The sequence below is a fragment of the Arvicola amphibius genome, chromosome X (assembly GCF_903992535.2).
Source record: "Arvicola amphibius chromosome X, mArvAmp1.2, whole genome shotgun sequence".
NCBI lineage: Eukaryota > Metazoa > Chordata > Mammalia > Rodentia > Cricetidae > Arvicola > Arvicola amphibius.
This window is the reverse complement of record NC_052065.1, coordinates 9,170,672-9,242,760: the sequence shown is the minus strand read 5'-3', so window position 1 is coordinate 9,242,760 and position 72,089 is coordinate 9,170,672. Positions and strand designations below refer to the sequence as shown.

Here is a 72,089-nt window from a genome sequence, read left to right as displayed (position 1 = left end):
CCTCCAGGCAGTCTTTTGGAACATTTCAAGAGGATGTAGTCAGTTTAAAGGAAAGTTGCACTGAGGACCTGGTATGTGAGCTACATCTTACTCTAGAAGCATCACAGTAGTGAGACATGTTAGTTCCTCAGTGGTTTTGAATAGAATTACCAAACTGTAGAATACAGAATTTTAGCTCACACAGTAGGCATCATTTGGTAGGCAAAAAAATTTAGTATCAAGGAAATTTTATGGATCAGCTTTCTGTGCGAGGTGACAAGTTCCAACACCTTTAAGAAACATACCAGCGATGGACAAATATTATGGCAATTGTATCAGCATATTGGTTGTACATATAAATGCATTACAAAGTAATATAACAAGGGCTAATATTGGAACACAGACATCTCCCTGGGCTTGCTGAAAAGCCTTATATGACAACTAATTTCCCTCAGAGCATGGAATCTGAAAAAGCATTGTTTCCTGTGATCTACCTCAAAACAGACAAAACAACAGCAACAAAAGTCATCATTTTATCAATCTTATACTATTTTATTGACAACATGAATTTTAGTGTGGGAGAGGATTACAGAAAAACATGAGTTCCAGGAAGCAGATCATTGAGGCCCGCTATCGTGGAGACTGATTACCAAACATTCTGATATATGGTGTGTGTGTGTGTGTGTGTGTGTGTGTGCGCGCGCGCGCGTGTGTGCGTGCATGCACGTGTGTGTGTGTTTGTGTGTGTGTGTGGCTGGAATGCACATATCTATACTTGACAAGCTTATGGAGGCTAGAGGCAACAACAGGTGTCACTCTCGAGCTCCTTTCCCTTTATTTTATTTTTATTTTGTGAGACAGAGTTTCTTGTTAAAGCTGGAGTTCGCGAATCCAACTAGAATGTCTGGCCGGTGAGCCCCCAGGGGTTCTCTTGTCATTGTTTCCTCAACACTGGAATTACAGGCAGATGCTGCCACATCTGGCTTTTCTTTTTTTCTTTTTTTTAAACAGGGGTCTTGGGGATCAAACGCAGATCCTCAGGCTTGCATAGCAAGCACTTTGTAGACTGAGACATCCCTCCCTCCAGTCTTCTCATACAAGTTTGTTGTTGTTGTTGTTGTTTAAAAATAGTCTACCTCTGGTTCCTCACGCACATTTTAAAACATGGATTTATTTGGCAATACTTACAGAAATTTTTACTTGCCCCACATGATGAAGGGAGGGTTACTGGCATACTTGTGTACCTAGTTGTAAGAGGTCAGGGATGATGCTCAACATCCTACAACACACAGGGCCATTCCCCTTACAAGTGCGAAACATTCAGCCCCGAATGTAAATAGTGATACTGCTGAGAAACCCTGCATTAAACTGTTACAGTCTGCTAGAACGTTAGTTTCCCTTGCAAAGCCTTCAATACATCACATAAACACTGCTTTTCATTTTCAGTCAAGTATAATCAGATGAAACAAAACTGGGCTATTATAGTGCAAGATCAAATTGCAGGTGCACAGCCTGAAGGGAGTGGGCAGGAGACTTAAGTCTGGTTATGAAACACACACACACGCACACACAGGCACGCGCACGCACGCGCGCGCGCGCGCGCGAGCACACACACACACACACACACACACACACACACACACCTCACACCTCCCCGGAAGTATGGTGGGGGCAAATAGGTTTCTCTTTTATGTGAAACGTTTGCTGATTTGCAAAAGCAGCCTCACATTATTGAGATTTCATTAAGAACTTTCTGCCAACAATTCAAAATGACATTACCTGCACGACATGGTGAGTGCTCTAAAAACCCCATCTGGTATTTTAAAGACAAGCAGCAGAGTGAGAGGGTGAATTCAATAGCATCTTATTGACAATGTGTAGCTTGGAGAGCTTTTCTTCTAAACTCTGACAAGTCTTTGCATCTGATGTTTATTCAAGCACTCAGAGGGGCTTATGATAGTGAATCTATAACCCAGCTGCTTCTGCCAGGGACCAATCTCCTTCCTCCACAGTGTTCAGAAGCCAACAAGGAGGGATTATTAAGCAGACCACCCCGATCTGGGGACAGCCTCAGGACTCCTTGTTCGCTTCAACAATTAGGAAAAGAAGATCAGCCTGAACTCTAATCGTCCTTGAACAAACCATGCAGAACTGAATTGGCTTCTGGGCAATGTTCAAAGCTTAAAATGATGGGAACAACTGAATTGGACCAGACCTTCTGAATGTCTCTAGGCTAAAGCGTGGGCGATGCTTCTTCAGGAAAAAAATTAAAAAAGTAAAATGTATCTTTTCATTGCAAGTTTCACTACTTGATGAATTATATATGCCTGTATTCTTAATCTTATTTTAGAAAATGTGATTAAGCAGTAACTATAAAATGATTTTCTGTCTTCCACATGGGAAAGCCTGGAAAGGGCTGGCAGGGGAGGAATAAAATTGTTCCCTAGACTGGGGTGTCTGCAAGTAGAGGAAGCCATGTTCAGTGCTGTTTGTTTGACATCTACTTGGACAGTGGAGAAAAGGGGATGATGGGGATGGGGTACCTTCTTGTGAAATGGAGCTTTACAACAGATGTGACTGACTTAAGGCTCCTGACAGTATCATCGAACCAAAACCAAAGTGCCAGCAGAGCTGGACTCCCTTCAGAGGTACAAGGCAGTGAGCTTGTCCCTGTCTCTTCTGGATCCTGGTGGTCACTTGCATGCATGGAGGGGTTCTGACCACTCTTGTCTCTACCTTTGGGTTCACATGCATCTCCTCTTCCATCAGATCTCCCTCTGCCTCTCACTGACAAGGATATGTGACTGCATATCTAGTGGCCATCCTGATAATCCCAAATAATATCCCTGTCTCTATATCCTTAATTGTTGCCCTTCAAAGGTAATTACTGGTTGGATACTTTGGGCTTGCATTATGTAATCCCAAACTCCAAACTATTTCTGCTTCTCGGGAGATGTTGATCTTCCATTTTTCTACTCCTTTCCCCCAAGATAGCTACTTGTTTTCAAACAATAAATAAATAGGGCTTTGTTCAGGAGAGGTTACTTAGAATGATAGAAATTCAATGTTGACTAACTGAGACCCAATCACTGCACGTGTCTCCTGTGGATCTTCAGCTGTGATTGGTATACTTCATACTGTCTAGTGGGTGACATTAAATACATAACCCAGAAGAGTAACACTTTCAGGAATCAGTGTGTTTTAGAGATATAAGGTTTACTTTTTTTTAAAAAAAAAGTCAGTATAAAGTAAGAGGGTTTTTTTATTTTTGTTTTTTCTTGGAAAAGGTATGATAAAAATAGCATAGCAGAGTTCTCAACTTCATTTGGAGTCAGTTCAGATATGAGGAAACAGACAGCTTTTAAAAGAGAATAAGATGTGTTGGTCAGGTAATGTCCCTACGAGACAGTCACAGAGTCTTAGCAGTTTATAAAAGACACCCATTTCCCCAATATAGCTCTAGACTAGCTAGCTTATTGTGTGGTCACGGCAGTTCTGCTTTGATTTTGGTTTAGTTCAATGTGACTCCCATCGTTCTTGAACTAGTGCTACAACTGAAGGAGATTTTCTTATCAGGATAGCAGAGGCCCAAGAGAACAAGTGAAACTATACATGGTCTTTAAAGCCTGAAACAGAAGAAAATACTTCTACCCACTGCCCAAAGTCAGTCACATGGCCAAGCCCAAGGTCAAGGGGCCCACAATGAGGCCCATCTAAAGGTAAAGATTGGAAGGCAGGTAAAAAATTAGAGGTAGTCATTTAAGGGGCAGTCATTTAATTATCCACACATAATTTGTTCAGGTCAAAGTATTACATAATGTTTCAGTTAATACACTGAATTAAGGGCTCCTAATTCCCCTATCCAGGGAGACAGCTTGTTTGGTAAAGTAAGCTTTGCTTTGTAAGCATGAGGTCTTGGGCTTGATCCCTAAAAGTGACATTTTAAAAAGCCAGTTGTGAAGAGAGAGAGAGAGAGAGAGAGAGAGAGAGAGAGAGAGAGAGAGAGAGAGAGAGAGAGAGAGAGAGAGAGAGAGACTCACCCCACTGGTTAAGAATCTGTAGTGCTTTTGCAAAAGACCAGAGATCAGTTCCCAGCACCCATGTCTGCCTTCTGCTGACCTCAAGAGGCAACTATACATACATATCTCAATCTCAGTCTATCTCTCTGTCTCTCCCCTCTCTATCTCTCTTCATGCCTCTGTCTCTGTTTCTTGCTCCCCTCTCTCTAAACATACACAAACAAAGACATATGCACACATACAAAATTAAAAAATAAGTCAAGTGTGTGTGTCACAGGCCTTTAATCCCAGCACTTGAGAGGTAGATCTTTATGAGTACAAGACCAGGGTGGTCTACACATTGAGTTCTAGACAAGTGAGCAGTAAACAATATTTAGACCCTGTACTAAAAATAAGTAAGGAAGAAGGAAGGGAGGGAGAGAGGGAGGGAGGGAGGGAGGAAGGAAGGAATGAAGAAAGAGAGAAAGAAAGAAAGAAAGAAAGAAAGAAAGAAAGAAAGAAAGAAAGGAGGGAGGGAGGGAGGGAGGGAGGGAGGGAGGGAAGAGACAGACAGGGAAGGAAGGAAGGAAGGAAGGAAGGAAGGAAGGAAGGAAGGAAGGAAGGAAGGAAGGAAAGGAGGGAGGGAGGGAGGGAGGGAGGGAGGGAGGGAGGGAGGCAGGGAGGCAGGGAGCAAGAAGACAGACAGGGAAGGAAGGAAAAAGGTGGACACTGTCTGAGAAATGACATCTGAGTTTGTCCTCTGCCCTCCACAGACACAGGCATATACTAGCATACACACACACACACACACACACACACACACACACACACGAGACAGAAGAAGAAAGGGGAAGGGAGGGAGGAATGAAGCAAGGGATAAGGAGAGGAACAGACAGACAGACAAACAGAGAGACAGACAGAATAAGAGAGGCACATTTCACTGGTTTTGTAAATTCTCTTTCTGCTGTCTCCCAAGAAACCCTGCCACCATCTTCCTTCCACTGTGCGGTGCTTCCTATCCCACCTGGGGGAAGTGGTTGGTGTCTCAGACCTCTGCAGCCTCAAGTCATCAAGGGGACATCATGTCCCCTACAGCCTAATTCACAGTTTTCGGCAGGATGGCAGTGCAGTGCTTCTTCTGACCTGTGTCTTTGAACTTTTTCAGGAAAGCGATGTCTCCAGAGAGCTCACGCAGGGAGCCAGAGACTGGCAGCCACAGACAGAACATTCATGACCCTTCTCTGTGAGCTAGGGCAAATTTTGTCTTGTTTCTGCCAAGGGTGTTTATGGAAATGTTTATAGACATAAATTCATGTTGGAAATTTTTAGAGAGTTTAGGCCTAAACTAAGGCTATATATATATATATATATATATATTGAAGAATGAAGTCTTAGATCAACAGAAACAAATCCCCGAACTGGAACTCATCAAAGACAGGCAGTCATTTTCATAAGGAAAGGGAAATTAATGGTGGATAGCACATTTTTGTGACTTGTTTGCCAGTTCTCATATTTTCCTCCTTGGGAAGTATTGCTTGAGAATTTGCTTAATGATTTCTACAATGTAATTTATAGGAAACTCCTCAATTTCATGAGGCATAACTAAGTTGAATTAGAATATGGCAAATCCATTTAATTTTGTTGAGAATGCATTTAGAAACTGCAGCCTCTCCTCAACGCTCCCATGTATCCCCAAAAGCCATTTTCTCCTGCTCAAATCCACTTTTAATATGGCTCTGAACATGTATTAACAGATGAATTGGGGACTCATGTTTCAACTTTCCTTTCTCAGTTTAAATATTTGTAGCTTCTTTTCTTTTAGCCAGGAAAACAAAATGGGCAAGCCACTTCAGCATACATTTTCCTCCTTTGGTATCACTTTGCAAGGGGGGGGTATTAACCCTTCTTCAATTGAACAGGGGCCTCACACATGCTGAGCCAAGTACACAATTATCACCAAGTACCAACCCCAGCAGACAGACTCATCTTCTTCTGAGGTTCATCTAGCCCAGTGCTGTTCTTTCATGCTGCACTCTCTTGAAAGCTACCGTCATCTCTCTATACTTACCAACTGAAAAATGTGTTTTTACCCTGTGAATATAAATTTATACTATAATAAATACATTTCCCCAAATTAGCCATGCTTTCCAGGTATTCTGGCCCATCCTTACAGGAAAGCACTGCCCTGATCCTTTTGTTTGCTTGTTTGTTTTCCTTTCTTTAAGGCAGGATTTCTCTATGTGGTCCTGGCTGTCCTGGAACTCACTCTGTAGACCAGGCTGCCCTCAAACTCACAAAGATCGGCCTGCCTCTGCCTCCTCAGTGCTGGGATTAAATGATCATTTTTATAAGTGCTGTCTTTTGAAACTCTGCTAGCAAAGCAGTTATTGTTTGGACCTCATCCATATCTACTTTGCCTTACAATTTTAGGAGACAGATTTAATTTCCAGCTGCCAAAAATTGCATTGAGTATAGCTGCCTTCCTGGGAATTTTCTATGGCAATTGAAGCCCTCTCCATGCACACACATGGCAGGCCAAAGGTGCCCCAAATGATTATCTCCCTGGGAGCAGTCCTTCAATGGGTGATTGGTGTTGGTTAAGAATATCACTACTCTGTAGCCTGTTCGGAAGAACAATTACCAGGTGTGTCTTCTATTCTGATTCCCAGCATTTTTCCATGTGATTAAATTCAACCTGCCTACAATGGTAAATGGCTTATTAATCTTACCTTTATTGACTTTTTTCTTTCCCTGATACATCACCCCATTCAACCTCTAGAACTTCCTAAATTATCTCATGTGTAAATTACTACAATTGTTTTGATGACACCATGGCGTGAACCTTGGGTTTATAAGTAAACCCAAGGACATAGTAAGCAAATGCTCTACCACTAAGCAACACCACCAGCCTCAACAAATTAATGTTGTTAAGTTCATGTCTTCAGATCTTCTAAGGAAAATGAAATGCCTACAAGAGCTAGTTCCAGGACAGGCTCCAAAGCCACAGAGAAACCCTGTCTCGAAAAACCAAAAAGGAAAAAAAAAAAAAAAAAAAAAAAGAAATGCACTGACGTTAAGAAAGCCAGTTTGCCCTCTACCAGCAACAAATTGGACACCGAATAAAAAACACATTGGGTGTTGATTTCTACTCCTAGAATTATTTAGAATCTACCAAAGCATGAGAATATAAAGTCCTTAGACACGAATCAATCGACATGCTATCCATATCGTTTATAGACAATTCCATCAGTTTCCAGCTCTAGGAGCTCAATTTCATCATCTGAAAATTAAGGTTAATATTAAGAGTCACCCCCACACAACATTTCTAAAGTGCCTAAGGTAAGAGCTGATGAATGGTAACAGTTTAACACTGAATTCTCGTGATATACCCTGAAGCGTCCTGGGTCACTAGAGTGGATTCGTAAAGGCACAGCAAGCCATATGACGTATTGAAGCAAACATGGGCATACACACTATCTTTTGGATGCTATGCAAACTCCTGCCTTCATGCACCTTGCAGTTTCCACATGAGGTCTGCTGACATTCTGCTGAGTACCCCACAGACACACAAATCCCACTGGAGAATTGGCCATAGTTGTTCAACAATGAACTTTTTGCCAAAATTTAAAAGATGTGTGTGTTACTGTTTCAAATTGCTGCTAAGTTGTTTGGATACAAATAAATATTTAACAAGTTGTTTGAACTTAATAAATGGAATTCTTAAGGTTTTCTTTTGGTCTTGTGATACCATGAACAAATTATAAACACACAGGGAGCTATAATCTAAAAAGATTTCAGAGTCTCTTGTATATTTTAGCTATTAAGTAGCCAATTAAAAATTGAAACTAATTAAAAGTATTTGTTTCATGTTGCTTTGTAGCTGCCTACTACTTAGAAAAAGCTTGGTATCTTTTTGTGCCTGCCAAGAAGACACCAACACTTCCAACCCATACTTATATATGGTAATGCATCTCTCATGATCTTTCTTATTATATCTTTCACACCTAATCCACCATCGTCTTGTTAAACCAAAATAGTTTAACAACTATTCTAAATCTAAAGAGTACAATTTGCTCTTTCTCCCAGCTTTATGCTCTACATATGATGCCTTTTCCACTCATGGCAACTTGCCAATTCTTCAGGAATCCTTCAATGGCAGAGTACATGTTATCCCTGTTATAGCCAGGGATTTTGCATGTCTTTTCTGTCAGATATGAATTCTAATGCTTAGAAACTATGAAGACTTTTACAACTCAAGAATATTAATCTCATACCTTCTTCTCTTTAAAAGTATTTATTTTCTGTATATGAGTATTTTTACTGAATGTATGTCTGTGTACCATGTGCAAGTCTGGGGCCCTAAGAGGCCAGAAAAGAGCTTTGAATTCCCTGGAGCTGGAGTTGTAGATGGTTGTGAACTGCTGTACTAGTTAGGGGTGATGAAACACCATGAACAGAGCAACTTGCGGAGGAAAGGGTACTTGGTTTGTACTTCCATACCACTGTTCAAAACAGCAAATAGGCAGCAGTCCCATTAGTGTCAAAATAAATCTCAAACTTCCCTCTAGAACTTCACGATCCAGGCCTTTATCATATGCATTTCTCTCAACTCTCTTTCCTTCTAAGTTCCCATAGAACAGCTCACCAAGCTTTTAACGCTCAATGACTTTTTCCTTCCCCAAATTCCAAAGTCCTTGCACAATCCTCTGCAAAATAACATAGTTAGGTCTGTCACAGCAATGCCCCACTATCCCGGTACTAATTTCTGTCTTACTTAGGATTACTGTTCTGATGAAACACCATGACCAAAGCAGCTTGGGAAGGAAAGGGTTTATTTTACACCTTGCAGTTTCATATCGCTGTTCATCATCAAAGGAAGTCAAACAGGGCAGGAATCTGGAGGCGGGAGCTGATGCAGAGGCCATGGAAGAGTGCTGATTACTAGTTTGTTCATCCTAGCTTGCTTATCCTGATTTCTTATAGAATTTAGGTCCACCGGCTCAGGGATGACACCACGCACAGTGGGCTGGATACCTCCCACCCCAATCACTAATTAAGGAAATGCCCTACAGTCTTGCCTACAGCCTGATCTTTTGGAGGCGTTTTCTCAGTTGAGGATGCCGCCTCTCAGATAACTATAGGCTGTGTCAAGGTGGCTTAAAACTCGCCAGCACAGCTGCTATGTAGGTTCTGGGAATTGAACCTGCGTTCCCTGAAAGAAGCAGCCAGAACTCTTAACTGCAGAACCATCTCTCCAGGCCATTTTATTTTCTTTCTTCTCCAAAGGAAAGTACCCACACGATAAGGACCTGTTATTTTTGGAAATGAGTCAGTGAGCTGGACGGATGACTGGAAGGACATAGAGAGATGAATGGTTGGACAGCAATTTGACAAATGAGTGAAAACGATGTAGGCACAGCTAGAAGGTGTGTAAATAAGAAATGGATGGGTAGATAAAGGGGTGTGCAGATAAGTGAGTGGATGTGTGGATAAATGTAATCGCTGTTTAAAAAGTCATTTCCCCTAATACTTCAGTCCTTCATAGGCATAGGCATCAATTACCCAAAGGTCACATCCAATTAATAATCATTTTATCCTTTCATGGCTTATTAGTACTCTGACATCTCTTCTCATATCATGAATTAAAAGTTTCTCCTACTTACCAATGAGATTTGTTTCTTACAGTAAATTTTACACATCAGTCTCCTATCAAGTGATTTTCTTCACCTACTTAAAAAGTATATTATGATAAATAATTTTCTTATATAATAAACTTTGTATTATTAGCCACATAAACACAGTGCAATCACAGAGGAAAACAAAATCCATTCATAAAAGATGGGAACTAGCTAATTTTGTAGAAATATGGTTCAAGGGATGGTAATGGAGATGATTTTAAATATTACATGCAAAATTTGGCAATGTTCTTGGGAAAACAAGCCACTGTTTATTGAGTATTTCTCTGCATCATTGAGTTCTCGCAGACTGCCCTGCTTTCTCCTGTTTTCTGTTCTTTCCTGAGACAGGCTATAGAAATTGGAATTCCTCTCCCCCAGGCAGTCAAAATTTCTAAAAACACGGCTCTGGTCCTCCTCCCATGTTTCACTGTAGGACCTTGCCATCAAGAAATTCTCTGAGATACCTTGTCTGGCACTAGATCAGAAGACCCTCATTCTAGAGAGATACTGTCCAGAGCCTATGAAGAAGAAATAATTACCCCAAAGAATGGCCAAGTAGAATGTGACCAGACTGGCTTTTTTTTTTCTTTCAACCAGTTATTATTAAGTATAATCAAATGTCTACATAACTGTCTTTTTGGGGGTGTGTGGAACTTAAGCACAAGAATAATTTTCTCTGGATTATTTCTAAAGCCTCCTGCGCTACTAAAACTTTGAATAAATTAAGATTATGGTTTGCCCTTATCAATCTATCTTCTTCTATGGGAGTGCCAACTGTGGCTCAATATGGCATATTATAACAGTAATTACATTGTTTCTGAGTTAAACCTATGCATTCAGTTTTTATACTTTGTATTTAAAAGAATTAGAGAATAGAAAAAAGAGAGGGTGGTGAACCAAAGGAGGGGAAAACAAGAAGGACCCGAAAACTCTCTAGGATCAACCTTATCTACAGGATTAACCTTATCCACAGCAGAACTAATGAGTCTCCTACCTCTCACTCTTTCTCCCTCCAGGCAGACCTGCTGACTATTGATCATTCATTGCAAGTCATTCACCTTAAGACTAGGCGTCTAGGGAAGGCAAAGAACAGGACTTGATGTGTTCAGTTACAACTTTATCACACAGTCTTTAGACGGCAAGCTCTTGGTTTCCTTTCTTGATATGTGGCTCTAAACCTCTCTGTGCCCCTGACTCGTTAGCCATGAAATGAATGCAGCAATAATGTCTATGCTATTGTGTGCTCATAAAATTCAAGTCAGGGTCAATAGATGTCAGTGGTGATGAGGTGATTGTGGTGGTGGTGGTGATGGTGATATGATGATGGTAATGGTGACAGTGATGTCACAGTGATAGGATGATTTCCCCCAGAGGATTCCAGGGGGACTTGGGGGACTAGTGACACTTGAACATGGAGTAAAAACGAGATTTTCTGGCTGAAGGAGAAAGCAGGAAGATCCACAGGACATTGCAAGCAGCACTGAGGAGCCTTATAGGGCACTTCTGAAATGGCTTACAAAAAAAAATCGCTCAAACATCTCATCAACAAACAAATAGAACACACAGTTCCAGTTAGTTAAATGCACTGTCTTTTGACCAGTGTAAGAATTGGGGGCCAGAGAGATGGCTCAACAGTTAAGAACATTTTCTGTTCTTTCAGAGCACCCAAATTCAGTTCCCAGCACCCATCAGGAAGGCACAAGTGCCTGTAACTCTAGCTCCAGAGGATCAGATGCCTCTAGCTTATGGGCACCTGTACTCATGAGCTTGCGCTCTTATGCATGCACACACACACACACATACATGCATACACTACTAAAAATAAAATGTTTTCTAAACAATTTTTTTAAAAGTAATTGCCATTTATTTATTATTTGCGCCTGTGTGCACTATGCACATGTTCACTTGCTTGTATAGGCTTATGTGCACTATATGCATACAGTGTTTGAGGGGGCCAGAAAAGGGCACTTACTCCTTTCCAGTACAACTGAGTCTCTGATTGTAAGAATTTCCTAATGTTAAAGACTTACTTTCATGAAGGAGACTGTTAAAAATCTAAAATTGTATGTCAATACTAAGAATTCACACATGTTAAAGACAAGAGAAAGGAATAAAGTTATTGTTCAAATGATTGACCTCTAAATTCGTTTATTTCCTTCTATTTTCAGTGTTAGAAACATCAAAAAATATTTATCTGAGGGGAGCCAGCTTAATGGATAAAATGCATGTTATTCAAGCATAAACTCCTAAGTTCAACTCTCCAGTACTCACATAACGAGGGTCATGCATGTCTGTAACCCTAATGCTGGAGGGGCAGAGATATGAGGATCCCAGAGGCTCACTGGTCTGATAGTCTCACCGAAATGGTGAAGTCCAGGTTCAGCAAGAGCTCCTGTTTCAAAAAAACAGAATGTGGGATGAGACAATGGAAGCCATCCAATCAGTCTTTGGCTCCCATAAGCAAAAAGATAGGCAGGTGAATCCTCACATGCGAGCACTTGTCACACACACACACACACACACACACACACAATCTCAAAAATAAAAACACCAGATGATTTCCTCATATGCAAAATCTAGCTAATATATGTATATATGTAAACACATGTACATGTGGGTACAGAATACATGAAGAAAGAGAACAAGAAATGCTAAGTGTAGGAGGATGAGTATGGAGTGAATGTAGGTAACGGACACGAGTTATGACAAAGGATACAAAGACAATTGCTTTTCTAGTTCTAATTCTGTCGTGGATATTTCAGTTTTGATGGTGGATAAATACATAAAATATATTTAATAGTGAAAGAATGACTATGCCAACTGCATATAGGGTCACTGAGATGTGCAGATTTGGGGTCTGACTAATTTTGGTATATGGTGTTTATTTTACTTGCAAGTTGTTTTAATGATAGAGTTCAAAAAAGAAAGAATATGAAGTCTGTGTCAGAGTGTCTAAGTTAGAAACCAGGCTCTAGAACTGACAAACTGTGTGATCTTCAGTAAACTATGCAAAACTTCTAGGCTTCTATTTCTTTATTTTTAAAATGAGATCAAGAATGGTGTCTGTTTAAGAAGGTTCCAACTCCAAACAGTGCTAGTTCTAGCTCCTACCTTCCTTGGCATTCACGCCCCAACTTACAAATATTCTAGACTAGGCCCAGAGCTTTCAGTTAGAATTTAAGAGGTTAACGTAGGAGCAAGGCAGGAGAATCTGAAGTCTCCCTTAACTACTTGGAAAGTTCAATGTCTGTGTCCCGTGACCTTGTGGAAAGAAACGGAGGGAAGGAGAAAGGAAGGAAGGCATCAGGCGGACAGGTAAGTAGAAGCTAAAGTAATGGCTCAGTAAGTTCAGAGTGCTTGATGCTCTTGCAGAGGACCCAAGTTTAGTTCCCAGCACCCATAGCAGTTAGCTAACAACCACCTGTAACTTCAGCTATGGGTGGACACTTAATGACCTCCTCTAGCCCTTCATTTCCCCCCTGTGTGTTTCTGTGTCTGTCTGTCTGTCTCTCTCTCTCTCTCTCTCTCTCTCTCTCTCTCTCTCTCTCTCTCTCTCTCACACACACACACACACACACACACACCTTTAAAAAGAAGTGAGTGTGCCTCACTTTCAGTTAAGCAGCTGTTATATCTAGGAGGGAGCTGAGTGCCCTGGTTTCTGGGAAGGGGTAAAAGGCATTTTTCTTCCAAAGTACAGTTTGTGTTGTTTCTGGATTGCCTAGTAACAAAATCCTCTTCTTGTTCTTTTCTGACCTGATTATTTTCAGCTCAACAAATATTTTTGATTGAAAGTTTTTTTTTTAAAAAAAATATTAATTGTGCTTTACTTTCCAAGTCATTTGAAGTCACTGAGTCTTAAACAAAATGCTGGAGAAGCACACAAACATTATCATCTGCTTTAACCCACACAGTTACTCACTCTCTTTTCTGTTAGACTTGTGTGCTTGGCAACCCAGTTTTCTTTGTTCCAGAGAAAAAGAGAACTGCTCTTAAGTTGGCCTTACAGCCTGGGTAGCAGGGCGGTGGTGGCGGTGTCACACTCTCTTTTCAAATCCAAGGTTCCCACATTTTCAGTCCTTGATTAAGTCAGAGAATGCTCTTTGATGATTGGTCCAGTGGGAGAAAACTCAAAGAAGATGCCTGGGGATCATTAGTCATAAGAAAAGGAGAGTTTAGGAAAGAAGAAAAGCACACAATTTGGTTTGCAGGGCTTGAATGTACTAGGCAAGCACGCCATCCTTGAGCTACATCCTTAGGCCAGAATGTGTGTGGCTGAATAGGTATGAGGTTTAAGCCCATTACAGCAGTGTGGCTGCTCCTTTTGTAAATATGGCTTCTCACTGTTGGTGAGAGGAAGCAGGAGTTGGGTTGCGACAGGGAATGGGGTGTAGTAAAGGAAACTGAACAGCCCAGTCCCAAGTTTCTCCCTAGTCCTAGGAGAAGCCTTCCTGCCATGAGATGGGAAGTAGCGGTTGGTCCGTGCTGCTCTGAGTCATTCGGAAGCCTAGCAGCATTTCCCTCACAACCTGGCGTAATTTCCTGCATGTTTCCAGAAGGATGTCTCACCTTGTTTAGTACAAAGAGAAGCTCAACTGCAGTCCTGTCACCGCTGGGATTCTGCAGGTTTCTATGCCTTTCTACTCTTTATGTTCAATTACTTTGATATTAAGAAAATGTGACTGAAGACATGAAATAGGAAATGAGCATCCTATTTATTTCCCCGGAGGTAAAAAACCCACCAAAAGAGGAACAAAGCAAAAATGGATTTTTTGTCGAAGAAGAGATCAAAGCTATAGCTGCTGCTTTCTCCATCTTGTTTTTAATCTCTCCTCCTTTTCTTGGCTACACATTCAGTTCTCTAATTCTTTATCCATAGTTTCTACTAATTCGTGCCTCAGAATCTCTTTATTCTTTTTTTTCCAGGTGTCCTCCCAGGAGAATCTGAGTCATGTCTCTCTATTTCTCCTCTTTCCTCTGAAAAGAAGTAAACTGATGCCTAAGCTCCCAATTTTCAGAACAGAGTTGTTAGCCATAGAAACACAGCCATATTGCTTCTCCTCCCCCAGCTCCTCTCCTGGAAGGGATACAGATAGCCTTGCCCCGTGGGCTGTTTGGAAGGACTCCAGGAGAGAATCAATGTTGGTTCTTTCTGTGATTGTGTCCTCTGTCCTTCCTTCTTTCCATAGATCTTGCAGTAGTCATTATCTATCTGACCAGCTTGGCATGTATGGAACATAAACAGGTTTGAAATACACTAATGTAGAACCAGGTATGGTAATATAAGGCTATAACCTCAGCATTCTTGGAGCATGAAGTAGGATCATCATGAGTTCAAGGCCAGTCTGAGCCACAAAGGCAGAACTTGACCAGCCAAGCGATACATAGCAAGTATATGTCTCAGTGATGTGGGAGAGTCTTCTGTTTGTGTTGAGTTCATTCGTTAATAAAGAAACTGCCTTGGCCCATTTAATAGGCCAGCCCTTAGGTGGGTGGAGTAGACAGAACAGGGAGAAGGAAATGAGGTAGATGGCTCAGACAATTGCCCTTATGAGGCAGAGGTAGATTGACCTCTGTGACTTCAAGGTGTGGCAGGACACACCTTTAATCCCAATGCCTGGGAGGCAGAGACAGACAGATCTCTGTGAGTTCAAGGTGTTGTAGCACGCACCTTTAATCCCTGCACTGGGGAGGCAGAGGCAGACGAATCTCTGTGAGTTCAAGGACAGCCTGGTCTACAGAGTTATCCCAGGACAAAGATATACAGAGAACCTGTCTCAAAAAAATAAAAGTAAAAATAAACGAAATAGAGGTTAAAATAAAGCTGCATAAAGATGGAAAATACACAGAGAATCTTGATACTGTATGCTATTATGCTCTCTTTGAATTGTTTGAATGCTGAGGAAGGAGCAACGGCTGCTGAAAGTTATTTGTTTGTAAATGCTGCTAAACTATTCCAGAATAGATATTTTGAAAATACCTTGACTTTAAAATTTGGATCTAAGGACATGATACTTTGGAGAGGAGTTTCTTTTGTTTTCACAGAAAATGAGACCCTATGGACTGCTTCTATCCCAATATGGTATGATAGACCACGCCCTCCTGAAAGGTTGCTATGAATACCCTCAAAAAAATTACTTCACCAAACTGATGACTGAGATGAACCTGGAACACAGGTTTCACCATGAAAGATCTGATTAACAGCGCCCCCATTCAGCAGGAAGCAGTTTGGAGAGAAATAACTACGTCCATATTCCCAAATATTGTTTATAAATGTTCTTTTACATTTAAAGGGGGATATGATATAGATATGAATAATTTGCATTGGTATGGATTTTAAGGTCAATTTTGTTATATGTATATGTATTTCTGATCTTGATTAAGGTATTGTGATTATGTAGTTCATTTAAAATGTAATATATATAGGTTGTTAATGAATAATCATTGATAATAGTGAAGCTTGTGGTCATGTTAGATTTTCTAGACATGTAGAGACATATTTTAGTTAAAAGGCATTCTTTTTCTTTTTTTTTTTTTTTGGTTTTTCGAGACATGTCTGCTCCTGGCAGCACCAGCTACTTCAAGAGGAAGATGGGCATCGATGAGGCTCCTTATGGAGTTTGATAGCCATTTGGGCAAGAAACTGCTCTTGCTTGGACTGTTGCATAAACTGGACTCTTAATCTCAGGGTCGTGGGTTTGAGTACATAGGGAGATGAGGGTAGAAAGGATGGATTTGGGGGACTTGGAAGGTGAACATGATCAAAATACACTGCATGAAATTCTCAAAGGATTAATAAAATATTATTTGAAAGCAACATAATCAAAGGTAGTTAGCTAAAAAGCCATTGGAACAGAATCCCTTTGCTGCATATGATGGAGCTTAGAGAACCATGAATCCTGTAGTATGTCACTGGGCAAGTCCCTGTGTGTTTCTGAGCTGCACCATGTCAAGAGTATTTGACTTGAAGAAGCTGGTATGGGAAATATATTTCAGACATGACTTGGACTTAATTTAAGGTGAGACTCCTTCAAGCAGTAAAAATAACAGCAGGTTTATATTGAGTGAGAGTTCCCATGGAACCACTTTTGAGTTTGAAGTGCCATACTGGCATTTGGAGGGAAAAAAATCTATGGGTAAGTCTTTTCTATCATCTTCCTTCAAGAAGAATATAGTGTGTTATTTTACAGACCGGGGCGGGGCGGGGGAGTGAAATGCGAGGTTTGGACTCTCCAATTCCATGAGCACCCAGGGTCTGGAGGCTCAGCTGGGCTTGTTTGTTCCGTAAAACCTTCTACAAACAAAATGAAAACTAGATTTTCTTAGGAGAAACCCAGTGGAATTTTGAACTGTTTTTCTGAGAAATAATACTCTATATTTGAGAAGAGAATTCAAGAGAGCATATAAAAGTGAGAAATACAGTAAGTTCAATAATACTTTAGAAACTATAAGAACAATACTTTATTCTTTACTTACTTATCATTTTTCATTTGTGACAGATTCTTATTATGTAGTCCAGGATAGCCTCAATTACCTGACCCTCCTACCTTACAAGCACTGAGATTAAAAGTCTGCACCACACCCAGTTTTTCCCCATAGATCACTGCAGTTCCCAAACAGGCCAGAAAAGAGCATAGATTCCCTAGACTTGGAATTAAGGATGGTTCTGAACTATACAATGTGGATGCTGAGAACTAAATTCCAGTCCTCTGCAAGAGTATTCCACACACTTGACCACTGAGCCATCTCTCTAGCCCTTGCTTCTCACCTTTCTATTGCCTGAAACCCATCAAACAACCAAAGAATATTACTGAAGCAAATTCCAGATTGTTTAAAAAGAATGCTTGTTTATACTGACTGATGTTTTCCTCAGAAGTCAATTAACTCCTTGGAAACAGGGCCCACTGCTTGATAACTTTTGTATTTCTGAGATCTAGAACTGGGTTCTGTAAGGGAATAGCATCCCTTCTTTGTGGCATTGAATGGCTACATAATGTCAACATCTTTCTTTACGTATACATAAATAAAATCACATTTCTAGTAATCAACAGGAACCTGTTACCCTAAATAGCCTAGCAGGCACCACCTTAACCAAGTGGTCAAATTTAGCATGGCCACTGAGGACTGACATGGAATAGCAATGCCCTGTTGTGGGATGAGTAATGGGTCCCAACAGTATCCAAGTCCTGGTCCTAGATCCAGTATAAATAGACCCTTGCACATGACAGAAGAACTCTGTAGACAAAGACTTTTTTTAAGATGTAGAGATTATGCTGGATTATCTGAGTGGGGCCCATGTGTCACAAGGGTCCTTATAAGTTGGAGGCAGAGGAAGGCTTGCTCAAATAAGAAAAGGCAGCGGGACGATGGAAACAGAGGATATGGTAATATGGCCATCATAAGCCAAGGAATGCGGGGTCCAATTCTCTTTGGAGCAGTGGCTCTTATCCTTCCTAATGCTGTGACCCTTTACTGCAGTTCCTAATGTTGTGGTGACCTCACCGTAAAATTGCTACTTCGTAACTGTAATTTTGCTGCTGTTACGAATTGTCCTGTAAATATCTGATACGCAGCTGCTCTAGAGCCTTCAGAGAGAAGCTGCTTGAATAACAGTTTAAATTTCGTCCTAAATATTCATTTCAGAAGTTTAGGACACAGAACTGAGAGAACACATTCTTCTTCTTGGATCACATTAATGATGCTAATTGGTTATAGAAGCATTGAACACATACTCCCCGAGAAAATTTGAAGTGAAAGGCCCCTGATTCTGTTTTTTTCCCTCCGGAATTCATCCCCCAAGTCCAATAATAAAGTCATAGGACAACCAAAATTGAAGGATAATCTATGAAATACCTGGCCCGTGCCCTCTCAGATAGTGTCAAGATCAAATTAGGTCTGGTAACTCAGGTCTGTAATGAAAGATACTCAGGAGGGCGAGGCAGAAGGAGCGCATAGTTGAGGCCTGTGTGAGCTACAGAGCGAGGTCAAGGCCAGCCTGCCAAAAACTATTTTAAAGTACAGAAAAGGAAAAACTGGGAAACTGGGTTCAGTTCCGAATAATGGAGACAGAAAAAGTGGGGAGGAGGGAGAGGGAGGGACAGAGAGAGAGAGAGAGAGAGAGAGAGAGAGAGAGAGAGAGAGAGAGAGAGAGAGAGAGAGAGAGAGAGAGAGAACAATGGGAGTCTGAGAAACTCACAGACACAGCACTGGTCTAAGGAATCATAACGATTAACTACCATGAAGTGTCTTGGATTACACCCTGGAATAGAACTACGACTAAAGTCTGAATAAAGTCCATCATTTGTACAATAATATTTTACCAAAGTGAATCTCTTAGTTTTGGAAGATGTTAACAGCTTGGGGAGTTGGGTGATGGATATATCTGGAATCTTTGCCCGCTCTTTGCAACTTTTCTGTAAACCTAAAGTTATTTCAAAGTAAAATATTTAAAAAGGGATTCATCCTGGCACCTTGTTGTCCTGTCAGACATCTATTACGGATAGGCAGAAATAACTCAGGGATGCTTTTCGGGACATTTAGTACTCTTCTGGGGTTGGGGTGGGGGAAGACTGGAAAGAAATGACGGATCTTAGAATGGTGCCTCTTGAGTGTTCGGTTATTGGTCAGGACTGGTGCCTCTTGTCATCCTGGGGCAAAGGAAAGGTGGAAATGTCCCTGTATTTCAGATGAAAAATCACAGCACAGAACACAGTCCTAACAAATAACGTTTATTGAATTGATTTGACTTGCCCAAGCTCACTGAACAGATATAGAGAAGGCATATAAATTGTCTAATTTCCAGATATATGGTGGCTGAGCAACTAAGTTCAGCTCATTTATATGATTTCCAAAATACATACATCTTAGCCAGATAAGAAACTTTGGTGTTCTTGGATGACAAATGGATTGCTGTCTGTGCAACTTCTCCAGGCTTGACAAGACTTTGTCTTCACTGAACCCTAGTCTAGCAAGGTTCAACTCACCTCTTGTTGTGGTCTTTTTGTTTCTTTTGTCTTTTTTAGTGGTTTGTCTTTTTTTTCTTCCTGTCCATCCATTCTACTGACCAAGTGGAATCCATTGTCTTATAACAAATTACCATCAAGCGGTGATTTAACAGTAACAAACATTTTTGAACTCACATTCTCTGGTGGTCAGGGTTTTGGGAGTGGTCTGGCTGGGTGTCCTGAGTCAGGGGTTGTCATGAAGCTGCAGTAAGGTACTGGCCAAGGCTTCAGGAATCTGAAGGCTTCGTTGTCTCTAGAGGCCCTACTCTTAAAATGACAGACAGCTATCTCAGTTCTTTATCAAGTAAACATATCAACACAGCCATTTTAATGCTGCATTGCTTAATTTCTCAACACCTGTGGCAAAATGTCTGATAGGAGCAACTTCAGGGAAGAGAGGTTTATTTGGACTCACAGTTTAGAGGGTACATTTCATCATGGTGGAGGAAAGCATGGTGGTTTGGTCTGGGGCTGTGGGACCTTGTGGCTGCTGGTTCCATCTTGGAGAATCAGAACTAGTGGTAGGACATCATTCAAGGTGTGCCTCTGTCAGACTAGATTGTCCATGTCACAAAGGTTCCATGACTTCTCTAAAACCATTGCTGGCCAAGTGTTCAAATGGACATGTGGGGGGAGGGGAAGGGCGGATTTCATACTCAAACCGTACCAAGTATCCTCATGAAATGGCAGCTGGCTTCTTCCAGAGCAAGTGACCCCAAAGAAGAGGTTGTGATGCCTTTTACTAGCTATTCTTGGGAGTTGTACACCATCCCCCTTCATTGTTTCACTTGTTAGAATCAAGGTAGTAAGTACAGCTAATACCCAAGAGAAAAGAAATTAATCCTGCTTTCCGAAGGAGACACATTCTATGTTGGTTACTTGTTTCATTGCTGTGACCAAATACTAACAAATTAGCTTAAGGAAGGAAGCATATATTTTGGCTCCAGGTTCCTGGGTACAGTTCATCATGGATGGGAAGTTGCTGTGAAAGGCACTTGAGGCAGCTGGGCACACTGCATCAACAGTCAGGAAACAAGGAGCAATGAATTCCCGTGACTACCTCACATTCTTTAGATTCAGTTCAGGACCCAAACCCATAGACTGGCACTACCCACATTTAGGGTGGGCCCTCGCATCTCAATTAACCCATCATGAAACTCCCTCCTTGGTAAGCTCAGGGATTTGTTTCAAAGGTGATTCTAAACTCATCAAGTGTTTTTAAAACTCAGAACAGGTGGAGTTAAAAACCACAACGTTGAGTGTTCCTTTAGCTGTAAAGTGAGTTAAGAATGTGGGTTTCCCTGATAGCTGGGGAACCTACATAGGACCTAACTAGGTCCTCTGAATGTGGGTGACAGTTGTGCAGCTTGGGCAGTCTGTGGGGCCATGGGCAGTGGGAACAGACTTTATCCCTAGTGCATGAACTGGCTCTTTGGAGCCCATTCCCTATGGAGGGATACCTTACTCAGCCTTGATACGGGGGGGGGGGGGGGGGGGGGTTTGATCCCACCTCGACTTGATCCCACCAGACTTTGTAGACTCCCTATGGGAGGCTTTACACTTTCTGAGGAGTGGATGGGGGGTTGGGTGGGAGGAATGTGTGGGGAGAGAGTGGGAGGAGAAAAGGGAAGCACAACTGTGGATGGTATGTAAAATGAAAAAAGAACTTTTAAATAAAAAAATTAAAAAAGCATGTGAGCCTTTTATCCAGGCTTTCTCTGGTCATTTGCATTTATATTTCTGCAGCTTCATGAGGCTCAGCTCTTTGGGAACACACCCCTTGTCTTTCACGGAAGTTTTCCAGCCCATGAAAAGTCAAGAGCGGTGGGAACAGAAAAGGGAACTTGAAACAATCCCAGTTTTGTAGGATCTGGATAGAGTCATCTGCCTTGTCTGTTCCTGCTGCAGCACTAAAATTTGACATCTCTGATTCTTTTCAAGCGAGAGTTGCTGCAGTCCTCTGCAAAGCTTCCCCATGCTGCTGTCACAAATCTCCCAGTAAAACCATACCCAGTGCCCACTGACCTTCAGCGCATCACCTCATCAAAGCTGAAGGTCACGCTACTCTTGACCCTTTCTCTGTAAGTTTGGACTGTTTGGCATTCAGCATTCTTGTTTCTCAGTTCTCTTCAATCTTTCCTTCTCTGTCTTCACCTCATTTCCATTGACTCACTTACCTTCCTTCATTCCTACAATGAATTCAGTTGGCACAAGACCTGGTTCGGATTTTCCCTCTAGAATGACTCCCATCTTATCCTTGTTTTATATTCTCAGAGTGATAGTCCTCTAATAAAGAAAAAATCACCATCCTATTGTTGGGAGAACTGGCACATGCCCCGAATCTCCAAACTCAGAAGGCAGAGGCAGGTAGATCTTTGTGATTAGAGTCTTATTCATGAATATAGTGATGCAGTCTAAGACAGTGGGATAACTCTCAGTCGTTATCAGGAATTCTTGACCATTATCAGGGGTATGAATATATATATATATATATGTGTATATATATATATACATATATATATATATATATATATATATATATTTGTTCTGCAATTTGGAACTCTGAATTCTCCTGCCTCAGACTCCCATGTGTTTGGGCTACAGACATGCATTTCCACACTGAAGCGCAGGGCTGCAGTGGTCCATAGTTGAATTTTGAGGTGGTTCAGTTGCTGGTTCCATGCTGAACTTGAGCAAGCCTCCAGCCTCGTGCCCATTTCTCATTCTATGCTGGTTTCTTAACCATTGATCCCAGATATTCCTGATGCCTACATGCATCTTGTTACAGTGAAGAGTGCAGCTTCTCAGGGGTGGGGGGAGTGCTTAGGATTCTGCATTTCTAAAATTGTATTTATTATTTATTTATTTATTTATTTATTTATTTTCTATTTTATATGTGTGTGAGCATGTGCAGGCACTAATGTAGCACACAGTATGGAGGTCAAAGGACAACTCTCTGGAGTAAGTTCTCTCCTGCCACCGTGTGGGGTTCAAGGATTGAAGTCAGGTTGCTAGACCTGAGCAAACACCTCAACCATTTGAGCCATGTCCCTGGTGCTGAGGTCATGTTCATGCTGCTGTCTTAAGGATTTACTCTCGGGTAGCAAGAACCCATAGGAAAACTGTAAACTCTTAAACCTGTTCCCTTTCTTACTCCCTCAGTATAAAGGACACAATAAGTACTGCCATGTTGACATGATCTCTAGAGCCTATACTGTTGGCCTCATTAACCCCTAGGCCTGCAAAGATCTGAAATCCCCTGCAGACCTAAATGAAAAACAATGATTGCTGGGTTCTGGCATTGGAGAATTAAAATGAGTACATATAGGATAGGGCCTCCGAAGTTGTCTTTTAACAATGCACCCCTGAGAATCTTGCTGATTAACGTTTCTGTTTATTATGTGTATGCGCGTATGTATCTGTGTGTATTTGGGTGGGTACACACATGTTGGTGTAGGTACTTGCAGAGGCTAAATGCATGGGTCCCCTTGGAGCTGGAATTTGGGAGATGCACGTGCTGGGGACTGAAATCAGCCCTCGGCGAGAGTACTATAACACTCTGAACTGCTGAGTCATCATTCCAAGCCCACCTATTTTTTCTTAAAAAAAAAACTTGTACCTTATAGGCTAATCTTCAACCTGAAATCTGAAATGAAAAGTCTTCACCAACAGATCCAATACTCTTTATTTTATTTTGCACTCCCTGCCCTCCTCTGGACACACTCACGCTGTAACTAGCTCATCTTAGTTGTCTGTATATATTATTGCCTTTTCAATAATTTTAGCTGATGAAAACCAGAATACCAGCACATAATCATGCAAAGAAACTTGCTCTCTTCTCTTTAATTGCATAGAATTCAGCTACCTTCCTAAATCTTATCAAATCTTTGTCCCTCTTCTATTAAAGTTCACAGAAGAGCAACTTTCCTGGAAGAGCAGAAAATGTGATCTGCGGGCTGCAAGGAAAACGCAAGTGACGTCATTCCCTCAACACAAAAGAAAAGACACTGTCCTATTCCAATCCTATTGAGACACTGAACTTCTTAAGAACAGGGACTCTGTTTTAGATTTTTCCATGTCATTTGCATAAGTCACAAGCATCTTGTGCTCATCACTAAACAACCAGCTAAACAAAGGTCTGAAGATGCTCAGGACTTGCTTGGAAGATGACACGCCACCAGAGATGGACAGAGTCCTTATAGATAATTAGTTGAAATGGCTTCAGAATTCCCTGGCTAACCTTTTCCAACATCTTTGCGTCTAGAACGTAGTAGATATCGAGCCTCAATAGACCTTCACTCTGAAAATACCGTTAGAACAGACTATACTGCTGTGGAAGGCATGATGTTAACAGCAGCTTTGAGAAACCAACACATGCCAACAGCTGCTTATGGGAAGAAGCAGTAATAGCCTAAGTGGATTTAAGAAGTGAGACTGACTCAGCACTTGGAGGCGTCTGAAGAAATAACAAGAAGCGATGCCCACAAGTCCCCTTTGTGGACCCAAACAGTGTAGGCAGAACTTCAAAGCAACAACATGGGATTCAATACTGTCTCACCAAAGTGCCTCCAGCTGCGTTTCATGTCGCACCTTCCTTGCGCTGTCTCTTCTAATTTGAGTGACCTTTATAAAGGGGCTTCTAGTGCTTCTCTTGCTCATTGCCATCCCCTGTCACTGTGCCACTAATCACATGCTGCTTTTTCTCTGTTCAGAAAGCTCTAGCACACACTTAGCAAACCTTCAGCACCAAGCATCACATTTTCTGAAGAAAAAGTGGTTGCTCTTTTTTTTCCATTCTAGAAAGGCAGTGGCGTTTAAAGAGTGGTCCCCTTGCTCAGCGCCACCGTCCAGCCTCTTACATGTGTAGTAAGTAGTACCCGGCAGCTGTAAATTTCCCTCAAGTAAATAAGGGAGTTGGTGTTTCACGGGTGTGAGTGGAACTCCTGTCTATTGATTTGAGATCAATCAGTCTTCTGAGCTGCTCCAGAGCAAGTCTTTTCACGTCAGTCCCCAAATGGTAATTATGGTAATAGTGATAAGTAGCTAAAATTAATCAAATGGAATTAATACTATACAGTCTTACCAGGGATTGTGTTTTATTGACCTTCATAAATTATCCCCGCGCCACAGATAAAGAACTTGAACCTGAAGATGCATAAGAAACTTGCTCAAGCAATGTGCCAAGGTAATAAATGAGAGGGGTCAGTCAGGACTGGAGCCTATGTGCTGCATCAGTAAGTGGTACTGCTAGCAGCTGATTGACACCACTAGGCTCATGGTTATTGAGTCAGTAACAGTGATGCTGCCCTCCACTAAGAAACCCTTCCACCTACAAGCACGTACCATTAGTCTTCTGCCTGCGAAGAACCTTTCATATTACAGAAAGGGTACAGCAGCCACCTGGGTATCAAAAGCTGCAAGCGTCCATGACAACACACTTGGAAGCTTTCTTGGTGGGCCCTGGCATAGCAGAAAGCACTCAATTCTTTGTTTCTTATAGGTCCTGAAAAATGAGCCTTTCACTAGCATTGTCTGTTATTAGCTGGCTTTCAGGAAGGGCCGGCTCCACAGAAATCTTGAAGGTATAGCCTTATAATGTATTTATTAGTGCTAGCTAAAGGTCAAGCCTGATTCTGATAGTATTTTTAACAGTCTTTCTCAGCACTGCTTCGTCCATAACTTATTTCTTTCACCAGTCTTCTCCCCCCCCCCATTTCTTGGGAGAGTCCACAACTGTTGTTTAGTTCAGAGGAAATTGAAAGCTTGCCAAAAAAAAAAATGCGAAAGCTACACCAAAAGCTAGTCCATATGATTTTTTTTAGATCAGAAGAAAAAGCAATTTTTTTCTTCTGGAAAAGATTATTGATCTTTGAGTATTAAGCATGCAGCTGGCTCCATGGTTAAGGAACATGGGGACTTGGGAAATATTCAGGAAAGAGCCCATGTACACTGTGCTTCTGCTTTTCCTGGTGTGTGACTGAAAATTTATGGTGTGAGCTCTGCGCGTGTAATTGTCAGTCACGGTCCCTTTTCCAAAGCGACTAAGTAGGACAGCTCACACACAGACCCGGACGTGCCATTCTAATGCATTAGTAAAGATTAGAAATGGGGAGTGTTATGTGTCCTGAGTCACATATGAACTCATGGAGATAGTATCAGAGATAGCTCCAGGCTGCAGAGAGCAGCATTTATTAAATACCGACCATAGGTGCTGCTGGCTTAAATGAAAAGGCAAAGAAAGCTATCTATCTGTTAAGCCCCAGGAGTTGCGATCTGCTGGCTGGTTCTCATTTGGAGAAAGCCGGCAGCTGGGCAGTGATTGAAGCGTCCAGCAGGGGGCTGGCATTCGCTGTCTATACATGGTCCTGGCTCCTCTTCAGAGCCCCAGCTCAGGAGAGCTGCTGTTTGCTGGGGAAGCCAGTGACGTGCAAAGCATCCTGCCTATAGGATTGGAGGCTTTCTTGGTGCAGTTTTTTTCTACCTACTTTAAACCTCAAGGTTCTACATATCAGGAAAGACGGGAAATGCTGTGTGAAAATAGCAATCCCAAAGTTCTTGGTAAACTGCAGCCAGAGGGACTCAGACTAGAATGGAGGTAGGAAAAGCTGGGACAGATTGGGCTTAATCTTAAGCTTTTCTTTGGGCTGAGTTTCTGTTGCTTGTTAACTTAGGGCATTTACACTGTGCTGCTCACTGGTGGTGTGGAGGCTGGGGCAGAACCAACATCAATGTACTAAGCTAGATTTTGGAATACCAGTGCGTGTGCATTCAGAGTGTTTTTACTAAAGGGGATCAAGAGCCTAACACATATCTTAACTTCATCACCTGACTGCAAAACCAGAAGTTAAGAAGCAGCATCTTAAAGGTACTTTTTTAGAGAGAGGTCTTGAGATGGCTCTGAACAATTGTTCCCACCTGAACTTGGAAGTGGACTCTTTCCTGTACTGCAACACCACCTTCAATCAAAGTCTGAATCCCCCCAAGATGGACAACTGGTTCCACCCGGGAATCATTTATATCATTCCTGCAGTTTATGGGATTATCATCGTGATAGGCCTCATTGGCAACATCACCCTGATCAAGATCTTCTGTACAGTCAAGTCCATGCGAAATGTGCCAAACCTGTTCATCTCTAGCCTGGCTTTGGGAGACCTGCTGCTGCTGGTAACATGTGCCCCTGTGGATGCCAGCAAGTACCTGGCTGACAGATGGCTTTTTGGCAGGATCGGTTGCAAACTGATCCCCTTTATCCAGCTTACTTCAGTGGGGGTGTCTGTCTTCACACTTACAGCACTGTCCGCAGACAGGTAAGTACTGATTGGAACTTAATGTCCTCTCTTGGGGTGGTGGACCACACAGGAGAGCTGCCTTCAGGAAAGGGAAGTTTTACTCAAATTCAAACTCCCTTCCAGGCATGGTTTTGTTCTGGAAATTACTTCTGGAGTATGGCATATTAGTTTAAGAAAAGAAAAATGAGTGAATGGTGGAGACAGGGGGAAACAAATGAGAATTAAATCTCTAAGCCTGAGACCAAGAGACATTTTTTGGTCTGAAGAAAAATTACTGTCTATCCTGTCTTCTTCCTCCCTAAAAAATTAATTGAGCAGTGAAAAGGACGATCACACCCCATAGTTTCAATATCAGGCTAATGTGTCTTAGAAGCAATTCAGAACCTTTCAGAAAACAGAGACGTTTCCACTGCCCCTCTGTGAAATCTTTGAGAAAGAAAAATAGGCTCCATTTCTCAGAACTTTGTCTTCCTGGGACAGTCTTAACTTTTCTTACAGCTGATTTTTAGGTGTGTCTGAACAGAACAATTGTGTGTTGATTTTTCTAAGTTGTCCTTCAGTGCATTTAAACATGATTGCTCCTTTTGGTCTGGCTAAGCAAGTGTTGTTCAAGGTTGACTTCTAATTTTAATAGCTTTATTAATGCCCTTCTATGTTCAATGTCTTTGGAGCCTAGTGGGCTGGATGTCCACTTTTATTCTGGAAAAATATATCTTTGTGAACATATATATATATATACATATATATATAATACACACACATATATACATATATACATATATGTGTGTGATTTTGCATTGACATAATCTTAAAACCTGTTCCCATGCATTTATCAAACATCCACCATGTTAAAAAAATAAAATCCATGTTTGAACAAGCAAGGAAAGAAATACTTGCAGGATATTCACATACATTGTTGACCATATCTAATGTTCTGAAGACTGAATACAGAAATGATTAGACTATCAGATACAGCATATGCTAACTAGCTAAAGTAAGACAAACAGGTCGAGCGGACCAGAGATTACAAGCTGTTAACTCAACTCTATGGTATATATTAAGGATCCATAGGACCAGTGTGTATACTGGAAAAAGCATGGGTGCATTTCTTAAAGGTTTAGAATCTGAAGAAAATGGCCTACGTCTCAATACATGTGGTGTTGGAGTTTCTTTTTGTAAAGGAACAAACCGTCCTCAGGTGAGCCGGCCTTGGTAAGTAATGGACAAATAAAGATAGTGTTATCAGTGTCTGTGGCCATGTGTTTATCCTAAGCTACTTAAAGTACACTGCTCAGTACAGATGATATTCTCAGAGACTTAAAAGGAATGATTCAGCAGTGAGGGGACTGTGTGGAGCAGACAGGGATTCTCCACTCACCCTCATCTTCCTCACACTCTGCCTTTTCGCCTCCCCCCCCCACCCCCAGGGTACTGATGACCACAGATACTTTTCTGTGTTCGTTTCGGGGCCAGCAAACTTTGGAGCTGGCCGAAGCTCCATGGCTGGTTTCCACTGGTGGAGGGCACGTCAGGCTGAGCATAATTTTCTTGATGGGAAGAAGAGATTTGGGTTTCCGGGCTGGTGAATGCAGTGGGCCAGATGGTGTTTACTGTCTCCTCGGGGAGGCGAACAGAGTGGAAAGGGAGAGCATGGAATGGAAAGCCGCAGCTGCAGGGACCCTCTTCCCAGAGTTGCAGAGCAAACCCAACTCACCATCAGCAGCCAGGGAAAGCTCCCCGTGCAAAGCTGAGTTGAATGCCACCGCAGCTGCAGTGTGTCCTCACTAACTTTCTGTATTTGGCTGGGCCTTGCAAAGGCTGCTGGGTCACCAGAATTACAGGTGCTGCATCACACTGCCTTCAGCGGCCTGCCAGTTGGATGATAACACAAGACTGTACTTTTCTATTTCTCTTATGTTTGAAAGCTACAAGATTCTTACAACGGCCTTATGGATTTGGCAATGTAAATATGAATTCTATACTTTCCAATGTGTCATCTATGTACACAGTAGAGTAAGTGAGCAGCTCAGTGTTTTACATAATGTCCATGTAACTGTGTAGCCACTACACCGTTGAGATATTAAAGGTTTCCAGTACCTTGCCCATTCCTGAGAGGCAATTGTTACTTTGATTTCATTCGCCCAGTATTATTTATTGTATTCATATGGAATCATACAATGAATACAACTTATCTGACTTCTTATGCTTGGCAGAGTTTTGTGCTATCCATCCGTGTTGGTGTGTTTAGCAGTAGTTTTTTTGATTATGTGCAAGATCCCACTAAAAGAAAAGACCTCAGTTATCCCGATGAACATTGGTGTATTTCTTATTTGGGACTGAGAACCTTTTCTGGGTATTCTATTCTTTTTTGTTTTGTTCTTTTGTTTGTTTGTTTTTGTTTTTCAAGACAGGATTTCCCTGTAGCTTTGGAGCCTTCCTGGAACTCGTTCTGTAGGCCAGACTGGCCTCAAACTCACAGAGCTCTGCCTGTCTCTGACTCCCGAGTACTGGAATTAAAGGCATGTGCTACCACTGCCTGGTGGTTTTCTTTCTTTTTTTCCCCAAAATTTCATACAATATATTTTGATCATATTCTTTGTCCTTCCCCAACTCCTCCCAGATCCTAACACCTCCCCACCTCCCCAACTTCATGCTCTTCTCTTTAAAAAAAAAAGGAATAAACCAACAAAACACACACACACAAACACACACGCACACACACACACAAATAGACAAGCATGGGGTCTATTTTGTATTGGTCAGCTGCTCCTGAGCATGTGTCCTGCTCTGGGGTGTGCCACTCTATTGAAGACAATCGATTTTCCCTCTCTCAACAGCTATCAATTGCAGATGGCTTCTTAGAGGTGGGACTTTATATCTCTTGGTTGGCATAATACTTTATTTCTTTCAGGCACATGTTCAAGTCTGAAATGCATTAGTTATGAGTGCCTATACTTAATAAATATTGGCAGTTTCCAGATGAGCCTCCATTTATGATAGCTTGGTAAAAGGCCAACCAAACTGTCCAGGGAGGATGATCATCATAAGCAAAGGGGATTTTCCAAACCCTACAGAAACCTAGGCCCCACCTGAAGCTTCTGAAACAAGCTTTCCATCTTGTGAGTGGGACTCACAGTAGCAATCGTCTGTGTCTACCCACCATAGATTGGCAGCGATGCCAGTGCTCATGTCAACCGCCCTTCTGCAGCCCTCTCTATCCACAGGTGATTGAGTCTTTGTTACTAAGGAAAGAACATGGTCCTAGAAAGCTTTATGCCAATGCCACCATGCCAAAAAAAGGGAGATTTCAAGGTCGTCTCAGTAAGTGGAATCCTAAGATTACCACAGCTGACCAATTTCAGGTTCACATTACAACCCCTCCAATTTTGGTTCCTGTCTTCTCTCTCCATTTGCACTTGCTCAGGTGCCTTCACACATACACTAATGCACTTGTGCGTGGTCCCATCTTGTTGAGTCCACTCTTCAACATGCTTCTTTCTCTTACAAGTATACGGTTCCATTTCTTATCCCCATGCATAGGCTTGGGTGGGCACCAACAGGCCTGTGTTTTAGACATTTATCTGTTATTGCTATCCATGTGGGGGAGTTGGATCGAGTTGCTTAAATAACTTTCTGGCCTTAGCATAATTACCTGTAAAATGGCAGAGTAAAATGGCAGCATTTAGTAGCTTGTCTTGTTTTGAGAGAGAGAGGGGGAGAGAGAATTGTGTGCATGCGCATACATGTGTGTGTGGAAGCCAATGGTCAGCCTCAGGAGCTGTCCATGTTTCCTGTTTGGTTGGTTGGTTGGTCGTTTTTTGAGACAGAGTCTCTTGCCAGCTTAGAATTCACCAAGTAGGCTAGGTTGCTTGACCAACAAGCCCTAGAGATTTACGTGTCTCTGTGCCTTCTCAGCACTGGGAAGCTCTAGAAAGTTCATATCCCCCTTAACACCCAGGGTCCAGTCTACTTATAAGAGTTGAGGAACCACAGTCTGGTTGATGTTTGAGCAGTGATCACACACTCTAAGCAAGCAGCTAGCAGTCGAAGCAGGAATTTTTCAAGTTCCAACCCTTGTTTAACATAGAAACAAGAAACACGTGATGTGATTTAACCTTCAGGACAAACTTGGAGGGAAGGGAAATTAAAGCCTTACTCTCCTCACTGCAAGCCACAAATTCTTTAGCAAAACTTGACACTTTCTTTAGCAACAATCAAACTACAGTCGGATTCCATTTCCCTTCTCCTGACATTGGGAGCTACCGGCTCAAAATCGGGCTGTTCTAAAAGAAGGTGCTGAGTGATCCAAGACAGAAAGGATCCTTATCTCTGTTCACGTCAACAGGTCTTTGGCTACTATGCCTAGCTTCCTGGATTCTGAGAAGATTTATTTCTTCCTCACAAAAAAAGAAGATTCAGTTTAGTTTCTTCTAAAGCATCCATCCAAAAAAAGTCCCTCAGTTAGAGGAGGTTGGGTGGGCTGCCAGTTCCAAGTTCTCTAGAGTTTGGTTTTCAGAGGCATAAGCTGTCACTCTGGAAGGAAGTATAACTTGTGTCTGCCCATAGCCATGGTGAAGCAGCGCTGCAGCCACCAGGTTTGGGAATGAGTATGGTCCAGGTGCTGCGGAAGTGGGCTTCCCAGCCAGGCTCTCTCTCAACTGGAATGAGGTAGAAGAGGAGAGAGAGGTGGGCAACAAAATCCTTCATCTTGTCTCTCACACGTTATCTTTTTAAGTGTCAGGCTTTTATGTGATTAATTAAGTATCATTTCTGGCAACTTAATATGCATGACGGAAAAAAAAGCACAAACTTCATCATGAAACACGCAGCATCTCATGAAAGGGCTCCCTGGTGAGGTTTTTTTTTTGAACTGTGCCTGTCAATAACATTCTTTAAAAATAGACCAAATTTGCATTCTTGCACTTATAAATCTTCCTGGTGTGTGGGGTTGCATAAATTCTCTCTTAATTAAAACACATGCTTTCAGCATAAAATGGAAAACAGAAGCTTTCCTCTTTTTCACCTCTGAGTAAAAGCAAAGAGGGACATCCAAATGGTTTCTTTTCCACAGTAGTGGCCTTCTCTAAGAGACCTTCTTTGGCCCCTTAGTGTAACAAACTGGCCAGTGCCATCCCGCCAACCACATTATTTCTTTTTTTCAGGTTTATTGGGATGTAAGTTATACATAGTAAGTTCTTGGGGGGGGGCACATCAATAAGCCTTGATATTCCCCACCCTCACCACATCACCTTCACCAACACAGTCCAAATAAATATCATTTCTTTCGCCTCCTCAAATTCTTTCTGGTCCCTTTGGAGCGTACCTCCTCCTTCCACCTCAGCTCCTGAAAACCTCCATCTTTTCCAGGATGTTCCATAAATGGTAGCATATAGTCTGGTTCCTTTTACCACACTGTATTGCATGTGCAAGTAACCCACTCCTATTTTGCTGTGTCGTATTCACAGCATCAATGTGCCATGGTTTATTTATCTGTCCTCCTGTTCGTGATCGGTAGGAGTGTTTTCGGTTTGGGGTGATGACGAATAGATCTGGAATAAGTGCTCATTTACAGCTTTAGCGTGAATGTATGTCTTCTATTCTCCCGAGTACGTATAGTCCATGATTATTTTTCTTGAGAATTTCTTTCCTTCTTTGTTTTTGTTTTTGTTTTTTGTCATACTGTAATTACATAAGCATGAAAAATGGGAGTCTGGGGACTGGGGGGATGGCTCATTTGGCCAAGTGCTTGTCATGCTAACATGAGGATATGAGTTAGATTCCCAAAACATGCCCGTAATCTCAGCACTGGGGAGCCAGAGACAGAGAGATACTGGGGGCTTGCTGGCCAGCCATTCAATCTGAATTGTTCTGGTTTGGTGAGAGTCCCGGTCTCAAACTATAAGATAAAGAGCAATAATGTCAACTGCTGATCTCTGTACACATGTGCACACAGGGTGGGCACACGCTTGATTATATAGACATTTAAAGTAGGAATCTATCTCATTTGTTAATGCATTCTATGATACGAGAGCAGTTTCTAGCCGGCACTGAGTGCTCAAGATATCTTTGCTGAGTAGATGAAATGAAAGATTCATGAAAGGAGGAATAAAGGGATGAATGAATTCAGATGGCTCAAACCGGATACACCTAGAATACTTGATTATGATCTGCAAATCATGTTCATTTCCTCTGATGATTCAGAGTAACACAAGAACAACAATGGCGCCAGCCACAGATGACAGGAGCTAGGATTTGTGGAAACTGCGGAGTGTTTTTAAAAGAGAAAACCCAAAAGAAATTTTGAACAAAAAGTTTAATAAACAAATATTTAAAGTCATTTAGAACTTATACAGTAGAGTTGATAGTCAAATGAATTACAAGTTAAAAGAGTTAATAAATTCCATAGTCATCACAAAATTTAGAAAAGTATGATAATACCCACTAACTACTTTCCTGGATTGACCATGCTTGTTTTCTTAAATATTTTGGCTCCATCCTCATCTGTCTCCTCTTAAAATAACCATCATCTGGACATATTATTTCCTTTCCTTTGCTTTCTTTCTAAGCGCTTGAGGCTGAACTGAAAACCTTAGGCATGCATGCTAAACATGTACTCTACAGCTGAGCCGCACTCCCAGTCCTGAGAACAGTCATTTCTATAAGAAATTAGAATCAGTCTTCCCCCGAAATGAGCCCCCCTGGTAGCTTATCCATTCCCGCTTGGTCAGCACTGCACACATGTGCATAAGAGCAACACTAAATAGACACTGCGGACTGTATTTCTACATGCATGTGTATATTATATGCATAAATTAGAATTCTAGGAGGAAAGGTCATGGATTAAGAACAACTGGGAGAAACATGGGAGGAGTTGGATGAGGAGGCGGAATGGAAATGGTGTAAATACGGTACTCGTGTGAAATTCTCAAAAAACAAAAATAGGGTACCATGGCTTGCAATTACAATGTCCTTGAAAAGTGAAAATTTGACATTACAATGAGGAGAAAAATTTCAAACGGAAATTAGAAGGGTACAGCTGTGTTCTACCACAGACGATTACAGTCAGTTTTTATTAGAGGTTAGAAAAGTTTCCATCCAACTTCCACAACTCATTATTGAGCCTATCCCATATCAACCTTTAGAATTATAGAGTTTTTGAAAACTGTTGTCTTAATCTTGTTTTTCTCTTGTTACAACAGAATACTACAAGCCGAGTAAATTATCAACAAAAGAAATGTATTTAGCTTACTGTTCTGTAGGCTGTGACATCCAAGAAGTGCTAGCAAGGGGCGAGGGCCCATGCTTGGGATAATGACGAATAAATCTGGCATAAGTGCTCATTTACAGCTTTAGTGTGGATATGTCTTCCATTCTCCTGACTACATACAATCCATGATTGTTTTCCTGAGAATTTCTTTCTTTGCTATATATATATATATGATATATATATATGACTTGAAAATTGAAGGACTATTGGGAAGGAGAAAAATTAACAATAGCAGAGGGGTGAATATAACAAAAGCACAATGATACATACATGCAAAAAATATAACAAAAACAAATTCACTAAACTGTAAAAAGTAGTCATTCACTGTTGGTGAAACTAATGCATTCCTGCAACAAGGGCATTGATCCATTACTAAGGTCGGAGACCTCATAATCTAACCACTCCCTAAAGGTCCCACCTATTAACACTGTACTGCTTGAATGGCAACCAAATTTCAACCCTAAGTTTTTTCGTTGGAGGGAGGACATTCAAACTGCTGCAGCCACTATCAAGTTTTGCTTCCTATATAGGCTGCTAAAGTTGACAGTAGTTCCATTTTCTTGTGTTTTGAGTAATCTTAAGTACTCATTTGATGAATGACACCTACTATGAGCCTTTTGTTATCTTCACCACTCTTGGTATTTTTGTGATTTTCAATAACACAAGCAAATTGGTGCAATACCCTTGATACTTGTAAATTTGGTCACAGGCTTCTGCTTTACGAACACACGCTGGTAAATTCAGTACTACTTATATATCTAAATCAAAGATCTTACCTTATTACTTGTTTTTTTATTGTTTGCACCTGGTCTATAATTTGTCTCTCTTTTCTTACCTTCTGTGCTGGCTAGTTGTATGTCAGCTTGACACAAGACATTAGAGAGGAGGGAGCCTCACTGAAAACTTGCCTCCAGAAGATCAGACTGTAGGCAAGCCTGAGGGCATTTTTAATTAGTGATTGATGGGGGAGGAGTGAGCCCATTATGGGTGGTGCTATCCCTGGGCGAGTGGTCCTGGGTTCTGTAAGAAAGCTGAGCAAGCCATGGGGAGTAAGTCAGTGAGCAGCACCCCTCCAGGATCTCTGCATCAGCTCCTGCCTCCAGGTTTTTGCCCTGCTTGAGTTCCTGCCCTCACTGCCTTTGATGATGAACTGTTACATGGAACTGGGGGTGAAATAAACCTTTTTCTCCCCAAGTGTTTTCTCCTCCTCCTGCTCCCTCACCTTTTCCCCACACCACTTCCCATTCACTCCTCAGAGAGACTCATGGGGAGTCAACAAAGTCTGTCACATCACTTGAGGTAGGACATCCATAGAGAAAAGGCTCCAAAAAGCTAGTTCATGCACTAGGGATAAATACTGATTCCACTGCCAGTGGCCCCACAAACTGCCCAAGCCACACAACTGTCACCTACAATCAGAGGACCTTGTTTAGTCCTATGCTGGTTCCTCTGTTGTCAGTCTAGAGTCAGTGAGCTCCCATTACCTCAGATAAGCTGTTTCAGTGGGTATCCCCATCATGTTCTTGACCCCTTTGCTTACATTCTCATTCCCTCCTTTGACTGGACTCTGGGAGCTCAGCTCAGTGTTCCGCTGTGGATCTCTGCATCTGCTTCCATCGGTTACTAGATGACGGTTCTATGACGACAATTAGGTAGTCATCAATCTGATCACAATGGAAAGGCAGTTCAGGCACCCTCTCCACTATTGCTTAGAGTCTTAGCTGGGATCATCCTTGTGGTTTCCTGGGAATTTCCCTAGTACCAGGTTTCTGGCTAACCCCATAATGGCTCCCTCTACGAAGATTATCTCTTTCTTTACTCTCTCTCTCTCTCTGCAACCTTCCTCCAACTGGACCTTCCTGATCCCTCTTGTTCTCCTCTCCCTCCCCCACTCCCTTCCCATCCTCCCCTCCCTATGCTCCCTTAGATTTTGCTGTATCTTCCTATTTGTCTTTCCTGCATTCTCCTTTCCTTTGTGATCTCTAGAGATCAGTCTCCTCCTGGCCAAAGAACTCCCTATGGTGTCCCAGTTAGTAGTGAGTTCAGTAGCGACATGTCCTCTAGGTTTATGTTTGAAACTGCCTTATTTGGGGTTTACTTTTGGAGAATATTTTCAGAATTCTGAGAGGAGGGTTTCTGTCTCTTGACACTTTGCTCTTACCATTCATATTCATCATGAATTCTTCTGTTGAAGTCACAGTTTTATTGCAGTTTCTTTAACAATATTGTGGTTTTTTTCTAATCAAATATTTTTTGTCTTTTTTCAACTTTGAATGGTATTACTGTGGTGCATATAGATGTATCGTTTGTTTGTTTGTTCCCATTATTGGGGTTCATAGTATTTCTTCAATCTGTGTCCTGAAGGTTTTAGTCAGTTTGGGGAAATCTCTTTCCATTGTAACTTTTTCTTCATTGTCTTATGGCAACCTACGTATATTTTGTCTCCTGCATGACCAAGCAATTTTTGTTTGAATGCCTATGTTTGTGTATGAAAACCTGTAGGTAAGTTGAGGCTCTGGGTGTTATTATCTTCAGAAAATATAGCCTTTGCTCTTGTTGGTAGCTGGAAGGTAGTATTGAATCAACCTTAACTGGAACTGAACAAATTGGAAGGGGATCTGTGGCCTCTGTGAGCGTTAGTCTGCATTTGGGGGTACATCATGCCCAAGCTGTAACCTGGTCCAGTTCCAGTTTTTCTCTTCTGCTGACCATTATCTCTCTGGGGATCTCAGCTTAACCTCCAGGCTGTTAGCCTGGAAGCCCTTCCTTCAGGGGCTCCTGGATTGCACTAATTACCCCTCTTCACCCAATAGCTGCTTGAAATCTGTGAAGGCTTCAAGGGAGAATAATGCAGAATGCCAGCCTTCATCTGCACTTCATTTCTCCCCAGGATTCCAGCTTCTCGCATTATTATCACCTTGGTTTGCCTCTGATGGGTTTCAAAAAGATTTTTTTCCCTAACATTTTGTTCTTGAAGCTCTGCCCGGTCACCAGCTAGTTTGTCATGATCAGAAGTGGAAAAGTTTACCCCATCTCTCTGAAAGGCCTTCTAAGCTGCGCTGAAAGGGGCGTTTGTTTGCTCAGCCCAGCTCTGCTAACTCGGAGTTTCCAGCTACCTAGTTGGGCCTGTGAGGTCAGCATTGAGGGTCTCAAACCCTCTCAGCAATTTAGCATCAGAGAACCGAGTTCTGGCTCACTTCAAAGTGAGTCAGTCAGAAACCTCAGCAGAGGTCTGCAGCAGTACCTACTATGGAGAGTGCGGAGAGTGTGGGAGCATCAAAGCCTCAGGGATCCTGAAACTAGGCCGGGACTCTCAGCCCAGTGAGCAGGAGTTGAAGCTGAAATTTAGTTACATAATGTGTTTGTAAGGGTTGGAATTTCATGGGAAGAGCCAGAGTGTTCTTAAGATGTGTTTCTTTAAATTTCATTATTTAATATTTTTTAAGAACTTCATACGTGAGTGCTGTATTTATATCATGTCCACCCCTCCCTCTCTCCTCTAGTTTCTCCTATGTCTCCCACTGTTTCTCAAATTCATTGCCTCTTTTTCTGTAATTATTATTGTCTCATACATATGTGACAATGCATATGATATAGATACACACATACATACACACACACACTCATGATGTGGAATGCCCCTCCATATGTTGTGAATATGTTTTATTACCATTGGTTAAAAAAGAAGCTGCTTTGGCCTATGGCAGGACAGAATATAGTTAGGCTGGATAATCAAAGAGAGATAAAGGGAGAAAGAAGGTAGACTTAAGGAGATGCCATGTAGCTGCAGAAGGAGAAATATGCCAGCCATCTGCAGAGGAAACAAGACATGTAGAAAATGAGGTAATGCCATGGCCACATGGAAATACATAGACTAATAAAAATGGGTTAATTTAAGATGTAAGAGCAAGCTAGAAATACACCTGAGCCATTGGCCAAACAGTGTTGGCATTAATATAGTTTTTGTGTGATTATTCGGGTCTGGGCAGCTGGAAAACGAAACTACAATCTCCATTTACACACTCACAAATGTACACATCCTACTAAGACTAAGTCAAATTAGTGTTGTCCATACTGTATGCATGTTTATAGATGACCCTTGGGACTGAATAGGGACTTGTCCCTGGAGAAATGGATTCTTTCAGAAACTCTTTATGTCTAGAAGACACTATTTCACAGTGGTGTCCTGGTCCTCTGGCTCTTGCAATCTTTCCTCTTCCAAAATGTCCCCTGAGCCTGCAGTGTGTATGGAGTTGATGTACTGATTGAGGCTGGTCACCATAGGGCCACTTTACCAGTTTGAGTTTGATCGTAAAAGCCATTATGTATCATTATATTGTACACAATAGTGGGTTACATAAGACTATTTTCATACAAATACAAATTGAATGCTGAGCAAGTGTCACACCCTACTCTACTCTTCCCCTGTTCTCCCTCTCGTTTCTTCTCATTAGTCCTTTTTGGTTCTTCAGGTAATTTTCCTTCTACTTTCACATTATATATCCATGCATGGTTTATGTATCTAATATAAAATCTAGGAGCCAGGTGTAAAAGAAAGCATATGATGTCTTTGTAACCATGGCTTGATAGTTTTCATTGTCCATGCAATCTTGAATCACCTGGGAGAAGGGCTTCTGAGAAGGTCTATGAGGGATTATTTTTATGACATGCACTGAGGTGGGAAGGCCTGCCCACTGTGGGCGGTGCCAGGGGATCCTGGGCTGTATTACCAAAAAAAGGGAGCTGAGGAGCAACACATAGGTATTTATGGGACCCTTCTTCTTCATGGGGACTTAATGTGACCTGTTGCTTCAAGCTCTTATTGCTGCGACTTCGCCACCATGAAGTACTATATAACCTAGAACTGTGAGCCAAGATGAGCTCTCCTCTGTGTTGTTTTTGTTTTTGTGTATTTTATTGCAGCAACAGGAAAAGAAATAAGACATATTTTCCTGAAAATGATATGACTTGGTTCTTTTTCATAGTTGAAAAAAATTCCAATCTACATCACACTTTCTTTACCCCTTCCTCTGTTGTTGGCTACTTGGGTTCATTCCCTCGCTTAGCTATTATGAATTGTGCTGCAATAAACGCTGATGTGCAAATAGCTCTGTGATATATTAGCTTGGAGTCCTTTGGGTAAACACCCGGGAGTGGCATAGCTGGGTTCTATGGAAATCTATTTTTAGTTTTATTTCTTTATTATTTTCCCGTCTCCCTTGCCTTCCTCCTTTTTGTTCTTCATCTTTATTTCTTTCATCTCTGTCTCTTTCTTTTGTATTCTACTCAGGTTAATTGGCCACTGAAAACTACTGAAGATTATATTAAAGAGATAGGGGGAATATAAAATTTGGCAATAAGGAAATTTATTTTTGAGCAGAAGGACTTACTGTGATAATAACATGTCTGTGTGACTCATTTGTTTCTTTACACTGTCTACATATAAATAGAACTATAGGTCACTTTCAAGCTTTTCAATGTTTCCTTTTGCCCTTTGCTAATTTCGTTTTGTTTTGTTCTGTTCTGTTGAGTTAGGCAGTGTCACATCTGGGTAAAATGTCTGTTAGGAAAAGTGCTTTAAACACAGTTTTCAGAACAATGAAAAATTATGTTACAATAAAACAGCAGGTAGTTTTTTTTCCATAAAAACCTATGGGGAATGCTTTTCTAAAAAAATCTTTTATTTTTTATTTTATTATATGGATGTTGTTTCTGTATGTGTGTCTATGCGCCATTTGCATGACTGGTTCCTTCAGAGGCCAGAAGAAAGTGTTGGGTCCCATGAAACTGTAGTTACAGATGATTGTGAGTCACCGAATGGGTGCTGGAAATTGAACCCAGGTCCTCTACAAAGACAGCAAGAGCACTTAACCACTGAGCTATCTCTCTAGCCCTGGGAATGCCTTCTAAAATATGATGATCCAAACTAAATTTTAAAAGAATCTCATTATTGGGTGATTATCTAATTAGATATTGCCTGTTATTACATTAGTTGATCAAACACATTACAGAAGAATTAGAGCACATTTTTTTCTTAGATTGTCAACAAAAGTGGAATTAAAAAGTGAACTGAAAACTGAAATGATAGTGTGAAGAAGGCATGTGCCGCAGAATGCTCATAAATATAGTCAGTATTCAGTATTTTTTTAAAAAAATCTTATTTAAAAGTTTTTTCATTTTACATACCAACTGCAGTTCCCCATCTCTCCTCCTCCTGCTCCCCTCACCTCCTTAATTCCATCAATCCCCATCCACTCCTCAGAAAGGGTAAGGCCTCCCATGGGGAGTCAACAAAGTCTGGCATATCAAGGTGAGACAGGACCAAGGCCCTGCTCCCTGTATCTAGGCTGAGTAAGGTATCCATCCATAGAGAATAGGCTCCAAAGAGCCAGTTAAGGATGAATACTGATTATACTGCTAGTGGCCTCACAGACTGCTCCACATTTAGTCACCCACATTCAGAGGGCCTAGTTTGGTCCTATACTGGTTCCCCGCTGTCAGTCCGGAGTCAGTGAGCTCCCACTTGCTCGGGTCAGCTGTCTCTGTGTATGTCCCCATCATGGTCTTGGCCCCTTTGCTCATATGATCCCTTCTCCCTCTCTTTGACTGGACTTCAGAAGCTCGGCCCAGTGTTTATTTTAAACCATTTTTTACTTGTGCCTTAAGGGAAGACACAGGTTTTAGAGAGCAATGGTCTTGCCCCATCTCTGAAAACTAGCTTTCAGGGTACCAGAAGGCACTATGCAAGCATCCTAAAAAGGGAGGCAGCTAACAGTCCTATTCAGCCATGATGCTATGAACCACATCAATGTCCAGCATGGCACAATAACTCTAAGGGTACAGTAGTGGTTTACATAACTTGATGACTCACTTAACAAGATGGAAACAATGCCTAGTATTGGAAACCTAGCTAACTATTCAGTGCTACTGAAATCATAGTAACTGGAGGAGAATCATCAATTTATTATACCAACATAATCCCTAACAACAGTCTATAAACATTTGTCCTTATAGCCCCTTATAGCCACAGATTAGTATAGTCCTTACTACTCATCAAGGAAACATCTTTTTGTAACAGCTACAGACCACTGCAGAAAACCACAACCAATCAAAACACAGAGCTCTGGATGTCAATTCCAATGAATACATCTACAAAACACTACCATACCTAAGGCTCAAGAAACATTGTGGAAGATGGGGCAGAATGATTGTAAGAGCCAAAGGAACAGGGAGTTTTCTATGAGATTGTGTCTCCTAGTAATACCAGATTCTACACCAACAAAATTGTACCAACGTGACTCTCCAAGCAAAAGCTGAACAAGGATGACACCAATGGGCACGTCAAAGTGGGAATATGTAACAATGAACAGGGCCTGCTTGTTGGGGTTTCTGACCTGCCCAGTACCCCACAGCTGGCAAGCCCCAAAGGAAATCACACAGAGATCTCTATAAGTTATAAAGCTGATTGGCCCATTAGGTCAGGCTACTTATTAGCTCTTGTAGCTTATATTAACCCATTATTCTGATCTATGTTAGCCATGTGGCTCAGTACCTTTTTCAGTGGGGATGATCACATCCTGCTGCTTCGGTGGTCTGGGCAGGAGTGGGAGGAATCAACTTCCTCCTTCCCAGAATTCTCCTGTTCTTGTTGCATAATTTCTACTTCCTGTCTGGTTTTCCTTCCTATACTTCCTGCCTGGCCAATCAGCATTTATTTAAAACATGATTGACAGAATACAGACAATTCTCCCGCACCAGGAATAGGAACGTCTACACAAAGAACTATAGGTACTTAAGAAAACCTTGAAGTTGGAGAGATCTACCCCAGAGAGTAATATACCAGTTGGCTGTTTAGTGCCAAATGGTCAGTTCTGAAAACATACATACAAATAACATTATATGGACTGAATATATATATATATATATATATGCAATAACAACTGATGAAAAATGATGAATTTGAAGAAGAGTGGAGAGGGCATATGGGAGAGTTTGGAAGGAGGAAAAGCAATGGAGAAATATAATTATAATGCAAAAATAAAAGTTTAAAAATTGGGCATTCATGGGAAATCATCATGAAAGGGGCATCCAGAGCCTTAGGCTCTGGGAGGTACTCAGCTAACTGGAAATGGGACTTGGATACAATGGTATCTTCTTCAAGTGAAAGAAATGACACTTGATGACTTCCTGCCTTCAGGCCTATAGTTCAATGGAAGAGAGATTTGGAATTAGAAGGATATGTGCATTTGTCTCTATTGTGGTAGCAATAGTTCACATATTGATCCATTGCCATCATCTCTAAGGGCTCTTCACAAAGATCTATGTAGAAGTCATTGTCATGTTCATTAAGGGCTTTTTTTCTGGGGGATGTCTTGCTTCTCCAGTTAGACTTTAAATCCTCACTGGCCAGGAACTTTTACATTCAGAGTGCCAAGCAGAGCCTGAAATACCAATTTAGTCCTTCAGTGTGCTGATAAATTGACTCAGTATGCTGAGCAGTGAGAGCTTGGTACTAGAAGCCCAATGGCAGGGCTCAGTGGCCTATTGTCTTTATTATCACGAATTAATAAGGCTAATAAGCAGTGTTGTGTGATTGGGAGGCAGGCTTACAGCTATTTAAAGATGGAATAAATAGCTTGGAAGGACATAAGCAGAGAACACAGGAACATTAGCCATGTCCCCATATTCAGTGCACATAAGCCAGAGCTTGGCAAACCGTTATGTAAAGAGCCAGATGATAAACATTTGAGAATTTGAAAACCACAGGGTCGTCATTGCCACCGCTAAATTCTACTTTTGTAGCATGAAAACAGCTATAGATAAGGTGTAAACAAATGGGCATGGCCGTGTGCCAGTAAAACTTTATTTATGGGTACTGAACTTAGAATTCCATGTAATTTTGACACATCCCATAAATATTAGTTTTCTTTGTATTTTTCCCAACCACTTAAAATGTAAAAAAAGCCATCATTATATCATGACCACACCCCCCCCCCAAAAAAAAAACCCAGAAAACCAGATTTGATCAATAAGTCCCAAATAGTTTACTGTCTATGATGCAGACTTGTGTGCACACTTTCTGGAATGGAGTGGGCCTAGGAGAGTCCATGATCCCATTCCAGTTATCCAGGACAGAGGTGCTAGGGACCATTATATATAACAATCCAAAATCTTGGGTTGCAAGGAGATAGCTCAATTGGTCAAGCACTTTCCTTGCAAGTATTCAATCCCCCAAAACAATGTGAAAAAGCTTCCCATGGTGGTGCACAATTAATTGCAATGCCAGCTCTAGAAAGTCAGAGACAAGAGTGACCCTGGGACTCACTATCCAGGTGGCCTATCCTATATTATGAGCTTCAGATCAGTGAGAGACACTGTCTCAAAAAAGCAAATTGTACAGCAGTCAAGGAGAAACTCTTAACATTGTCTTCTGACTTCTTGTCGCACACACACACACACATACACACACACACACACACACACACACACACACACACGGAGTCCTACATCTCTCTGCTATTGTAGTAGTTCAAGTCTCCTGCCGTAACATACACCTTAGCTTTTCAGATCATCAAGAACCACTATCCTCTATGTTTGTAAATGGAGAGGTGGGGTTCTATAGCACATGATCAGAATACAGGAAAATTGAAAGCAAAGCCAAGGTCTTTCAGTCAGCTATTTTTTCCTGCATGTCCTCAGTTGTCTGAAGTGAACACGTTAAACTCAGAAAAGGAAAGGCTTTGGACGGCAAAGTTTAGCTATATTCCAATGCACATTCTGCTTCTTGCCTCCCCCTTTGCATTTCACCATTGTGCATGGTGCTGCTTCCTCCAAGACCTTTTCATAAAGCTCACTGAACAAGTTTAATAAGTTGTGAATAATAAAGGGGGAAGGGGGAGGGAACTGGGTCTGGCAAGATCATTTCTCAGTCATCCCTAGTGAGTTTTGAGGACTTGAAATGGCAAGAGAATGGGAAAGAATTTGGAGTCTGTAAGGTGCTCAGAGCAATGTTGTGTTAGGTCTTGAGAGGACTCTTGAGCTAATCACATGGCAGGAGAGAACTGAGCCACTTGAACATCTCAAACCTGTTTCCTTATGTGGAGTTACATACGGTGTGAGCCTCCAAACATGGGTGCTGGGAACTGAACTTGGTATCTCTGGAAGAACTGCATGTGCTCTTAACCACCGAGTCATCTTCCTAGCCCAAATCATCGTCCTTCATTTCCAGAATGGAGTATGCAAAAAAAAGTCACTTAGTGTACAAGCTTATGAATTTATTCACATTGGCTAGTTCCTAGTATAGGAGCCTGCAAAAATAGATACTTAAATATTCTTGTATGTTACCAGCCATGCTGCTTTCTGGGTAGCTGGGAGTGCTTTCCTTCATTTGTGCTAATTGGCAGAGACATGAGAAAGAAGACACTGTTCTCTAGAGATCACCAGACTTCCTTGAAAAGACAGTGGCCAAAGAGGCTTGCTAGCATTGGCAGGGTACAGCCTGATGTCTAGAGGGGCATCTGTGGGATATCACAAAATGTTTATATGACAGACTGATGTTAAAAGATACAAAAATTCTAATTTTAATCCTGTAAAAACAACCAAAAAAGGGAAGAATTATATCAAAACATCACATATGACTGCTTAGTAATTCTCGTTTTGTTTGTAGAATTCTCTCCTCTCTCTCTCTCTCCCCCCCTCCCTCTCCCTCTCCCTCTCCCTCTCCCTCTCCCTCTCCCTCTCTTCATGGTGTACTCTTGGGACTCTTGCACTGTGTTGATTTATTTGAAAAGGCCTTCAAATTAATTAACTACCTCTCATTCACCTTCCTTGTTGATATCTTTACTGACTTAAGGTAACTGTCAATTGGTTCTTGTTCTCTCTCTCTCTCTCTCTCTCTCTCTCTCTCTCTCTCTCTCACACACACACACACACACACACACACACACACACACAGAGAGAGGGGGGGGGAGAGAGGGAGAGCGCGAGGGCGAGGGGGAGGGGGGGGGGGAGGGAGGGGGAGAGAGAGAGAGAGAGAGAGAGAGAGAGAGAGAGAGAGAGAGAGAGAGATTGGAAGTGGAACCCAAGGTTTCACAGATGAAGGAAATGGAGCCTCTAAAATCTTCTGATCTAAGCCTGGACTCAGGAGCCAGATAGCCTCTGTTCAGATTCTAGGTTTTCCATTTGTGTAAGAGAGAATGGGGGGTGAAAAGGCAAGAAGGTGAGGGAAAAAGAAAGAACAGAGGTAGAGAAGAGAGCGGGGAGAGAAAGAATGTGAAGGGCAGAGAGAAATGATGAATGAATAGTACTGACAAACTTATACCATAATAAAGATTTTATAAAGGTAAGAGTAACTATTGAAAAGTATTTCGTAGAATATTAGGCTTTTTTCCCTCAAGCATGAGTTCCAAAGGCATTTGACTGAGGATGCTAATAGGTATGGGCATAACTGCATCAAAGTGAGATTTAGAATTTAATGAGAGAAAACATTTCAAGAACTATCCATCTCTTACATAGTAAAATTCGAATTAGAGACCTTTTTATCATTTAGTGTCAATCTATCTCTTTTTCAAGTTAATTCTTGAAAGCCATCAAGAAGTGTGCCAGGTTTATAGCACATGCAATGTGAGTTTTCGCTAAATAACAAAACAGTCAAAAGAGAATCATGAGAAATTGTTAATGGGGAAAGTAGAGTCTCAGGTCCCCAAGCCTCACTCTGCCTCTCTCCTTGCCCCCGGCTCCTTCCTTACACAATCAGCCCTCCCCAACACCACCAATGTCAACCTAAGCTGAAGGACCCAGTAAGTTACTGAGCTAAGCCACCCCTCTTACTACTTCTCAAACTTCTCGCCAAAGTTTACTTAAATATACTGCTGTTGAACTTTTATCATTCGCCAGAATGAGTCATATGCCATGATGGTATTTTTGAATTTCGATGCATCTTGTTTTGGAAAAAAATTGTAACATACTTTGTCAGGGTAATTTAGAAATTCTATTTTTGGCCCCAGTAATGTGAAATATACTTAAAACCAAACACGGTCTCCAGTGTTTTAAAGTTTACATATATGTTGAATAAACTAAACGGAGCAGGAAAAGAACTTCTGTTGCAGGTGGTGGTTGTATCCCCCTGGTGTGCCCTGGGAGACTTGGGCTTCCTTTCAGAGATCAAGGGCAAACATTGTGCCCAAGGAAAGTTTGGGACAGGCTGAGGCCATCCCAGAATTAACAGCCTTCAACAAGTCTCACCCAAAAAGGGCTAGGGACAGGTGGGTAAATGCTGTCCCTTTGTCCTTGGCTGGTACATTTCTGTAATGTGCTCCCGAGGCTCTTATGGATTCCCTTGCTCTTCCCCCTTCTCTGTCTCGCTTTCCACACTCTCCTGGAATTTCTGGTAACTTCTCCTTACTTCATTTAAATCTTCACATCTGAGTCTGTTTGAGATGAATGAGCAGCTTTGAAGACAGTCTATGACCGCAGTCAATGATACATTCTATCTCAGGCTATGAGTGAACCTTGTCTTTGGGGCTTGTTTCATTTCTCGATTTTTGGTGATTTTCTAGGCTGTAAGGTAGAGTGACTTCACTATGTCTGACTTCAGTGTGAAAATGGAACCTGGAAATGTTCTTCCAACTTTGAGGCTCATAAACTGCTGAAAAGATGTAACGAGATCTAAATATATGTTCTTCCCTCCATAAAGTTTTTGAAGAATGGTCTGTGAACAGCTTGTGCCAAGATCCTTGCATACCTACTGAAGTTTAACTGGGTTACTGCTTTTCTTTGTCATTTTAAACATACCTGAGGGCAAGGGCGATATTTCAGCCTGCTTATATCCCTTCTCAAAAGCTTCCTTATGAGATTAGCATTGAACTCTGGAATTAGATCATCTTGATGAAACTCATTTTTGGCTCCAGGTTCAACTGGTGCCCAATTCCTTATGGGAAAGCATTATAAGATGTCCAACAACTGATTACCTCTCTCTTCTCCCTAAGAGTTTTACAGCTCTCATATCCTAGATTCAGAGGGCTCTGTGGCTGTTGTTTTATGGTATTGAGAATTGAACTCAAAGCCTTGCATGTGCTGCACAAGTGCTCAACAACCGAACTACACATCCAATCTCATCTCCCAGAATCACTGGCTCTCTGAAATATTCCTGGCATGGTCCCAGCTGCTAGCCTGTAGGCTTCTGCTTCTTCATTGATGCCAGTACTTTTTTTCTTTTTAAACCTCAGCTCCAAGGTCTCATTCAGATGACCCTTTTAGGACCCAGGGCAGGGGTCTCTCGGTCTCTCTCTCTCTCTCTCTCTCTCTCTCTCTCTCTCTCTCTCTCTCTCTCTCTGTCTCTGTCTGAGTGTGTGGGGGGGGTGTATGTGCATGTTTTTTAGTATATCGGGTTTCGTGATCAACTGCAGGACCATCAGATTAGGAAGCTCTCACGATGATGAATAGGCTCAAACTTTATCGCTAGTGTTTAACATTGGTGGTCTTGGAAAAGTTACTGAAGCCCAGTTTAATCATCTGTTAAAGACCAGTAATATTGGTGTCCGCCCTACGGGATTGCTATGAGGACAAACCATGCTCATTTGATCAAAACATAGCACAGTCAGTGTGAGCACAAGTGCCTGAGCGCCAGCTATTCTGGTGCTGGTGATTCGTTACTGAGTTAAGCTGATTAAAACCCATATACAGACAGACGTTTTAGTCTTCAGAAAGCCACACAAAAGAGAAATGCCTGGGGAGACAGCTCAGAGTCAAATCCCCAGCACCCACATGAAAGACCCCAAGCACGGGTTCCTGCACCTGTAATCCCACCACTTAGAGAAGCAAAGACAGGAGGAGTCCCAGGGCTTTCTGTCAGTTTCTCTATTAGTGAGCTCCAGGTTTAGTGAGAGATCCTGTCTCAAAAACTGAGGTGGAGAAGTGGAGAAGACACGTACATCTCTGGCCTCCATCAGGTGCATACACAGATAAACATACACACATGTACACAAATAAAGATACACATATAAGCATAGAGACACACAAAAGAAAGTCCCACATGGTGGCTGCAAAGTGAGACTTTGAAGAAGAAAGGAAATATGTGAAAATATTGCTGCCTGGAACTCTTAACCTGGTGGAGGAATTTTTAAATCCTTCTTTTGGAAGTAGTGTTCTTTCCTTGGTGGAAGGTGAACACAATGACGTTCATTGTACTATGGAACAAATAAGTAACATCTTCTCTCCTCCCCAAAGCCAGCTATGCTCTCCAGGAGATACAGGGTGTCTATTGGGAGAGGATATGGTGGAGAAATTGCAGCGCCCAGATTTAAAAAAAAACTTTAGAATTGTCTTGGGCATGGAAGGACTCTGCCTACATAGACTATTTGGTTTTTTGGTCTCTTTGAGGAAAACCTATTACGTTTTGGTCTCTTTGAGGAAGTCCAATTACGTTTCACAGCATGGGTCATGACTCACTCCCTTGGCCTAGCTTTAAAGTTTGCTTCTTCCCAAAGAAGGAAGATCTCTATTGAAGACTTCTAGGAATTCCACTAAAACCTTAGCTACATCATCTGGAAACTTTCCTATGGGACAGTGGACCCCAAAGAGGAGATGGCTCATTTGGAGAGAGAGTTGAGACCTAGATAATGGGTAAGAAAGGAAAGTATGAAACCTATTTATATTGGCTTCTATTTAAAGGTAAGGATGAATTAAACATTAGGGTCTAAACTGAAGCTCACTCCCTGACCACTCTACCACAGGACCCATTACTATATTGCACCAGGCAGCAGAAGTGGTGCCCCCACCCTATGGCAGCCTCATTCTTCCCTGATCGCTCAGCTCACAGCCAGCCACTCTGGACTGATGTGTATTTGTATGTAATCTAGTTTTAATTAAACTAGCCTCCCTCAATGAACAAGTGGCTTAAAAATAGTCCTCATGAAACAAAAGAGAACACAACAGAACCACACAGGTTGTAGACGATATTAAAATTACAAACCCAAGAGAACAATGTGACTATAGCTAGGAAGATACATCTCTCTTGCTCTTGGTGTAGGTCCTGAGCTGATAGGCACATTCAATCACATTTCAATTAAAATTTAATAATGTTGTTGACAGGGCAAAGGCTTTTACCTTTAATGACATAAAGTAAAATATATGACATTATGTCTTAGTTAATTTTCTATTACTGAGAATAAATATTATGGCCAAGACAATTTATAGAAGAAAGAGTTATTGGATTTACAGTTTCAGAGGATTAGTCCTTGAACATCATGGCAGGAAGCATGGCAACAGACAGGCAGGCAGGCATGGTGCTCGAGCAGTAGCTAAGAACTTATATGTTAGGACAATAACCACAGCAGAGAGAGAGGGGACAGAGAGGAAAGTGAAGGAGGGAGATGAAGATGGAGACAGGGAGAGGGGAAAGAAAGAGAAAGACACAGAGAGAGAACTAACTGGGAATGGTGTAGGCATTTGAAACCTCAAAGCTTGCCTGCAGTGACACAACTCCTCAAAAAGTCACACCTCCTAATCCTTCCAAAATAGTTCCCATTGGAGAACAAGCATTCAAATGTGAGAGTCTATGGGGGTCATTCTAATTCAAACCACTACACATTATTTTGCCTTCAGTCTACTGTTAGCTTATTTTTTAAAAATATGTATTTAGAATACCTACTTACATCCAATAAAAAACATTTCCTCAATTTGCCCTTACAATGTAGTATGTATGGGTGTAAGTGTTTGTGTTTATATTTACTTGCTGTGTTCTATGTTGAGCTTTGAAAAGTAAATCCCTATATACTTGAGTGTTTTTTCTTAGAATAAGGACACTCTTTGTCTTAGTGTTTCTATTGCTGTGAAAATCCACCACGACCAAAAAGTCATGTGGGGAGAAATAAGTTTATTTGGATTCTATTCCATATTGCTCTTCACTATTGAAGGAAGTCAGGACAGGAACTCAAACAGGGCAGGAACCTGGAGGCAGGAGCTGATGCAGAGGGCATAGAAGAATGCTGCTCCCTGACTTGCTCCCCCTGACTTGCTCAGCCTGCTTTCTTTTAGAACCCAGGATCACCAGCTCAGGAATGGAACTACCCATGATGGGTTTGACCCTCCCCCACTGATCACTAATTAAGAAAATGCCTTATAGCTGGGTGTCATAAAAGTATTTTCTCAACTGAGGCTCCCTCCTTTCAAATAACTCTAGTTTGTGTGTCAAGTTGACATAAAACTAGCCAGCACACACTTCTGTATACCATTATCATATTGAGAGAACTTAATGATAATTTTTAATAATATATAATATTTAGCCCATAATCAAATTTCCCTTATTGTCCTCTAAACATCTTTTATAGCTTCTTTTTTATAATAATGGACCAAATTAAAGGCTTATGCATTATATGTATTACATGCTTTATACCTCTTCCAGCACATTCCATATAGAACCTTCCATTTTCTTTACTCTCAATTTCTTTAATAGCAATGACATTGATTTTCTTTTTCAAGAAAGGGTTTCTCTGTGTAACAGTCCTGGCTGTCCTGGAACTAGCTCTATACACCAGGCTGGCCTCAAACTCAAGGGATCTGCTTGCCTCTGCCTGCTGAATGCTTGGATTAAAGGAGAGAGCTACCACCATCTAGCTTTGTTTTTAAAGGTGCATTGGCATTTTACTATGGATGTTGGGCATGTGAATGCTGGGAATTGAACCTGGGTCCTCTGAGAGAGGAGTCAGTGTTCTTAACCACTGAGCCATCTCTCCAGCCCTAACACTGATATTTTAAAAATATTTTGTATTTGCTATTTGGCAATTCCATACATGTATATAATGCATCTTAATTGTCTCCACCCCCAGCTTTCCCCCCAACTCCCTTTGGGCCCTCTCCAAAACATCTCCCTCCCACTTCATGTCCCATCTTTTTTTTTTAAAAATAACCCAGCAAAGTGGAATCAGTGCTTCCCATGCGTGCATGAGCCTAAGACTTTCCAATGAAGAATGAGCAACCTACCAGTGGCCACCAACAGCCAATAACTCTGCAGCTAGGGTGTGGTTTCATGATCTCCTCTCCAGTCATGCTATAATGTTAACTGGTTTGATCTTGTGCAGGTCACCACCGCTGCTCTGAGTTCATGAGAAAAATAGCAATCTTGTATCCAGAAGACAGCATTTCACAGCACTCTCTCCCATCATCTAGTTCTTATATTCTTTCCTCATTCTGTTCTGAGATGTCCCTTGAGACTTGGACATGGGGGTTGATATAGATGACCTATTTAGAACTGAGCATCCAACAGTTACTTGTTATTAGCACTTTGGCCAATTATGAGTCTCTTCATGACCTTGTTACCCATTAAAAAAAGAAACTTCTCGACCAAGGTTGAGAGTAGCACTAATCTATGGTTATAAACATAAATATAAGTTTAACGATTTATTTATTTTTATGTATATGAGTGTTTTGTCTACATGTATGTATGTGCACTGCATGTGTGCCAAGTGCTCATGAAGGGCAGAAGAGGAGGGAACTGGATCTCCTGGAACTGGAGTCTGTAGAGATGAGGCGAGCAGGCCTGCTTTTCATCCCGCTCAGATCCCACACGGCTAGCTTTACACCCGAAATAACAACACACAAACTGTATTCATTTAAACACTGCCTGGCCCATTAGTTTCAACCTCTTATTGGCTAATGCTCACATCTTGCTTAGCCCATTTCTAATAATCTGTGTAGCACCACCAACCAGGAAAGATTCAGCATGTCTGACCTGGTGGCTGGCTCCATGGTGTCTGTCTCAGAGAAGAGAGGCATGGCGTCTGACCCAGAGAGGAGAGGCATGGCGATCGCCTCACTTCCCTCTTCCTCCTAGCATTCTGTTCTGTCTACTCCACCTATCTAAATCCTGCCCTATCAAAAAGCCAAGACAGTTTCTGGATTCACAGTTGTAAGCTGTCCTATGAGTGCTGGGAAACAGAGCTGGTCCTCAGCAAGAGCAGCAAGTGCTCTTAATTGCAGAGCTATTTATCTCTCCAGTCTCAAACATAAACATTTAAGAGGGAATTGGACCCACCTATCTTGCAACACAACAGTAGTAAGTTCTCTAGAATTCATGACCTTCCCAACCATGAAATTTTGAGCAGGTTTATAGTACTAGGCATGAATTCTTCCTGCAGTTCAGACCTCAAGCCCAATCCTAAAAATGTTGGTTACCTCTATGACAATTATTCCACCATTGTACAAGTGGTCACATCATGTCTGAGGGTTGGTATTGTAGCATGCAGCGTTCACTCTTGGTTATATAATGATTAATTTCCCCACCCCACACCAAAGTGGCCTTTGCATCAAATTCTGGCACTAGAAAACTGGCCAGCAGGAAGGAAATTTCCAGATCAGTTACAACATGATTTTCTATGTCCTGCAACCAAAGTAAGTGGTATCTTTCTTTAGCAGTAGGTTCCTACTATCTAGTTACAGTTGCAGTAAACATTGCTATTTTTGATAAGTCAAAGTCAATTATGTTCTAGAATGTACCAGAATATGGATTTGTCTTTTTTCCTTCATGTTTAGATTCTGATTAAATGTTCTGGTCACAAATACTGACTGCATAGGTAGTCATTCTGATGACTCAGGCCTATAAGCCCAGCTAGCTACTTCAGAGACCAAGACAGGAAGATTGCAAGTTGAAGGTTCCATTTCATGAATACATTAGTATAATGACAAAAATCAACATGAACATATTTTTTAAACTTTTAAATAAAATTCAAGAATCTTCCTGGACATCCAAGAATGTCTTAAGCACATTGTCACGTGCCTATGCTGTTTAAAGGAAAATTTTCCCTTGCATTTGATATGTTGAGGGGTAACTTCTAGATCCTTCTATATCACAAAAGTGTATTTTCCAATCTGTAAGCAAGTAGTGACCTTTAGTGAGGCTAGCCTCAATGGTTTCATTGTTCACAACTGAGTCAATGATTGTATAGAAGGTTACAAATAGACATCATCTAAACATATTTTTTCTTTATTAGATGGCCCTTTTCTTTTGTTATTTAATTGTAAAAGAAGGGCTGGAAAGATGGCCCAGAAGTTAAAAGCAGGTAATGTTTTTGCAGAGGACCCAAGTTTGGTCTCATGCTGGTTAGTTGATAATGGCCTATAACTGTAACTCCAAGGAATTTGACTCCCTCTTCTGGTCTCCACATGGTGAACATAAACTCAAGCAGGGGCACACACATACACATAAAATAAAAATAATGAAACAGCATAGATTTCGAATGCTTTAAATTCACCGAGTTATCTATTACCACCGCTCTAATTTTATTGCTAAAACTGTTCTGAAAAGACTCTTCAATGTGTTTTCAATGTTCATTACTACAACTCTCTCATCCTTCAAGCGCTTTCTTTCTGCCTAGTGTATTTGAAGTTCATCTTATACAATTCCTACTTCAGGTTAGAATTAAACACTTCCCCCAAGAGCTTCCATTTTCTTTTAGTTGCAATAATTTTAGAATATTTTCTTAAGGCACATGTATTATTTATAAAGAAAAACACATACATTGAAGGTGCATGTCTGTTTATTCTTTCTTGAGTGATATTCCCAACTAGTACAATGAGTAGTGCTTTTAACCTGTATTTGAAGCTGAGTAACTCCTTGTGGCATTTAGTTTATCATCCTTCATTTTATATGAATGAAAATCTTCTTTAATACTTTTGCAATAGGGAAGAAAGATCGAATTCAACTCTATGCCCAACTTTTATTTGTTCATACCACTTCCACCAAGCCTTAGATAGGGAAACAATTGTAACAACTCTGCAAGTATTGAGGAGCTGCAGCCTTGTGCTACTAGTGCCTATCCCATCCCACATGCATGGGGGGCATGCATTTTATATGGCAGAGTTGCATTTCCCTGTGAAAATTACCACTTTCTGAGTGACAACCCTGCTTAGTCTTTAAAGCATTCTCAAAAAAAAAAAAGACTTGGTTACTTTCCCCTAAGTGTCTAATTCCCTTTCAACTACCCACCGCTATTACACTTGCTTCCTTGGGACAGTGAGGTGCATTGACAAAGTCCAGGTGAATGCGAGTGCATGACGCGACAAGAAGAGAATCATATTCAAGAGTCAGCTTACTGTTTAGTCCTTTCTTCACCTCATTCCTTCTGTCATCTCCGTTTACCCACCATCTCCTATTTCCTGCTTCCTTCTATATTCTTCCCCAATTTCCTTCCTTTGTGTCTTTTTCTTTTTCCTCAACCTGTCCCTCCATCCAGCCATTTTCCTGGGGATTCTGTTTTGATCACAAGCCTATGTTATAATCCAGAAGAAATTAGAGTATATTAAGATTCCCAGGATGAAAAAAAAACCACTGGAGCCATTAATCTGGGGTAAAACAAGGAAAAGAATGACTGTAATATGTCACATATTTAAAAGAGAAGAGTTGAATCTCCTACAAGAAGCCCTAATCTATTTGCTGAGAACTAGCTCAGAGGGATGGGGTAGAGGAAAGTGACAAGGATCTGGGAGGAGTTGGGAGAAGAAAATGTATGATCAGAATATATGGTATGGAAAAAACTTTGTAAAAAAGATTCCACTTCTCTATGCTCTGGGTTATAGGCATCTTACAATCAGCTAATAGCAGCGTCACATTTTTTCAAGGACTCTAGGTGCTATTCTCAAGGGAAAAATAAATACAAGATTTTGTAGTTTTGTCAAAGTTTATCTGGAGAATTCTAATTTAATTTCAGGCAACATACTTCAGAGACTATTTTGCTTATTTTGTTTTCTTCTAGACAAGCCTTCTTTGTATAGTGAGCATTTGGATTGTACTGGGAGTTTGAAAGGGTTAATGTTCGACAATTCCTACTGACTACAGTAGATAATTATAGACAAACAAGGGGTGAAATATTTGAATAAAATAATGAACTAAAACTATCATCTGACTTATCAATTGAGTAAAAGTCATGCCTTTCTGTGGATGAAGGTTTCCAATATTGGACAGAGGAGTCAATCAGTTTGAGTCTTTGACACATTAATTTTGTGAAGACCATCCTTCACCCTTTCCAATGTTGACACAAGAAAAATGAAGCACAGATGTTTTCAGAAGTGGGAAAGAATTACCAAGAGCCTCGCATTATCAGCACAGTGAATTTGCCTATCTACAGAAGAATGATTATTGCTATGTGTGTAATAGTGAAGCCCCTCTCTCTCATTTGTGAGACCCTAGGAAGAAGAGACTCTACTGCAAGTTATATATTGACAACCAATAGCAAGTGTCTGCTGAGCTCCTACTTAAGCATATGTAGAACAAGGGACTTGGGACATTTTGCATGATATAGAAAGAAATGGAAAGAAGTCAGAATCTTCATACTGGAGGAAACTGGTGAAAACGTCGGTAGAAGAGGCATACCCATAAAAAACTAGAAAGCAATAAATTAATGTTTGGCCAGTTGGTGCAGCCCATAATCCAAGTTGCTCAAGGAAGCAAAGGCAGGAGAATTGCAAGATTGAGGTCCACCTGGGCTATAGAGTATGTTCAAGTCAAACCTAGGCAATTTACAAGGATTGTCTTGAAATGAAAAGCAAAAAGAAATATGGGACTATATAGAGGGCTTGCCTAGCTTGCATGAGCAAGGTCTTAGTCCAATACTCAGGACCACAAATAATTAATTAACTAAAGACAGTGCATAGTAAGTGTAAAATGAGAAGAGCTGATAACCCTATAAAAAATTCAGCTAGGTTAGGAGAAGGAATGAGAGTGTTTGATGCATCAATTAGTCTGCAAAATATTCCAGATGACAAACTAGGAATTGTAAGGATTGAATTCAGATGTATGCCGACTGTGGACTGAGCATAAAGAAAAGAGGGAGGCGAGCAGAGATGTAATGGAGATTTCAGCATTTTCATATCTATTCCTTGAGTACAAAGAGGCGGCTTGTTCTTTCAAGGGTTGGAAATGATACAGGAGAAATGTGGTAGTTTGAAGGAAATCGGTCCCCATAATCACATAGGGAGTGGCACTGTTAGGAGGTATGACTTTGATAGAGTGGATATGACCTTGCTGGAGGAAGTATGTCACTGTGGGGGCAGGATTTGAGGTATGCTCAGGATACTTCCAAGTGTCTCAGTCAACTTCTTGTTGCCTGCAAGATGTAGGACTCTCGGCTACTAACCCAGCACTACACCTGCCTGCATGCCTCCATGTTCCCTGTCATGATGATAATGGACCGAACATTGGTAATTGTAAGCAAGCTGCCCCCAGTGAATTATTTCCTTTATAACAGTTGCTGTGGTCATGGTGTTTATTCACAGAAATAGAAACCTTAACTAATACAGGAAATTATCCTTGGAAAAAATATGGTGGCAGCTTCAAATGGACATTGTAGTTGACTGTTTCATATAAGGCTCTTTTGGTCACAAAAATAGGAGCCATTTAATGTAACTCAAGAAAAAAGGCAATGACAGAATGTTCCAATTATAACATGAGGTTGTATGTTCAAAAGTAGCTCATAGGTCAGAAATAAAGGACCCTCTGTGACTTAGGGCCACAATGTCTCTGTTTCCTCTCATGTCTGCTTCACCCTTTTTTCTCCTGTCCATCTACTCTCTTTCTTTATCTCCTCCAGAGTTGAAGCACGACTCCTCTGATCACTTCTCTGACAGCAAAAATCTTTTCTCTACAGTATCAATCATGAACTAGCTATATTTTCTGGTTAGATGTTTAAGAGAGAGAGAGAACCTCTTCTATACCTGAGTAAACAGTTTATTAGCTGGTTCAGCTCAGCTATCCACCTCAATAGACCGCTGACTTCAGGCTTGCGCCTGCTTCCCAGCGTCCTTAACCCAAGGCAGCAATGGTACAGGTACCTCACACAACCGTAAGAGCTAGGGCAGAAGGAAGAGAATAAGAAGGTGAAGCAAAGATCGGTTTGTTAGTTACAGGCCTCCTTCTGGGTATAGCATTTCCAATGGCCTATTCATTCCTCAATCTTTGAAAGAAAGAAATATTAAAAAATATTTAATGACTTCAGGTTCCTGGAAATGGATGTGAATATTCAAAATGAAGACTGTGTCTCTCTTTAGGTAACAATTTGCTTTGTTATTCATTTCTGCAATTTATTAAGAAAGCTGAAAGGAACATCAGCTTTTCTGAGAAGCACTCTTAAAATCAAGTCGCCGTGAACTGTGCTGCACAGTGACTACAGTTATTAACAATGTATTAGATGCTTGAAAATCAGAGTCAATTTTAATTGGCTTCATAGAAACAAAAACCAGATAACTACGTGAGATAATACATATTCTAATTAGCTCAAGTCTTTGTATAGTGTATACATATTTTGAAACATAATATTGTACACAATAAATAAATATATATAATTTTTAAAGGGAAAATCTCATGGGAACCCTTGCCTAGACAAAAACAACTTCAGGCATCTAAGGAATGATGAGAGGGGGAGAAATAGTTTACCCCAGGGAAGACTTCACATAATTGGTTATTCAATACCAAACATTCAGTGCAGAAATTATATACATACAAGTAACATTAAATGGACCGAGCACATTGTCTTATATATTTAGGAATGTGTATGTGTGTGTATGTCTGTGTGTATGTGTGTGTATGAGAGAGAAAAAACACACAGAAAGAAACACACACACACACACACACACCGAGAGAGAGAGAGAGAGAGAGAGAGAGAGAGAGAGAGAGAGAGAGAGAGAGAACATAATGTTACTTCTCAAGGCATACATTATAGGCCAGCTAGAATGAGGCAAGGGACATGCTCAGGATACCAAATTTTAGAAGGCAATTTCAGAAGGCGCTTACTTTTGGGGTTATGAGAATTCAGAGTAAATATTTTCATGACTTAATGGTGAGTACTTCCTTAAATTTTGCATCTCAGCAGCCTAACTTGTTTCGCCTTGGTCCTAGCTGTGATATCATCCATAATGATGATGAACGATTTACATAGAACCATTTGTTCCCTTTTTGCTGCCCCAGGTACAAAGCCATTGTCCGGCCAATGGATATCCAGGCATCGCATGCCCTGATGAAGATCTGTCTCAAAGCTGCCTTGATCTGGATCATCTCTATGCTGTTGGCCATCCCAGAGGCTGTGTTTTCTGACCTCCATCCCTTCCATGTGAAAGATACCAACCAAACCTTCATTAGTTGTGCCCCCTACCCACACTCTAATGAGCTGCACCCCAAAATCCACTCTATGGCTTCCTTTCTGGTTTTCTACATTATCCCGCTGTCAATCATCTCTGTTTACTACTACTTCATTGCCCGGAATCTGATTCAGAGCGCCTACAATCTTCCCGTGGAAGGCAATATACATGTCAAGAAACAGGTGGGTGCTTACTGTCGGTTCATTTTCCTCCTTAGGTACTTGGCCTCTTGCACTAATTCTGAATCTTAGTGACAAGTATGGTGTGTAAGTGACCACTCGATTTTCAGATTCTAGGAAGTGAGTGATGCCTCTTTAGGGGCTTTGGGGTATTTCTGTGGGGGCACTTACATAGCATACTCTAGTCCCCTGGAACTGTGAACAAGAAAATAATTTCAGGGACTCCCATGCTTTCTATCGAGGCATCTTTTAATTGTAATCATGCTGTTTGACCAGGAAGAAAGGGACCACACAGATAAAGCAGAGGGAGAGGAACATGAGACTGGGTGAGGAAAAAGATAATCTGGTTAAGAACAGCTGGAGAGCTGACTAAAGCCAAAGGACATGACACGCTTGAACACCAATTGTTGGAAGCAGTGAGACCCCAGATCCTGAATTTCTTGTAATCCCCTGATCTGAGTGCCTACAGCTGCTCTGAGCACGAGACCTTCAGGAGTTCCTGATGGCAGGAGAGTGGTTTCTGGTGGGTTTGGCTGGGGCGTGGCTATCTCTATATAATCTGCCCCTGAACACAATAAAGGGGGCATTCTTGGGGCATTCAAGGATGACCCATGTCACTGTCTCGCTGTCTGTGTGTGTCTGTGTATTTTAACCTCCTGCCCCTTGCCTGAAGCTCGGTAACTGGGTGCCAGTGCACCGAATGCAGACACAGGGGCGCAGTGCGCGGCAACCAATGTCTTCATGAAAACCATCTCAGACTAGACAATGCATACCAATGAAAAAAAGAAAGGCTTGCAGAATGATTGACTCAAATCCAGATTTGAGTTTCCCTTTTGAGGCCTCGGTTTTCTTATCACTGTTATAATGGTGATACTTTCTATTTTGTAAGGTTACTGGGAAATTAAGAGAGCATGTGTAAGAGCTACAAGTCCCAGCATGCAGAATAACCCCATATGTTACTCCACCCTCTATCTCCCATAGAGCCCTGAAATTTTATCCTAGAGGGACAACAAGTAGAAACTCAGGGTTCTGTTTTTTCTTTTTTTGTCAGTATTTTAATTTGTGTATTTTAATTTGATGTATATGACTGTTTGCCTGAAATGTGTGTGCACCGTGAGTGTGCTTGGTACCCATGGAAGTCAGAGGAGGGCGTTAAAGCCCATAGGAGTAGATTTAGATGTGGTTGTGAGCCACCATGTGAGTGCAGGGAACTTAACCCAGGTCCTTTTCAAGCCACCTCTGCAGCCCTAGTCACTTCTTTTTGTGTCCTATCCCAAATGAAGATCATATGTATGTATGTATGTGTGTGTATATACACAAAAATACACATATATACATGCATACACACACACACACACACACACACACACACACACATATATATATATGAACAAAAAGACCCCCCCCCCAACTCCATGGAAGTGAATAGCCAATTTCTTTGGAGGGCTCCCCTTCCAAAGTTCTTTCCTTACCAAGGAGAAATAGCAGTTGTCAGCACAACTGACTACCTCTTTGAAAGGCCTTTAGTATACAAACACCCACTCTACCCCAAATTGTTTAATGAGGAAGAAGTCCCCCCTTGAAGTCACAAAGGTAGTTAAGCACAAAAAGACATGTTCACTCTGCCTTGTATAATCACCTTCCTCACTGTGTCGTCCAGAAATAGCTAGAGATTAAAAAATAATAATACAGACTTATCTCAGCTTGGCCAATGAGGAAGAATAAAGCTGGCTGCTGTCTTGAGCATCAGAGGGGATAAGAAATAATTAACTGTAGAGTAAAGAAAGGCATGAAGTAGAATGGCTGATAAACTGCCCCAATGCTCTCTGGAGGGAAAAGAGGGCATTTACTAACATTTCATTGTGCAATCCATTCAAGCATGTAATCAACTTTATTTAAAGATCTGGTCTCAGCAGCATGATGTAACTATTTTACCTCACGTGTTTCTGCTTCCTGCCTTATCAGTCTCTGTTTCTGATTTAGTCCCCCCCTCATTATCTTCATCTCCAATTGAACTCTTTCTGCCAGCTCTGCTCCCTCATCCATTTTCCTGTCCCCTTTTGTCTTCATTCCTCTTACACTGGACCCCCTCTGCCTCTTTCTCTGCTCAGATCGAATCCCGGAAGCGACTTGCCAAGACAGTACTGGTGTTTGTGGGCCTCTTTGCCTTCTGCTGGCTCCCCAATCATGTCATCTACCTGTACCGCTCCTACCACTACTCTGAGGTGGACACATCCATGCTCCACTTTGTCACCAGCATCTGTGCCCGCCTCCTGGCCTTCACCAACTCCTGTGTGAACCCCTTTGCCCTCTACCTACTGAGCAAGAGCTTCAGGAAGCAGTTCAACACTCAGCTCCTCTGCTGCCAGCCTGGCCTGATGAACCGCTCCCACAGCACTGGAAGAAGTACCACCTGCATGACCTCCTTCAAGAGCACCAACCCCTCAGCCACCTTCAGCCTCATCAATGGAAACATCTGTCATGAGGGGTACGTCTAGACTAACCCTTCACCCTTGCCTCCTAAGGGACTCCAGATTTTGTTTTATGGATGGCCAGAAGCCCTGGAATCGGTTGTTCTCTCTGGATCTTCCGAAGACCCTTCAGGAGGCTGAGTGATACAGATGGGTAGAAGAATGACCAAATGCATCAACCACTATTGTATCTCAAAGTAAGCCGGTAGGCTTCATTTTCCATCTCAGCCTGAGAGGGCTTTTTCTGATGGCTATCAAATTTTCCTTTAAAAAAAGAAGGAACAAATTGGAAATTATTATTCAAAGCACCAAGTCCTGCCATGCAAGTATGGTCAATTAAGTCATAGAAATTATATGAACAAAGAGAGCAGAGAAACCACACATTGAATATCTTACTCTGTGAAAGATTTTATTTAAACAGAAGCTGATTGCTTTCAAAACACGGCTTGACTCTTTTTTCCAGAAATATCTATAATATGTAAACCAAGGGACAACTTTAATTTACATTCCTAAAATAAGAAGCCAACTCCAAAAAAGAGTCCCATGTATGAGGAATGGACTTCATTAGTAACTTTGGAAGCTAGTGTAATATAAAACAAACCTCTAAATATTGACTTTTAAAAAGATGTTGCTGAGGACATAGGAGAAACACCCAATATAAATTGTAGGGCAAAATACAACCAAACACATGGGTCCATATATGGATATAGAGCAACAGTTTATGCTCTGATGTCTTGTTTCATAGGAATTCAGATTGTTGTTAACCCAATTTGTAGTGTCATTCTGCCATTTAGGAGAAATCTTTTTGTGGGAAAAATGTTCATTTTCTCCAAGTAACAACTATTTATGAATGTATAAAGGATGGCATTTATTCTTGGTATACATGTTTTGAATCCAGTACCTTTACTTAGGTTTAATTGTGTTTGCTATGGTGAAGCAGGAGTTTCAGTACAAGGACGATCATAACTGTAGAGAAATAAAATCGTGTTTATATTGGATGTATAGTTTCCCTAAAATGTGCGGAGGAAAATTAACGTAGTTTTCTTAACATGAATTTGTGTCTGAACATGTACAAAAAACAGTCACAGAAAGCTTAAATTTTTGTCCCAACCAAAAAAGGTACATATTTGTTTCTATTTAAAAAGAACATGTATGAATTAGCCCGCATGCAGATAAAGACTGGATCGGTGGCTCCATCTCTCTCTAAAATGCATAGAAAGCACTCTGTAAAGTTTGGACTATCTTACTTGAGAAATCCCCCTTTGACTTTTTCTGAACTTAAAGAAGGGCCAATTCTGACAGACTGTGAATATGCAGACTCACTTGACTCTAAATCCAAGTTGTACAAGTGTATCTTAATGTGTATCCCTTAAATCCTAAGGCAATTTTCTTTCGAGCTTTCTCTGCCTGGGTGAGATATAAACAGCAAGCACATAGCACATATAAAAAGCTTTCTGCCGGTTGATGCGGGGAAGTACTGGCTGGCTGTGGAGCTTTAGACCCAAGACGGTGTAAGGATCTGTGTTTACAATTGTACCAGCTGGAACAAAATCTCTTCATTCCCACGTTCTCTAGGCTTTTATGTACTCTAAACACAAGCTTTCCTGGTAGTCCTTAATTACATTGCACTGTTTGAAAAGCGAGACAGACAGCAGAGGTTAAAAAAAATCAAGAAGACTTACTATCCCAACATCACCTCTAGCTATATGATTTGATTATCTGTTTTTGCTCCTCTAGGCTCCCTTTTCATATTTAAAATGAGAAGACGGAGCAAAGTCCTTTCTATGGCTAAGATCCCCCGTGTCTTTTCATCTCCTCCAGTTCTGTCTTGAAAGCGCATCCATGTGGTGCATCTCCTTACAGTTAGTACACTTCTGCTTCCCTTACAACCAGAAGTCACTGGAGACCCCTTACCCACTCTTCCATGCTCCCCTGTACATGGATGGGATGAAAGAAGGTAGGCTGTTGTGCTACCCAGAGACTTTTTGGCATCACTCACAGGAGTAAAACTCCATGAGCTTCCAGGGTTTTAGAATTAGAGCTGAAAGCTACATAAGAAAACGTATGGCTCAGTCTTCTCACCATTCAAAGGGAGCTCTTGCTCTTTGCTCTTCTTTAGCTTCCATGCACCTGCTCTATCAAAATCCTGTGTCACAATTTGCCTTTGCCTCAACCCTTCAAAACCCATGAGCATAAGTGGCTGTGTGTCTAGATAGCTGTTAACATAGACAGCCTTCTGGGATGTCTAGAATTCTGGCATATGGAATTTGGAATTGTAATTTTAGCTTCTCTGATAGACTTGCTTCTAGAGATGTTCCCGGGACAGGATCCAGCCTCCTGTCTCCTTCAGTTACCATGAGGTGCAGATTGTGCATCTCTTCACTAGCCACTAGGCAAACGGTGAGAAGATCAAGGCCTTGGTATTGCTGTGTATTCTGAGGAATCTTGTTATTTCCTTGTGACTTGTAAATGAAAGAGCTGGGGGGAGTTTTTTTGGCAGCCGATGACCCAAAGTGATAAACCATAGAGTGAATTAAACAATGGGTTGAACCAGACCTTCTTATTAGCAAAGACTTCATTGGTCCATTCTTTCTCTAACTACATTCAAGTTATATTTTAAAATCAAGAACCTAAAATCATATGAGAAACCTGAGACCCATGTCGTGTCCCTTCTCTGCCAGGACAGAACACATTGGGACTGGAGCTGAGCCATTTCATGCCTGGCTTCCAAAGATAATCACGTTTAGCACTTATGTCTTTGGCGAAGGAAAAAAAATCAATTTTTGCTGTGGAAACCCATCTGTGTTTATTCAATTGACAGATACTACCTTTCAATCTATCTTAAATTGAGCCTCCCCAAGGCAGGCAGCTCAACAGTGATAGATTAAGCAATAAACAAAGCAGTCTCCCCACCAAGGGCTGCTGCTGGCAGGGAAGGTACAGCTGCCATTGGGAGCGATATTCTACAGCAAGATGATCCTCCCTGGTTAGTGCAGACAAGGCCCCTCCCTGCTGATGATTTTATGATCCCCATAAATGGGCATGGCTCAGCCCACTTCTGGCTGCTCTCACTTCCCCACTGAATCAGCTTTCTGCCTCATTAGCAAAGCCTCTTTGCCCCACTAATAATTTGGTTCTTCAACTTAGAGGAGGAAGAGCCCGTAGGGAAGCTATTTAGAAGCTGCTACAGAGGAAGCAATGTCTCCTCCTGGTAGGAAAGTGCACACTGAGCAGAAGTAAATGAACTAGACTGTGAGATGTGGGAGAACCTAGGTTGTAAAGTTCATGCTTCCGCCAAGGGGAGCAGTTGGTTATTGGTTTCTGAGCCTCATCATGTGTCAGCTGGCCTCTAGCAAAAGAGATTATCTTTGTTTGGAGAATGACGTGGGGAATGGCATCCTCACCTGTGGGCTGAAAGGTGGCGGCGGCTAAGTCACTTTCTGCAGAAGCTGGATAGAAACAATTGCCCTGAGGGCCTGACTGTATGAGGATTGAATGAACAAATCATGGTTGGTTTTTTTTTTTTTTAAAAAAAAAAAAAAAAAGGTGTGGGGGAGATGTGCACTTTCTTGCCATTGGCTCTCTTCACATCCATACTAGGAGGGAGAGGTTGTGAGAGAACGGATTAGAATTCACCCTGGGGTTCAAGGAGGGGCAGAACATATTTCACAAAATTCCTGTAACTTTGGCCCCGTTTTTCGGGGAATGAGCTAACCTCTGAAAAGAGGCAAGAATGCCTTACTTTACGGGACAGATCTCTCTGGCTCTATCTATCTTCTCTCTTTCTCTGCCTCTGTGCGTGTGCGCGCGCACACATGCTATTCAGTGAAACCACACCGCCCTAAACTCTCCTCCAGTCTGAGTCTGCGTCGCTATTCCTCCCAGCCACACCTCTCCCACAGAGCAGACACCAACAACTTCAACTCTGCTCCACTCTTGCTGTAACTTCCGCCTTCAAGGCCAGTGAGACAGCGCGACTGGTAAAGGCACTTACTGCTGAGTCAGACGTGCTGAATTCCACCTCCAGAGCCCATGTGGTTGAAGGCAAGAACTATCCTGCAGGTTGTCTTCTGACCTCCACACAGGCACCATGGCACATGCAGAGGCCCTCCACACAACCACCCCTCCCCCCTACACGTAGATAAAGAAAGGTAATAAAAAGAAGGTTTGAAATATTATAATTTGGGCCTTCAATGACATCCTTTGTTAGACAAAGGAGGAGCAAGCATATGCTCCAGGAGAACATATATTATAGAGCAGTCAACAAATAGCACCCGAAGAACAAACTTGCCTTTTATGAAACCTCATGTTAGAAATGCATTCCATGGAGTTGAAATAGTTTCTTAAAGTTTCAAGGTTGCACATGTATTCACTGTAGGAACCGTGGGTTAGATGATTACAGTCCATGATTAATTCAAAAGAATATTACATTTACCTCATGTTCATGGTCTATAAAGTATTCTCACACTCATTACCTCATCAAAGCAACGCATTTCCCACTGACCGAAAAGCCCATTTACATCCTTTAGTGTGGGAATTTAGAAGTATTAAAGTCACTTACTTGTGACCATCTAGCACTGAATTAAAAGGTCCATGGAATCATGGGACTGAAGCATGAGCTGTCTAAATCAAACCACATTTGACCTACGAAAAGGAAAAGGCTGTTTCATCCACTGAAATTTAATCTGATTTCATTTCTCTCTGATCTGAATTAACCATGCTGAATGAGTCTGTGGCTCATTCTGTGAAAATGACAGTCATTACTTCCCCAGTTTCCAGGACGTTTTGATAACCCTAGAAAGTGGCTCCTTACTTTGGTACAAGGGAGTTAATAGGGTTATTGTTGTCTGTATAGAAGCAGTAATAACTTCCCCTGTTATAAGGAAGTGTTATAATGAAGCTCCTAGGACTCAATACAAAGCTACTCCAGATGTTACCCAAAGGCCCGACCTAGTGATAGAATGAAATGGGATCAGGTAAAGGACTCATCGAAGGCCAAGGCAGGGATGCAGTACAAACTGGTTGATCAGGGAAGTCCCTTAGCTTGTACCTTCATCCCAACCTGGAAATACATATGAGTTGCAAGGACCCACTGAGTCACACGGTTCTGTGGCTAGCTGAAAAACCTACCCAACAGGCTGCTTGGGGACACATGCTTGTAATCCCAGCACTCAAGAAGCTGAGGCACAAGAATTGTTACAAGTTCCAGGACAGCCAGGGCTACATAGTGATACTTTGTCTCAAAACCACCAAAAAAAAAAAAAATCAAATCAACGACAAATAACTCAGCAATGGACAAAGTCAAAGAGGACCAAAGTCCGCACAATTAACTCTTGTGTGGGTCAGGATTCATTGGAGAAAGGGGATCAGGAATGAGGCAGAGCCACTCACTCATCCCCCATCTTCCTTACTAAATAAATATGACAAGGAATGGTTTCCTGGATCCTGGAGACCCAGGCTCTGGGAATGGCCTCCAATAGAAAAACTATTTCCTGGACTAAGGGACTTGAGCAAAAACTCAAATAAGGAATCGGCTGTCTGGAGGCCCTTTTAGAATCCCACATCTCATTCACTGTCTCTGCCCCCCACCCCCGAGCTTTTACATTTCTAGGAGATAAGATTTATATTTTCCAAAACTCACTCCCAGAGTAATAGACCACAGAGACTCTCATAACATTATGGTTTCTTAAGAGAATAATTTTAATGGACGATAAAACTTCATACATTCAAGACTTCATTAACTCCCAGGCAAGCTTGAAATTTTTGGTATAATTCAGGGCCTCGATATTTAAGACACATTGTATAATTGGGGGCTCTTGCGTATTCAAGATTTTCTTTGCGTTGGCCTTAGCTATGACTATTACAATAACAAAGGAAATGTGTGTTCCCTAAACGATATTCTGTTCTGTATGCTGAGCTTTACTGATCTGTACATGACCTTTCTTGCATTCGAGACAACAGCGTTTGAGATGACACACTCCAGTGAGTTGTGAAACCACACGACACACGCTTTTTTAGTGTCATTTAATGTTTTGTTTTAAATTACAGTTGTACTTGTTAATATTAGCCATAAATATTTATTGCATTGAAAAATATACTCTGTGTTAAATAACTCAGAACGAGTTCCAGGTATGGTACTCAGTGTAAATAATGTCATAGCTTGGCTTCTCTAGACTCTTCGGATTAATGAATTATGTAGAAGAAATTCACAATATGAACATGACTGACTCAGATCCTTTTTGCCTTTGCCATGTGTGTAACTGTATGGCCGTGTGAAACTCGCTCTGTACAAAGTGTGCCCTGTGATTGAATTCAGAGTTTCCCAGGAATGCTTCCAAAGCTACTGTCTTATCCCGGTGTGCTCTCTGTGACAGTAACTCAAATCCAGTGTAGAGAACTGAAGGTTCAAGTAGTAGAAGATAGGTAGTTACTCTTATTTCTTAACACAGTAAAACATAATTTATGAACTGGACAGATGCATGCATCCAATAGTCAATAAAATAGTTGTGTGACTGCAGTCTGTGACTCTGTGTCCCTTTTATTATTATTATTATTATTATTATTATTATTATTAATTTAGGGGTACATGTACAGCCTGGTACACATGCAGGAGGTTAGAGACCACCTTGTGGGAGGCAGTTCCTTCTTTGTTCGTGTAGGTCCTGGGGATCAAACTCAGTTCTCGGGCTTAGTGGCAAGTACCTTTAATTGTTGAGCCATCTCACCAGCCCTGTCCTTTAGATAATTGGTTCCTCAGACCTACATCAGAGTCAAGCCGATTTGTTACAAAATATAGGGTTTCTAATACTTTATTAATACGGAACATTCTGCATTGAAAAACATGCACTCCACATAGTTCTCAATAACTAGAGTTTTATTTATTTTTATTTATTTTGCTTATATACTTAGCATTTTAAAACGTATTTTACTTTTTTATTTTTTTAATTAATTTATTTATTTTGAGGTGAAAAACTTTATTTTAGCTCACTATTCCCAAAGAATCAATAAAAAATAAGCATATGGATAGTTTTAATGTACTTTTGAATGTTAAATTTTTCACATATAATATAAGTAAACTATGCATCATGAGAAAGTATGGAAGGGGTTTGTGATCATAGACTCATAAAACAAAATATGCACAGGGAGATTGATGTGTTAGGAAAATACTTGCTATGTGAAAGAATTTTCATCCATGTATACACGTAAATGGAACGCAAATTATCTTTGCACAAATAAAAGGATTTTCCCTTCATCTGATATTCTGTCTTAATCACTACTAATACAACATACAAAGTGTAGAAAATCAGAAGTTTTTCCTACTTACTTTATATTTCACCATGGCAGATGAATCTGAGTCTTGATCAACAGAGCCTTCTTCCTCCACTTCTTTTAGATTTTATGTGTATCTGTAGAAACAGGTTTTATTAATTCTTTGAGAATTTCACACAATGTATTTTGATCTTATCCATTTCTTACTCCTCCCCTGAATCTTCCCAGGCGCACCCCCACTTCCCTATGCACCCTGCAACTTCATGTTGTCTTTTTCTTCTTATTTTTAAATAACTCCACGACTCTGAATTTATGCTGTCCATATACTCATGAACCATCGGGTAGTGCAGGGTTGGCCTATCAGGAAGTATACCCTTAAAGAAAATTGACTCTCCCCACCCTCAGAAACCACCAAGTGACCAGAGTTCTTCAGTTAAGGGTAGGAGCTTGGGAACCTCTTCTTCCTCCATGCTAGAATGTTGACAGTCTTGGTCTTGTGTGGCTCTTGTACAGGCAATCACTGCCACTATGACTTTGTGAGTACAGTGGTTCTTTCATGCCGGAGGCCACCAGTTTGCTCTTATCCTCCCTACCCTCTGTCTCACGGTCTAAAGAACTAAAAGCACACGTCTCAGAACTAAAGGCATGGAAAATGGTATCCAGAACTAAGTTATTTAACTGCTACTGCCCCTTTTCCTCATACTGCTCAGAATCGATCACCAACCCCTGCAGCTGGTGATCATTGTTGTGTTGGTACTAGTGTGTTTATGTGTCTGCTGCAGTGCTTACACACATATATACAGGTAATAATAAAACGTTTTCACACATTCCATATGCTACAGAAATGGTAGCATATTGGTTGCCATACCCCTGTTTACTCATGACACACCATATCTTGAAGATCTCTTGCTACCAGTGCCTGAAATGCTTCTTTATCTTTACTACACTTACATGGCATAAACTCATTTTTTTTAACCCAGTCTCATTGAAGAACTATTTGGAGTTTTTGCAATGTTTTTCTATCATCAACGGCATGATAAATAATAAAAATACTATGTTTGTAATTTCATGCATGTGGAAATGTTTCTGTAGGAAAAATTCTAGAATGTAGAATTGCAGAAACAAGAGTTTATGGTTGTGACAATTATTCCAAACTGTTCTCCCTAAGACTTAGATGCTAAAATATAAGGATCCCTGCTTTCTGGAATTATCCTAGATAACACAAGGCAGACAAGCTCTTAAAAATGTATGGCTTAAACAAGACCAAAGCATAAGGATGGAAGTGGGCATGAAGTCCCACCCCTAGCCAAGGCGACATTGACAATTATCAGTTGCTGGAAGAGGAACAGTCAGTTTTCTATATGAGTGTATGCCCTGGTAGGCCTACTATGGTCCAATGGAAGACTATACACCTAAGAACATTTGAGCAACATAAATTGGATTTAATGGGCTTTATTTTTCAAAAAGGACACAGTCTTTCCTTGGGTGGGGAGGCAGATATAGAAGGAGTTGAGAGAGGGAAATGAGAGTGATCAAAATTTGCTATGTGAAATTCTCGAAATATTAAAAAAGAAAAGGAAAATGTGTGTAAGAATTCTTCCCATCATTTTTATAATGAATATATGCTACTGAAAATTTTAAAAAGTCAATTTAAGTATGTGGGGGGGGATCTTTATAGATCAAAGTGTGGAAATCCAGTTAACAGATACAAAACAACACATTACCCATGTTGAGTTCTCTTTTTTCTATCTACTCAATGGCTGATTGCAAAGAAAAACAAACAGATTATAAGGTAGTATTTCCAAAAGCTATTTGGCACTGAGTTCATGAATTGTTCTGTCCATTTCTATGGGACCAGTGGTCAGAAAGCTAATTATTTCTTCCTTTGTCACCAATTCACTTACATAAAATGTGTGTGTGTTGCACAGTGATCATGTCTTTTGAACCATTTAAAATACTCAACAATAGCTATGGCTTGATATGGTTTGACTATCTCCTAGGGCTTCATGTCTTGAGTTGAAGTCCCTGTTGTTAGGTAACAAGAGGATCAAACGTAATCCAACTATGACATTAGAGGTGAAACCTTCAGGTGATGTGGAGTAACTAAGGTCTCCGTGATTAAATTTTGATGGCATTATAAAAGGAGGGAAGAGATCAGAAAGCCAAATATCATACTTTCCTTTGTAGTTTCTCATTGTATGTCGTATACAAAATCATGTGTGCATATTTAAAATGAAGCAGCAGCGCAACTGTTCTAGGGATACAAGGGGAACAGAAGGGAGGAGAGAGGGGCAAGAAAAGGGAGGACATAATTGTAGGTAAGGTGTTTTATGTATAATATAAATCTATAAGAACATATAAAAATCAAATAAAAATTAAAATTGAAGCCACAAGGAACACACACACACACACACACACACACACACACACACACACACACACTGCACCTGTCTCACTGCCCTGCACTGCCATCAGGAAAACCATCCTCTTTGGTGGCACAAGAATACCTGCAATATCAGTACTTGGAAGTCAGAAGCATGAAGCTCACTGGAAGTTTCAGACCAGTCTTGGCTCCTTAGTGAGTTCCAGGCCAACCAGATCTACAAGCGTTACTATGTCTTAAAACAAAACAAGCAAAACAGACAAAAGACCATCGCCAGCCCTAGCGCGTGGATATTGACCCTGCAGAGCTGGAAAAATACATTTTCCTTATAAATCCGTCTTTCTTGGTAACAGAAAATGGGTAATGGAAGGAAGCTGACAGCAAAGCAATGGCATAGTCACAGTGGTGTCAATAAGGACCACCCAGACTCTGTGCCTTGGTGAGAAGAGATAATGCTAGGGGTGCCTACCAGATGTAGTCAGAAAATTTCCTGAAGGGCACACTTGTCACCATGCCAAGAGGCTTCCAGAAGGTAGACTTTGAACGCAAGGAAGTTTTCTCATCTCACATGTGCCCTGCCATGTACTCCACCTTCTTGATACCTAATGTGTACAGTCCACAATTAAGTTGTAAATGCCTTATGGAAGAATCAACCCTTCCATATCCTAACTATGCCTAAAGTAATGCTTGAGTCTCTGGGTTTCAGGGATTATATGGCAAGACAGTCCAGCTAAAAACCTTTGGGATATCCAGGAAATAAAATGCCAAACTGAATGGAAGGTGGTTCCACTGTGACCACTCAGAGTTTCTCCAAAGCCCACGTGATAATTCATTCCTATCTGAAACTCTTTGTAAGTGTTTTATCTACCATGTCAGAAAAAGAAAACTTTACTAATCCACAGATTGTAATATAGAGAGTTTAACACTCTCTCAGACGCATGGATTATTAGTATTGTAAGACATCCCAGAGAATGCCATACATAGCCCCTAAATTTACAAATAAGGAAGTTCAAGAATAGTGTCAGAATTTATGCTTCATTTAGTCATCAGAATTTGGGAAAATGAAAACTAATGGGCTTGGAGATGATGTAGATGGAGTGGGCAGAGCTCCAACAGTCCCCTCTGCTAGGGGAAAGGCAAGTCTGTACAGGACTATGCTGCAACACACCAAGCTTGTTCATTAGGCTCAACACTAACAACTGATGCTTTCTAATACAAGAGATATGGGATAATTTCTCAAGGAAACAACACAGAAGCCCGAGTCCTATCCTTTGCATGTGGACTGAATTGTGTTTACTATTATAAAAATGAATTTCTGAAAGTACAACCCTTTTCTGGACTTGAGGTCAGGAAAGCCAAACACCTTGCTCCAAACCACAGGCCAACTTTAACTCCCTGCAGATCCTTGAGGCTTTTCAAAGGGGCTGCAATAGTTCCAACCAGTGTTCT

At 41.2% G+C, this 72,089-nt stretch overlaps 1 protein-coding gene across 1 annotated transcript; it reads left to right on the top strand.

The window, feature by feature from the left end:
• Positions 1 to 26,550: 26,550 nt before the first annotated feature.
• Positions 26,551 to 61,015, top strand: Grpr (gastrin releasing peptide receptor). Its single transcript, XM_038317424.1, has 3 exons — positions 26,551 to 26,966; positions 58,169 to 58,520; positions 60,629 to 61,015. Exons 1-3 carry the CDS (start codon positions 26,551 to 26,553, stop codon positions 61,013 to 61,015), a joined length of 1,155 nt encoding a protein of 384 aa, XP_038173352.1.
• The last annotated feature ends 11,074 nt before the right edge of the window (positions 61,016 to 72,089 follow it).

What these genes read in the sequence shown, in the direction of transcription:
- Grpr (XM_038317424.1), top strand. Translation starts at nt 26,551, where the DNA reads ATGGCTCTGAACAATTGTTCCCACCTGAACTTGGAAGTGGACTCTTTC. An exon ending in ACAGCACTGTCCGCAGACAG is followed by an intron (nt 26,967 to 58,168) that starts GTAAGTACTGAT and finishes TTGCTGCCCCAG; the next exon opens with GTACAAAGCCATTGTCCGGC. An exon ending in ATATACATGTCAAGAAACAG is followed by an intron (nt 58,521 to 60,628) that starts GTGGGTGCTTAC and finishes TTCTCTGCTCAG; the next exon opens with ATCGAATCCCGGAAGCGACT.